General features: G+C 48.5%; 1 protein-coding gene across 9 annotated transcripts; it reads right to left on the bottom strand.

Moving 5' to 3' along the window:
* Nucleotides 1–17,374: 17,374 nt before the first annotated feature.
* On the bottom strand, nucleotides 17,375–61,994 carry PFKFB3 (6-phosphofructo-2-kinase/fructose-2,6-biphosphatase 3). Of its 9 annotated transcripts, XM_032687531.1 has the most exons (18): nucleotides 61,798–61,994; nucleotides 38,947–39,061; nucleotides 33,653–33,778; nucleotides 33,258–33,354; nucleotides 32,942–33,008; nucleotides 32,721–32,795; nucleotides 32,358–32,414; nucleotides 29,789–29,913; nucleotides 28,837–29,044; nucleotides 28,145–28,291; nucleotides 27,563–27,667; nucleotides 26,423–26,552; nucleotides 26,167–26,229; nucleotides 25,932–25,996; nucleotides 24,229–24,399; nucleotides 23,107–23,129; nucleotides 21,326–21,376; nucleotides 17,375–20,184 (listed from the first exon to the last, which is right to left on the bottom strand). In XM_032687531.1, exons 2-18 carry the CDS (start codon nucleotides 39,023–39,025, stop codon nucleotides 20,178–20,180), a joined length of 1,596 nt encoding a protein of 531 aa, XP_032543422.1. In that variant the 5' UTR covers nucleotides 39,026–39,061; nucleotides 61,798–61,994; the 3' UTR covers nucleotides 17,375–20,177. The 9 variants fall into 9 exon arrangements, with proteins under 9 accessions (XP_032543422.1, XP_032543426.1, XP_032543421.1 ...); XM_032687535.1 differs by lacking the exon at nucleotides 38,947–39,061; XM_032687530.1 differs by lacking the exon at nucleotides 61,798–61,994 and having other exon boundaries at nucleotides 38,947–39,344.
* Nucleotides 61,995–71,181: the final 9,187 nt, after the last annotated feature.

Raw genomic sequence — 71,181 nt, 5'->3', positions numbered from 1 at the left:
CAGACATTCAGCACACCAGGAGCAGCAGCACAAGCATGTCAGAAGAGGTGCTGCTAAGAATTTGGTGAAAACCATAGTTTTTCAGGAGGTTTTCTGTGGTCTAGAGGAGGCTGCATTACTCGTGCCCTTTCAGACATGGTCAACAGGACTGCATTTCAGAAGAGGGACAAAGCCAGTGTTTCAGCTGGAGTTTCATTCCTGCAGAAACCACACTGAGGTTTTTTGTTTGTTTTCCTTGGAAAAAGCCTACACATTGCTATACACAGCACTCCTAATTTACCCAACCATCTGCAGCAGAAGGCTGGTGATGAATCAACACCAGCTGGAGCTCAGCAGAAGCATTTAGGTTGCAATTATACTGGGATATGTTCTGAACCTCCATTAGTGGAAACCTCCTAGTTGTTTCTAATATCTACTGCTGTCCTGACGAATCAGGTTCAGGTTGATCAAATCCTCACTAGAAGGATAAGCATGTATTTATGCATTGTATTTAACTCCCAGTCCACAAGCACTCCTAGATGACTGTTGGTGTCAGTAAGCAAACCGTTTTTAACAAGCTCAATCTCCAATTTTCAATTTCTCCTCCAAAATCTACACTCCTTTTGAGCTACAAGTTCTTCAAAAGCTGCTTCCTTCTATTTCCCAGAACCCAGAGAATCTGACAGCATATCAGACCTTGGGGAAAGCAAAGTGTTTGGTGTGGGAGCATGCTGAGATCAGCTCCCAAATCTTTCAACCAAGATGTTAGATCAAGTCCAGGCCACTTGTAGGATTATCTGTCCTGTTCATGGATCACAGGAGAGGTATTTAAAGTTGAATGTGCACATTTTGTCAAAATTGTGACTTGGAGCCATCCCACAGCCCCTCTCATTAGCTCAAACTGATTTCAGTTCCTGGTAATGGTTTCACTAACCAGAAGAATTAAATGCAAACAAATGTACGGTCTAGTGGAAGGTGTCCCTGCCCATGGCAGAGGGTTGGAATTATATGATATTTAAAGGTCCCTTTCAACTCAAACCATTCTTTGATTCTATGATCCTTGGCTACTGGCCAACACAGGAGCAAAAAATTTTGCTGAGCTGGGATCAGCAATTTATGCACCTGGAAGACTTTGTACTCCCTAAATAAGGGCAAGTTCCACTAAAAATGATTGGCATTTTTTTCTGGAGCCCCAGACCACACCTTTGCTCACACCAGAAGATATCCAAGTGCTGCTCATTTCCATTATGCTGAAACCTTTTTAATTCTCTCTGATGGCTTTACAAATGATGTGAAACACTTAAACTTTGTGGTTTGTCTTCCCCCTTGCCTCGAGTGTAGAATGATGAGGACTGGGAGATGCTGAAGCTTCTGCCTGGCCTTTGGCTTCATTCTACAGAAGAAGGAGACTTGAGCAGACTCAATAGATCAGATTGCTCCAAGCCCTATCCAGTCTGGCCTAGAGCACTTCCAGGGATGGGGCAGCCACAGCTTTTCTGGGCAACATATCTCTATTTCCCTCTGACCTTCACTGAATGATCTACTCAATCTTCACTTCATAACTTTATGCAGACAGTGGAGAAGATTCTACAGGCAGCCACAGATCAGAAAAAAACAGCACTGTAGCTCCCAGTTGTTACCATTTGCCTGGCTTTTACCATTGTGAGTTACCAATCCTCAAGCATTTGCTTTTTCTTTCCCTTTCTATGAATTTTTAAGGGAAATGGCACCAGGTTTTTGCCTCTAGACACTGGTATGTTTTTCTTAATCTGCACTCAGCCTACAGAAATTCGAGGGAGCTACCAATTACTCACATCTTACGATGCCGAAAATATCCTCTAAACCCATTCCTGGAGGGAACACAAGGAAGCGGAGATTTAGCGTGGCAGTAGATGGCGCTGAAGACCTTGGAGCCTGTCAAGAAGCCCCAGTCAACCCACTCCCACCCTCCCAAAAAGCCTTCTCCCACTCTGTTGCCTTCTTACAACAGAACACAGGGAGACCTTGTCATTGAAACCTGTGACACTTCGGGTTCAGTGCAGAGCAGGATTTGAAAGTTCTGAGAAGTGGGACCATATGCTGTGGATGATGGCTAGAGGGTCTAATTTATACCGGGAGTATGAAAATGGCAACAGGCCATGGATCACAGAAGATCCCTGTTCCTGAACAGCAGCCCTGTATAATGCCTTTCCCACTCCCAATCTATCTAGAAGGTTCCACATGGCCACAAAGCAGCTCATGGCCTTCTTTCTGTGATCTCAGCAATCTCTGGAGATGCAATTTACATTTATAGCCTCAGAAGTGTGTCTCCAGTTACAGAAGTGCTGCAAAGTCAGCTCCAAGCCACTGTCTGCCACTGTTACCATGAAACCGCCGTGAACTTGTGACAGCCTGTGGCCATGGGATTTCAGGTCAGGAGCCAACATAGTTCCTCTTATCTGATAGAACATGCTGTATCTTAAATGGAACTTGACACATCTGATTGAAAAAGAGTACCTTGACCTCTCAGTCTTCCCTGGCCTATTCTTCTGATGGTTTCATTTAAAAAAAAAAAAATAGGAGAAGGTACTCCTTTGGCCAGCAAGGTAGGTGATGTACATGTGGTGGTATGACTGGAGAAGGCCATATCTATGGTGGCAGGGGTCTGGGACCACAAAAGTTTCTCAGCTGAAAAATGCAAATTTGTGTCTGTTCCATACATGGGTAGATACCTACCTGTGGAAGAAATGCACATTTACAGGCAGTCACAGCAACAAGCAGTGGAAGGATGACTTCAGGTGCAGTATGTGTCATATTGAACCACTTTCTGGTGTGACTAAGATGAGTTGTGCCTTCTATCTCTCTTTAAAGCAGTCTCCTGATCTACCTGACCTTGGCTCCCTATGAAATCAATTGAGTCAGTGGTACATGGACATTTTGTCACCTAAGTCTGAACTGGGTATCACACCCCCTACTTTTGCTGGGAGCTGAGCATCACTTTCCTTTCTCTTGAAGTTAAACTACAGTGTGGGCACTGCAGGTGCTGGGACATCTCAGTAAAGTCTTGTGTCTTCCTAACTAATTGGTGTCATAAAGACTACAAAAGTAGATTGTCACTGCTAAGGGTAAAACATGCCCTAAATCACCCGTGAGTATAGAGGCAGCCAGACTTGGGCCAGAACAAGAATCTCCATGTTGCCCTCAATGCTTCTTTGAGTCGTCAGTTCAGATTCACGAGTCTCACCAGGGCAATGGAGAAATGCCCCAAGGATCTGAATAAAATCCCAGATCCATAAACTACTCAGAGTAGCTGAGAAATCCCCTCCCTTTCACTTCCTTGAAGACTGAAAAAAACCTTCCCCTGGGGCCAGTTCCCTAACCTCTAGCAGCCCATCCTTACTCATCACATCGCAAGTCATCATGACCATTTTAGGCAGGAAATTAAGCTTCTTACTGAACACCCTTATCTAATCAACATGGTCAACATTTGCACCTTGCTTACCCTAAAGACATTTTCCCTAACATCCATAAAGCTGGGACAGATCAAAGGGTTGTTATCACTGGCTGTGTGTGCTCACAGTTAAAGCTTTTCTCCCAGGTGCCACACCTCCAGGTTTTACCTGCAGCCTAATTAAGTCAGTCTGTGGATGAAGTGCTTTAGTGGTCGTGGGGTCAACCAGGAACTTATCCTCTTTAGTCCCACAAGGACAATACATTCTCCTCTTAGCAGTTACATCCAGATGATCAGGACATTGATGCCTGCTTTGTGTTCATATTGATTCTACCGAACACAGCAGGCCTATGATTTTTATTTTTTTAGATGAAAAGAAACAGTTTGCAAAGGCATGTAGTGATAGGACAAGGGGGAATGGCTTCAAAGTGACAAAGAGTAGGTTTAGATTAGATTAGATAGTAGGATGAAATTCTTCCCTGTGGGGGTGGTGAGGCACTGGAACAGGTTGCTCAGAGAAACTGTGGCTGCCTCATCCCTGGAAGCGTTCAAGGCCAAACTGGATGGGGCTTGGAGCCACCTGGTCTAGTGGAAGTTGTCCCTGCCCATGGCAGGGGGGTGGAACAAGGTGGTCTTTAAGGTCCCTTCCAACCCAAACTATTCTGTGATTTTTAATTATTGTTTCTGCTGAGGTTTACTCTGGCATGGATAACCAGTGCTGTGTGCTAGCTTAATTCGTCCCATAAACATTCCTGTAAAAGTACATACTGGTGTTAAGCACACCTATATGTTCATAACTAGACAGATGGAGAAAAGATGTATATGTGTGTATGCCAAGACTGAAATGGCATCATCTGCTACGTATTCACTTCTGCAAACATCAGATTTATGCATCATTAATGCCAAGGCATCCAGATTATCATTTCCAGCACTGTGTGTTCATACGTAGGTGAATGTGGGTGGATATATACACATGTATGCTAAATAGATATGCATGCATACATATGTATGCAAACATTTGTGACTGCAAGATTATAAATGGATAGACAAATGTGTGGTGCAGAAGTTCAGATAGCCAAAGAGAAATCCTTGTGCATCTAGATGTCAAATTGCTTCTTTATAATAAATCTTGCAGGCTCTTTTACTCCCCTGCCTTAGCAGACAGAAGTACGCCCGGGGTTGCTGGGAACGAAGGCATCCATCCCCGTGGATGTGAGTGTGTGCCCCCGTGACACACAGAAACAAATATTTGGATGCTGAGTGGTGATGAATAAACACCTACCAGTGTTTATTCCACACCCCAGGGTGGGGCTGGCACTTAGGCTGATCAAGTGAGCCCTTTTTGTGTTTGTTTTGTTGGTCTCCGGGGTTCTTCCTGTCCTTTCCCAGCCCTTCGTGGGGGGTTGGGAGGCAGGTCCTGTCGGACAGCGCTGCTTGGTGTAGCAAGAAGAGCTGCAGAGGTGGGCTGGGGACCGGCTGATCAGGGAGGTTTAATGAGAGGTGTGGGGAAAGAAGAAGCATCTCTCTAAACACAGAGTGAGTCAAAGTCACCTCTGGCAAAGGGAGAAGAAGACCTGAAGCAGAGGAGGCGATGAGGCACCGTGTGTGCTCTCAGTCACATCCTCTGCTGCTTACTCAGGCTGGAGGGATGTGAGCAGAAGTAAAACCTGATTTAGGTCACATATGCCTTTCTCTTTACTCAGTGATGGAGCTAAAACATCCCGTGGGCAAGAGAAGGAGGAGACAAGGAGCCAGTGCATTGTCTGGGAGATGAGATAGGACTTGATGCACAGTTTTTGCATCTCTCTAAAAGCTATTTTTCTGTTGTTGTTGTTGTGGACTTCATGACTGCGTAGTTTGGCTTATCTGAGACTTTATTTTCATAACCAAGCAGCTTTGCATAACTAATGAACCCTGTTCCCAGCATGTTCTGTAATGTAAGCAGTAGCTGGCAAGGGATTTGCTAGATTTGTGCACCTAAAGAATGGGTATGGTTTGGATCCTCATCTTCTCCCCTCCCACCCACCCACACTGCCTTCCCAGTGCAGAGCCTCTGGGCTCTGCATAAAACCGTCTGGGTTGTTAATTGAGCATGGCAAAGGCCTATCCACAGCTCCACATCCATGGAAGTCCCGGTGCAATAATGGTGGCATCTTGGTCAGCCTCTAGGTATTGCCCTTATGACCTAATTGTCCTGTAATTTCCTGACTTGAGGACTTGAATTTCCAAAGGCAAAGTCAAGGAGTTTGGTACCGTCTCCTGAGCAAAGCCAGAAGGAGCTGTGACTGCAGCTCCATCGCAGGTAACCCAAAGCACCTGGCCCCATCTCATGCAATTTAGATGGGGGGGGGGCATTGGTAGGGCCAAATCCAGGTCCAACAGTGCCTGTCCTCAGGCATCCAGAGCCAAGAGCAGTTCTACCAGACCAGCAGCTCATAAAATCATAGAATCACAGAATGGTTTGGATTGGAAGGGACCTGAAAGATCATCCAGTTCCAACTCCCTGTCATGGGCAGGGACACCTTCTGCTAGACCAGGTTGCTTCAAACCCCATCCAACCTGGCCTTGGACACTTCCAGGGATAGGGCATCCACAGTTTCTCTAGGCAACCTGTTCCAGTGCCTTACTACTCTTTGAGTAAAGAATTTCTTCATAACATCTGATCCAAATCTCTCCTCTTTTGGTTTAAAATGGTTCCCCCTTGCCCTATCACTATCTGCCTGTGTGAAAAGTCACCCTTCCTCTTTTTTATAAGCCCCCTTCAGGTACCAGAAGGTGCTTTAAGGTCTCTTTAGAGCCTTTTCTTCTCCAGGCTGAACACCCCCAGCTCTCCTAGCCTGTCTCCATGGTACAGGTCCTCCAGCCCTCTGAGCACCTCTGGACTCTCTCCAGCAGCTCCAAATCCTTCTGCTGTTGGATCCCAGAGCTGGAAGCAACTCTGCAGTTGGGGTCTCACGAGAGTGGAGTAGAAGGGCAGAATCCCCTCCCTTGACCTCCTGCCCACACTTCTTGTGATGCGGGCCAGGATGCATTTCAATCACAATTCACATGAATTAACCAGAAGAAACCTTCTCACTAAGAGACCACATGAAGAGACATATCATAAGATCAGTGTTGCTGGTTGCCTCTGTTGCAGCAACAGCAGAGAAGAAAAAGGAGACTTCAAGCCCTGTGACCAAGCAGTGGGAAAGCTTTCCAACATCTGCCTGGTGGTAAATTAAACATGAGCTTTGCCTAAGCACGCACCAATTACTGGAAATGGCTGCCTGTGACATGTGGTGACATCTTCCCCCTCACTTCCCCTCTTCCCCTCCCCGTGTGATCGCAGCCGTGACTCTGCTTTTGAGCAGCTGAGCTGCTTCTCGCCTCCAAGCCAGTGCCAGGCAAAGATGCAAATCTCAGTCACTTCTTCCACTCACCACGTGTGAGAGGGGGCTGCATTTACTGGTGGAAACTGTCTACCCACAACCTGAAATACTGCTGTATTCACAGCCCCTGAAATACTGCTGTATTCACAGCCCCCGTCTGCCTCCGGAGCTTCTCCTTCAACGGAGGAGCCAAACCTGCCTGCCTTCTGCAGGCTTTATACAAACAGATGGACAAAATTCACATGAAGTCCAAGAGTTTTGTGGCTTAGGCTGGTTGCTGATAACCTTTTCCAACCCGTGGGAGAGTTACAAATAAAACAATTAAAGCCTGTTTGTCGACTGCTAAAGAAGCTGTAACCTTTTGCCGGTGGCAGCACCTGCCAGGCAAGGCATAGATTGTAAATCAGAGCATCAGCACTAATAAATGCAAAGTCAAGAAGCTAAAGAGAGGGTAAATATCCAGTCTGGACATTAGTTACTGGTTCTTCTGTGTTTTATGACTACATTGGTCCATTGGTAGATAAGGAGAGGATAGGAGGGAATGGTTTTAAACTAAAAGAAGAGAGATTTGGATTAGATATTATGAGGAAATTCTTTAATCAAAGAGTAGTAGGACACTGGCACAGGTTGCCCATAGAAGCTGTGGCTACCCCACAGGTGGTAGTGTCCCAGGCCAGGTTGGATGGGGCTTAGAGTAACCTGGTCTAGTGGAAGGTGTTCCTGCCCATGGCAGGGGCTTGGAACTGACTTTTAAGGTCCCTTCCAATTCCAACCACTCTGTGATTCTATGATCATCTACCCCATTAGACAACATCACTTCTGCTGCAGTCTCCCAACCCCAGCAGATCCTAAACTAGAAGGCAGTGACCAAAGTGAGGTGAGAGCACGAGGTTGATGTGCCCTGTGGGAACTCTGTTCGATTGGGATTGCTTAATGACAGGTCTCAGGATTGCAGAAAATCCATAACTGGGGCCATGGGGGGGAAGGAGGATGTTGTTTTTAGAAAGCAGGAAGGATGTGTTTCCACCTTGGCTTTCTTTTGAGAGATACCGTGGCTATGTTTGAAAGCAAAATTGGAGTCACATCTGAACCTTGGGTTTGTCATCTTCCCTATAAACATTCATCAGTCACTCAAACTACTGAAGGTCCAGGCAGACAGGTGACTCTTCCTGGAGGCTGTAGCAGATATTTATCCCTCCAGAAGTCAGTGAAATAATCCTGGGGATCACAGAGGATGAGAAATGAGGAAATTTACCACTTCTGTTCCCGGGCCCTTCCTGGACAAAGAAAACAAACACAGGGTTTGGGCACCAACACAGCTATACTGAATCCACTCTCTGGATCCCTCTATGACCTCCTGGCTCCCAAGATGCACAGATGAGCTCCTGCCACTCCTGGACATAATAACAGTGATAGTAACAAAGACAACAATGATAATAGTAATAAGAAAAATATGGCCATCAAGGGCAGACCTGCCTTGGGGTGATTTAGCCATATAACAGGCTCAGAGACCAGCACAACAGGCAACTTTCAGTGGTTCAACGACCAGAGCTGGCAGGCAGCTGAGGGGGAAAACATTTTCTGCCTCTTCCCCTACATCCTCTGAAACCCTGTGGTCTCCCACAACCATGCCCCTCCACATGCAAGCAATGGGGACACAGCTGTTGGGATAGAGTTTCCCTCTGAATGTTGGGACTTTCCTGGGGCAATGCATGGCATGTCCATGATGTGCATCATGCTCATGTGGCCCCTGCTCTGCTCCTCACCCAGCTGCTCTCAGTCTTATCCAGTTCATCCATCATGTTCATTGTCCTCCTGACAGTAGGATACTGCTCTCAGCTGTGTTCACAGACCCTGTAGGTATAACCCACATAATCCTGTGGTCCACAGACCACATCTCTAGCCAAGATTTCTCCATGTGCTTCAGATAAGCAGCTAATTTGAGCACTCTTGATTTATTTTGGGAGAGTCCCTTTGGACAGAACCCCCCCCAGGTGATGCACAGACCCAGACTGGGTGGTGGGTATAGTGTGGCTGCATCCAGGAGCCATCCCTGAGCCATGGCATCCCCTGCACCCATCAACCACTGGTCTTGGTTAGTCCAGGCCATGCACCAGGGATACACCAAAACACCACTTATGATCACAGCCCGTGCCCTGACCCTGTTGGTTTGCCCATATAAACATAGCCTGGCACATTGATGCAGAAAGCTTCAACGTTTGACAAACCAACACTTTCAGCCAGTAAAAAAGCTCACCCAGAAGAATCCTGCACGGCTCTGCCTGCATTCCCAGCCTTACTTAAACACAGATGACTTCCCCCAGCAGCCACAGCCCCTGCTATGCTCCCTGCCTGCTCAGATGAGCTCCTACAGACAGTGGCTATAAATAATCCCAGCCAGCACCAGAAACGACCTCAGTGACAGTTTTATTTACTGCAGGCATGACCAATCCACAGTGATTTAATCTGCTCTTTGCACATAGTTGCTTTGGTGCTTTGGTTAATTACCTAGAAGAGGATGCTACTGCATTTCCACCCTGGAATACGCCAGTTTTGTAGCTGATTGCTCCAGTGTTGTGCTGTGTCTCAGCTGAGGTGATAACCCAGAGTGACCCGGTTGCAGCTAATGGGATCTGCCTAAAATACAACCGGTTCAGCAGAGGAGACAGGGCCTGATTCTGATAGACCTATTAGGTCCATATCCTTCTGTGGATTTATTCCTAAGCCCTGGCTCATCCAGAGGTATCTTAACCACTGGCATTTGCAGACTGAAGCATGAGATGAGATGGTGAGTTAGCGTGGATCTCCCACGCAGCCTGGCCACGGACTTCGTCCTATGAAACAGGACCAGACCACCTCCAGCAATGGGTCCCACAGCTCTTTATCTCAAATCAGCTCTGCAAAACAATAGAGGGAGGCAGCAGCTGCTTAATATTTCACCTGACCTTTGCACAGGGGCAAACACAGCCCCTTTTGGAGCAGATGGCCAGTTTGCTTGTGCTCATTAGCATTCAAACATTGATTTTCTGGTCACTATGTGTTTATTGAGTTGTTGCTCATGTTTCCTTCTGCATTGATGATTTAGTTTTAGGTAGTTCTATGAGGAGTAGGGAGTTAGACACAATGATCTTTACGGATCCCTTCCAACCTGAGATACTCTATACTTCTACAGCTTTGATCCATAACCTGCAAGAGATCCACAGACATGAGAACTCCATTCACAGCCAGTGGATGGGGTGGAGACTGTGACTCTGTGGGGTCCTGCATGCTCTTGGCAAACATCATGCTTTGGGAAAAATCTTGGCTATGCCAAAGACAAGCCACCAAGCCAAAGTCTCTCCCCCAGACAAGCCCAAAAACTCACCAGCTCAACCAGAAAGGGAAATACTGTGTAAAACATTGCACTGCCATCAGGAAATACCAGAGGGGCCAGATTCCCATCTCAGATTTGTGGAGAAAAAAACTGAAAAAGACTCCTACAGAAGCTGCAAAACTCAAATTAGTCCTCAGACACACAGCCAAGCCATGGCAATGGCAGCCCATCAGCCAAAGCCTGTCTGCCCAACACGTGCATGGGCTCATCCCATGGCAGCCCAGTGACTACCTGGCTTAGCTTAACCCTCTCAGCTCTGCTGACACAGCCTTTCTGCAGGCAAATCGGCTTCACAGCCCAGGCTAAAAGCCATCCTGGGCTGACTGACATCCTCACAGCCCCTAATCAGCCACCATCTCGTCCTTCCCAGCCCTGGGAGCACAGGGACAGCAGAGCTTTGTTAGGAGCAGCTTCAGGAGGAAGATACAGACAGGGTCAGATCAGCTTAGCAGATAGGGAGGTAATTAATACCTGTTTTAAAACCACCAAGGACAGACAGGTGGGCTTTTTGCTTGAGCCCACCCCTCCCAATCTTCCCCGCTATCTGGGGCATTGATGACCAAAAACATTTCCAAGGATGATAGTGAGAGATACCACAGCTGAGTCACATCTGCATTCCTGAGGGAGCTCCTCCCTGCTGGGTCTCCCAGCCTGGAGGTGACGTGCTGTGTGGACAAGGCTGGTGTCCAACTCTGTGCAAGATAAGGGCAACAAAAACCCCATTTCTTCTTTCATGAGTGATGCCCCGTTGTCCATCACTGGTGCTTCTTCCTCCAACATTACTGCAAGTTAGTCCAGAGTGGTGTTTTCTAACAAAGGAATGTTTTGTCAAAAAAAAGGCCAGCACTTTTTTTAAAGCATCTTCAGCAAAACAGGGGAAAACAACATGTTGGTTCACGAGGTCAGAAGGAGCTTTGGAAATTTTGAAAAATATCAATTTCCATCCCATTTGGACAGGAAGATATTTTTATTTTTATTTATGTTCAAAAAAGATCTCTGGTGAACCGAGATACTTGGTTTTCAGACAGCTGTAACCATGAGTCTTGAAAACCCCTTATTACAACTCTTCTTCACTTTCTTCCCAGTCCCATCTCTCCCCAGGGTTTGCTGGCTCCTGCCACTGAGTTTATGTAAGGAATGCAGATGGACCTCTCTCACCTCTGCAACAGACCCCATTGCAGGTAAAATTGTGCCAAAAGGAGAGGTTTAAATTAGTCACTGCTCAATGGCCATACTTAGAAATATTCACTATAAACCTGCACACCAGTCTAGCAAGTCTGGAAAGGCATCCCAGTCATTAATACAAATTAATTATGGAGAATGTCAGTGCTTTATTATTTTATTATGCCTTGCTTATACAGTAGCCAGTCCTTACTGAGTAATTTACAGCCAGGTAATAACTTCCCTGCCCCAAGTAGCTTGAAAAAGGTGGGGTCATCTACAGCAATGGGGCCTGTGAGGATGTTGAAACATTGCTGAGAACTGTGAGAAAATATTAAAAAGATAAATCAATATGGTGGTTGGAAAGGCACTGGGGTTTCATGGCAATGACTCTGAAACTGTAGATGGGTCCATCTCAGGTAGGAAGGACAAACTCCTCCTCAAAGAACATGCGCTGGACACGACTTCCAGGTCTTTTCTGCCACCTTTCTCATGAGAGCAGAAACAAAAAACCCTGATATCTAACACTTGTGCCCAGACAGATTTCCCAGAGAAGCTGTGGCTTCCTCATCAGCAACCTGGTCTAGTGGAAGGTGTCCCTTCCCATGGCAGGGAGTAGAATGAGATGATTTTTAAGGTCCCTTCCAACCCAAACCATTCTGTGATTCTTTGATTCTACACATACAGCAACAACTGTGCACGGGGAGCTGCCAGTGGAAGTTGAGCAATTATAGAGCAGGAGAATGAGCAGGGTGTCTGTAGACTGTCAAAGGATAAAAAGTGGCCTGGGGTACTGCTCAGGGAGGACAGGTTTGGGAGATGTCTCCACATTGCATAGAAAACATAGAGCGAGAGGCAAATGCGTCGCACTTCAAATGCCAAGTGAATACTGAAGGATGAGGCAGTCAGAAGGAGTAAGGTGGATGTGTGGAAGGAGAGCACGTCTACCACTTGTCAGAGGTGAATCAAGGCTGGCAGAAGGAAGAGTGAGTGAGTCAGGGTGCCTGGTTGATAGTGGGTGACATTAATACTATCTGGAAGGTAAAAGAGCAGCTCTGGAACAGTCAGGGTAAGTCACAGTCCTTGCAGCACCACCAGTGGGAGAGTCAGGAAGGAAATAAGCCATTAACACTTGTGCCATCCCCCTGAAATCTGGGTCAATGGTGTGGCTTACCTGTGGAGACACCCCTGGGGACACTGTGCTTGAAGCAAGGAGTGGACGAGGTGACCAGGTACCTGTGTGAGAGCTACAGCCTCCTTCCCCCCCCTTTTTTACTGATGGATCAGTGCCCTGGAGTAATGAGTGGGTAGAGATGGACCAAGAGGCAGAGAAATGCATGGTGACATTTGCTTCTCCATGCTGTCATATGGTGGAACTCCCAAGAGAGGATACTGGTATTTTTAGGTACCACCAACCTCTAAAACAACACATCCCCTCCTAGCCAGAAAGCTTTCTCTTCTCTTCAGCTCCAGCTCTGCCCACAGGTTGGCATCCAGCTTTGGTGGAGGCATTTAACACAGGCTAACACAGGCTCTCCAGTCTGGTTTGGATGACATTTATCAAAATGCTGGGTTTTCTTTCTGCTGATGCTCAGCCAGTCATTTTGGTGGATAAAGGCAGCAAAAAGCAAGACTCAGTTCTGGAAATACCTCTTCATAATGACCAAAATCACAGCTTAATTGTGGGGTTTGACTTGCAGCTAGAAATATCTGGATGTGGGGCTGTGCTCATTCTTGAGCTGCCCTCCACCATGGTAATTATTTGTTAGGTCTTAATTATTGTTTCTCTTTGTAGCTCTAATTCAACGGTGTTTTTAGTCACAACCTCTGCTGCCACCCACTTTTTTAACTTCTGCACCAAGCCACCAACATCGATTTCAGTACAAGAAGCACTCAGATACCTCAGAAGACCAAATGTTTGCTGTGTGTCTGGCTAGGAGTGGGTGCAATATCAAGGTCTGCACCTTGTACTAGAGGGAGAAGCAATTCACAAAACCTGTGGGATCCTGAACATTGTCTTATCACCATCCCATCAGATTGTAGTAGCTCTGAGTCTCAGATCAGCAAGAAATGAACTTCTCACTGTGCAAAAAGTTGGGTGGACAGATGCATCAGTTGGGTTTTATCTGCCTGGTCAGGAAGCTCACCAAACTCAGTAACCTTGTCATAGTCTTAACAGGCTGTAAATTATATTTTCCTTAGGATTGTGGAAGGTAACATTTTAGAAGACTTCTTGAGGGATTTAGGCCGTCATCAGCTGGGTTGAGTTTCTTGGTCCTCAAGGGTTAGTGGTGGCTCATGATGGAAGAGACTACCAGGAGATCAAGGCCCTGGCAACACTCAGAACCATCCCTGGAAGTGCTGACTCATTCCTGGAAGTGCTGACCCATTCCTGGAAGTGCTGACCCATCCCTGGAAATGTACAGAGTCAGGTTGGATGGGGCTCTAATGTAAGTGTCTTTCTAACGGAAAGTCTCCCTCCCCATGGCAAGAGGTTGGAACTGGATGATATTTAGGGTCCCTTTCAACCCAAACCATTCTGTGATTCTGTGGTTTCTTCATATTCTGTTGCTCTGTCTTGTGTCGACACGTTGGACAGAGCATCAGACAACACGGAAAGCACGGAGCAACCCTTAAAATGAAGGTTTCCCAGGACACAGAGCCCAGCCTGGACCCAGCAGCAGCAAGGATTGGGTCCACCCATGGCCTTCCCAGACCAGGTACAGGTCCTAGGGTTGGATCATGGAGCAGGACACAGGATCAGCAGGATGCAGCAAGCAGGGCACTTCCAGGCAGAACATGAGACATTAGGCCTATTTTGTGAATGCAGGAACTGTAAATGAATTTCATTTCAAATGAATTGAATAATAGAACAGAATTGTAGAACAGTTTGGGCTGGAAGGAACATTTAAAGGTCACCTAGTCCAACTTCACTGCAATGAGCAGGAACATCTTCAATTAGATCAGATACTTTAGGGTTATGCTATTTTGGTATTGACTCTTACCAATCTTCCTCCATCCACGTGATGTAATTTTTTCCAGCATTGCTGACAACTAGGTTCAGTTTCAATTCACTTTTTCTAACCAGCACTCCCAGCAGAGCCAATTGACCAAACCTTCAAGGCCCCCTCTGAGTCCTGCCACAGCTGTGGACAACAACAGCTCTGCAAACAGTGTCCAGATCATCCAAGGCAAACAGGCCATAACCCAAGAGGGAAGAAATGGGAAAGCAAAAGCACACGGCTGGGGAAATGACACAGTCTGATTTCTCAAGACTTGTTGTATGAAAAAAATCCCTCTGTGCATTTATCCAGGAGGTTGCGAGGAGCTGCCACAATGAGACATGTCACTGTCCAGCTATGACCAAGCAGCAGCTCCAAGGTGAGGATGCTCTGCAGTGGTCAGGGTGAGTAACAGAAGGGCTGCAGATGGAGGTTTCTCCAGCAGGACCAACTCATAGGGCTTAGGAACATCTGAACAGGTCCAGCTGCAGACTGGATTGCTGTTGCTGAGATGAGCAAGGCCAGAGTCAGGAGATCCCTCAATGGGCAGGGGTGAGGTAGGAGATGAAAGGCTCAGGCAGCCACACCAGGAGAGTTTTATTTGGGGCATGAAATCGCCAGGAGTGAATTTGCACTCTCCAGACCCATGCTGAGCCTAACCAGGCATGGAAATGGGCTCTTTCACACCCAGGGAATGGGAATAGGCTGTTACACACCTGGGAAAGGGACAGCTCAGGGAGGTAAGACTGATGCTGCCTCATTACACCCCTCAGCCTCAGAAAGGACACAGATGGACACATGAGCAAGGGAAATGTGAGGGTCAAATATTCACATCCACGCAGCTTTCCCGTGGCCATGGAGGAAGCCTGGGTTCTGAGCCCACCCTTGAGGTGGGGAAGGGACCCTGACACTTAGCAAAGTTTAGCCTGGAGCAGTGAGACGTGATTTACACAGTTCTGTGCAGAGCTGTAAAATAAATTCTCTGTGTTTCAGCACAAACATATTCCTTCCCAGGATGTGTTGGTTGTAGCAAAAGTGCACAAATGCATCTGGATACCTGGAGCTGTTGCAAATAATTCCCATTAGAGCCCCTTGCAAAGCAATTCCCGAAAATATCAAATTCTTTTTATTTTTTTTTTCCTCACAGATGGATAAAAAAGAAGAAAATCCCCTCCAAACCCATGACGTGAGGGCTGTCACTCCCCAGCTGGAGGCAGGTGAGCCTGATGCCTGCTGTGCTTCATCCAACATGTTGCATTGTAAAGGTTTGCCCGTGGTTTATCTAATCCCAGACACATTCCTGAGCCATCAATCAGAGCTGAGTCAGCCAGCGTGACTGGGCTGTCCTTTTTCTTTTTTTTTTTAGCAATCACAAGTTCTCTGTCCCTGTTTGCCAGTAATGAGCTGGGGGGTTATTTTTTTTTTTTTAATTTTAATAAAAATGGGACTCGACTGGAAGCAGAGAAATGTTCCTGCTGTCAAGTATAACCTTTAAAGCTGCCCTGCCTCAAGGAACTTCTCCTCTCTGAGATGCTAGAAAGTGCATCACATGGAAGAAAAATAAAGGATGCTGCCTGAGACGGCTTTGACGTTGACTCCCCTTCCTTGCTTGGCTCTCCTCCATGGCTGTCTTGATACAAGCCCTATCACACACATAGAAAGAGAAGAAAGGAGTTTTTGGAGGTGGCATTTTCTTGCGGAGCAGCCTTGGAAGCGCTGCCCACAGCCACACTCCAGGAGGCAAAGCCTTCCCCCTGTGCTCCCCCCACAAGTACAAGGTTGTTATGGCTTCAAAACAGCCCCTGCCTGCCCCGGGGAAGGCAGGAGAGCTGAACTGATGTTGTGGCTATGTGGAACCTCGGCTCACCTCAGCTGGAGGCCTTATCAGGGCCCCCACACTTGTGCCAGGCTCCCTGTGAGGTGGGTGCAAGGCTACGCTCTTTGCCCTAAAATAAGACAAGTGTTTTGTCTCTGATTGGGTCAAGGAGATGGCTGGGCTACTAGAGACTGGAAAAAAAAAAAAAAAAAAAAGAAAAAAATTTAAAATCTTGTGGTTTCTGGATTTCCCAGAAAGGACGGGTCCTCCCTGCCCTCAGGATGGTTGCAGGGATGAACATCACCCCAGTCTCACATGTCTGCATGTTCACCTAGAAAATATTCTTGCAGGTGCCTCAATCAACCTTAAAATGAGAACTTCCTTCCTGGTGAGAGGCTCTGAAGCACAGAGCAATTAGGAGAAGAGAGAAGACAGATCCTTGTGCATCCCAGCAAGCCCCAGCCCAAAGCAAGGCTTGACACCCCAGGGGAGATCAGAGCAAGGACTGCACAGGAGCCAGCAGGAGGTAACCCCAGAGCTGAGCTAGGATACACAGTGGTCTCCACCTTTTTGCCCCTTTTGCTCCTGACACGCTTTTAGAGTTACAGCTGCTGGTGGAGGACAAGCCTGCAATGACATGGGAAGCATCCACCTAAGATGTACTCCAGAAAATCACGTCAAATTACACCGTTCCCTGCGTTCTCCAACTCTTTCTCTGGAACCAGAAATAAGCAATTTAAGAAAAACAACCCAAAACAGAACTTTGCAGGGAACTTTACCACTTTGCTTGCAGCTGGCATTTGCTGTTTCCCTGCCTTGGGGGTAAAGACAGCTGTGATCTCAGAGGCCAGCTCTTGCTCAGCCCTTCATTTAGCACCTAATCACTTTAAGCAGGTATTTGATTTCAAGAACTAGACAAGGTTTGAATAAATGCCTCTCGTGTCTAATTTGCAGGCTAGATGAAGATCTAGGCAGGACAGGTTCCAAGACATCACCTCCATTCTCAAGGGTGACGTAGCAGGTAGAGCCATAGGCAGGACACCTTCCACTAGACCAGGTTGCTCCAAGCCCCATCCAACTCAGCCTGGAACACTTCCAGAGATTGAGCATCCACTATTTGTCTTTCATGAGAATTTTTATTTACAAGACACAGGAACATATGTGTGAGGCAGCACTGTGTGGCACACAGTGATCCTTAGGGCCTGAGAGCATAATTCCTAATACAAGGAAGAACCAGGTCACGTCTGTATTTCAACAAGGTATTTTATTGGTCCAGCAACTGCAAAATATACAAATTTCTGAAAGGCAGACCCTGTTTTTAAGCTGGCACAGCTTTATATCAGGCAATTATTCCAGACCTATATACAGAACAGTTAAAATACCACAAATCAAAAAAAAAAAAAAAAGTAACCCCAAGTAACTACACCCTTCTCTCCAAGCTTTGCAGTATACATTAAATAAATAAAGAATGCTTTGCTATCAAAAAAAAATTAAAAAAATAAATTCAAGTATCACAAAGGAAAACAAAACCAGGGGAAAAGAGGGGGGAAGAAATCACTGGTGTGGTTTGACAAGTCCTCTTTCCCACTCTGCCTTGGTTATTAACCAAAAGCAATGGGCAGCGAGTTTTTGGGGCAGTGTGATGGCACCATCCCACCAACCCCTCCAGCACAAGAGGACCTCAGAGACCAGTTTTCCCATCGCTGGAGAAAATGCCATGTTCAAATTTCATTTTTTTCATGGACCTACTGAGACATCTATTTTTCTCAAAGGAAGAAAGTTTAGGGCCATTTTTTTCTGGTTTTATATATATATATTTATATATATATATATACACACACAAATACACACCAAAACATCCGCAGAATTACATGTGTACAGGGTTGATCTCAGGGCAGCCAGACGTCATGTTTGTATTTGCTGGCTTATCTTTTTGCAGCAGGAGGTGGGAGATAAAACTCCCCAGGAAGGAGGTTGGAAAAGCCAAGTGAAGTCACCTCCCCAAAAACATTCGTTTATCTCAAAGGCAGAGAAACCAAAAGGGCAGATGCCACCCGTGCACGCAGGGAGAAAGAGGCTGCTTTTAATGAGGCTATTAAGAAATGAATGAAGTGGGGGTAAGTGTTCTTGGTTTCATCTGTACAGGAATATAATACACATATGCACAAGCTCACACAGGCAGGGCTCTGTGGGACACGGGCTGAGCGTGGTCCCGGCCCCCTCCCGCCGTCGGTGCCGCTCCAAGCGCGAGGCTGAAGCGTTAGGCACTGTGGTTCGCCTTTTCCCAAAGGAAAAACAGACCAACCCCCCCCCAAAAACATGCACACACACACACAAAAAAAAAAAAAGTCATAACTTCTCCCCAGACCTCTCCGCCCAGTGCTGCAGGAGGGGCGGCTTGCCTTCACCTCCTGCCTCCAGCAAAAAAAAAAAACCATGAGATGGGGATGGAGGAGATGCTGCACGTAGGTGGGGAACAAACCAAAGCCCAACCCAAAACCCTAAAAAAAAAAAAAAAAAAAAAAACCCAAAACAAAACAAAAACAACTTCAAAATCCACAGACTTTTCCACAAAGCAATAGTGGTTAATTGCCATTTTTAACTGCTGTCTCCCAGCCTAAGGCAGGCTGCCAACAAGGAATTTCATGTATCAAACCACTGGGACTTTGGCTGATGGAGTCAAAGTCAGGACCTCACCCCATTTCTTCCCTCCCCCCCCCCACACACACACCTTGAACACTGTAACTACTATTATTTTGTAGTCCCAGCTTTCCAGCATGCAAAATACAATTAAAAAACAAACAAACAGTTGCCTGTATTCAGGCTTCCCCTGTTAAGGGGCACGACTTGAAAAAAATACAATAGTTATGCTCCTGCCACAAATAAAGTGCAAAAACCAAGCGGTTTCTATGTATACACATACACACACACACACATGTATGTGCATGTATATATAAAATTAAAAAAAGAATACAGAAAAAACTGTCCCTTCTCGTGGCTTTTTGCAGCCAGACAGGGACTCCTGCAACTCGGCCAGACTTCTGGCCACCTCCATGAGACCTGTGTGTCTACAAAATGCATCTAAGCTCAGCCTAGGGATTCAAACCCCTCCCAATATCTCCTCTTTCCTCCAAGAGAGAGGAAAGGGGAGATGAAGTACCAGCACAGCACCTCAAAACAGTGCTCAGTCTCCCCCTAAATATCAACCACGCCTGAACTTAGACCATCCCTGGGTGCTCTCTGAGATGAAAGCATCACCTGAGCCACCAGCAGTGTGGTTCCTCCTACACTACAGGCAGCTTGTAACCAGTGCTGGCAGCAGACCCACATTCCCTGCAAACCCCTTTAAGGTGTTACTGATTTAAAAAAAAAAAAAAAAAAAGGAAAGAATGGGTTTTTTTAGTTAAACCCAGCAGTGAAGGAGTTCACACAGCTGCCTTCCTGGTGCTTGCAGACCTGGGTGAGCTGGGCTGGCATGTGCGACAGGCTGTAGCGTGAGTGAAGGACTGCAGCACAGCTTGGGAGGGGCTTACCAAGAATTAATAATAATAATAATTAAGAAAAAAAAAAAAAAAAGCAAAACCCCTTTGCCCACCCTCCCTTCCCCCTATTTCTCCACTAACCCCGCACCATCCACATATATACACGCCCCACTCGCAGACAAGTGGGTACCAATCATCTATACAGAAGATCAAAACCGCTTAGAGAGGAAAAATTAAAACCCCTGTGCGCTAGAAAGCACTTTACAGCTTCACTACGACCCTACGGGACGCTGGAGAGGAGAGCAAACGCTGCGGCCTGGAGAGCTGGTGCTGACCCCCGGGGGGGACTCAGCTCCTCTCCTCCGCTCTCCTGCATCCCTCCCCCCGGCAGCAGAGCGGTTTGTGGATGAACGGGCGTGAGCAGGAACAGCCGAGGGTCGCCCTCGCCGCAGACGGAGGAGACCGGTGGATAAGCAAGCTTCGGGAATGGCGGTGGGATGGGAAGCTGGCGTCGCCGGCGGCCTCGCGACAGTGCCAATGGAGTCACGACGGCTTCTGTGAGTTGTTCATGTTCTGAAACGAGAGGGGAAGGAGAAGGGGTTGAGGGGGTTGTGCTTGGGTCAGACCTGCAGCGTCTTCTACGTACACGTCAACACAGGGACGGAGGGTAACAAAGCCACGGACGGGTCACTACGGAAGCATCCGCCACAGAGGAGAGGACACTGTCCACCCAGGGAGAGGGACGACCCTGAGATCAGCTCATTTGGTTGGAACACGGTACTGAAAACACCAAGGTCATGAGTTCAATCCCTGTGCGGGGCACTGGATCAAGAGTTGGACTTGATGATCCTTGTGGGTCCCTTCCAATACAATATTATGTGATTCTGTGAGGGGAGGATATGCTGGCTGGCTACCCACACCTCTTCCCTCAAGCATCACCTCGCTTTAACTACAGGGTGGGAATTTGACAGAGATAACCCTAAAAATTGAGCTAAATCCAAGGCAACCCTCCCACCCCACCTGATTCGCACTTCTGAAGCTGCTCTGTGGTCCCTGCAAGGCAAGCTGACAGAGGACCACAGTGTTCAGTCAAGGTGCCCAATTAAATATCTTTCTTGCTCCCCTTGAGGGTGGGCAGTGTCCCCTCTGCCTGCCAAGGGCAAGGTCATTGTTTGTCCATCCTTGGCACCGACAAGAAGAGGCAACTCCCACCAGCCATGCCAATGAGGTCTCCAGCATGGGGACCAGCCACCACCACTGGTATGGCAGGAGCACACACTCCCCCAATGACAACCCCATGAGGTTTCATGGGCCCTAAAGATGCTCCAGACACAGCCCTGGTACAGGGTGACAACAGGTACCCACCAGTGTGTGGTGGGAACGACAAAACCAGAGACAATCAGCTGAACACAAGCAGGACCAGGCCCAAGGAAAGCATCCGCTCAAGGAGAAACCCAGGGGAGATGACCACAAGGATACTGCCCAACTCACAAAACTACACAAAACAGGGTAGGGGAAAGAAGGACTAGGAAACAGCTAGGAAGGTTTCTATTTTTTTGGAGGAGTATTTTTTATTTTATTTGCTTTTTCTACCTAAGCTGCCTCTTACAAGCACCAGGAATCCCAGTCACGCTACGAGGCAGAGCTGCTCTCTCTGTTATCTAAGGAGACAGAAGGAGGGTCAGGAAAAGCCACATGCACCAGAGCCATTTACCTTGGAAATATTAGTAAAGAGAAAACTTTGAGAAAGTGACAAACGGGTCTTCTTTAAGCATGAAAAGTGAAGGGGAGAAGAAGGGAGGGGATCAGGTGGTTGTTAAAAAGTGCACTTTGGATCACAAACCAAGCAAAAGGAAAAGAAATCATCACAGCAGGTAGTCCCACAACCCCAAACCAGCTCAATCCCAAAGCCATGTTGCCTGCCTTTCCAGGTGTCCCCTGATCCTCCTGGATGGAAATCAAGACCCCAATAGCAAAGGTTAATGAAACAAAACACCCACTGCCAACCCAGTCCCATGGTGCAAATTGGGAATGAGGTACCTTCCACCTCCCCTGACCCCATACAAGTGGTGATTCGACAAAGTGAGTGACCAAATGTAAGACAACAGCCTGAGAGTTAACAGCAGCATGAATGTCACCAAGCCTTTAGTTTGGGGTGTCTTCATGGGTCCCACAAAAGCAGCCTTTCCTTAAGTCCCACACTAGCAGGTGGAAGCAGGCTCCCAGCAGCTGGAGATTTTAAACTTGCTGCTACCAGCCTAAACCTGGGATGGGCAACCATCACTGCCTGCTCCAGCAGAGCTCTTGGTCCAGCTAAATCTGACACAACCATCCCCCAAATTCAACACCAGGGAGTGTTTTCAGTGTCCCAGCCAGCACTGAGGCATGTAGTGCTTTTTATTGCAATATGGATGAGGAAAAGGTGGATGGAGGGATGGACAAAGAAAAAAAAAATCAAAAATGCATTCAAAGTAACCAAGAAGACCAGACCAGACATTTCATCAGGGACTTTTGTGCCCATGAGCAGCAAGGAAAGGAGCACAGGCAGGCAAGCCATGCTGAGCAACTCAACCTCTACATTGGCCCTAGGAGCACAATGATCTTCCCCAACCCAACCACCAGCAAAGCCAAGGGCAATGTTCCTAACTTACTTTTTTCAAAAACTTTTACTCTAGAAGACCCCTGGGCACTACCCCAGTGCCAACTCAGCCGCAAAGTCTTCTCAGTCTTTGAGAAGACATTTGAGCACATCTCAACAACTGCTACACTCTCAAGTCAATGATGTAGCATAAATTGAGTCCAAAGGCTTCAAATTTACCCAGAAGTTGTCCCAACTCTGTTACATAAGAATCTAGCAGCACAAAGCCAAACTGTCAAAGTCTTGATTACTCATAATTATTGCATTAAATGCTCAAGGTTTTTTCCTTTCTTAATAGAGAAAGACAATTTGCATCTACTCTGCCCACGTCATCTAAGCTGACTGTTTCCAAAATCCAGGTTTGCAGAACTGCAGATGCCTGGCTCCAGGATCAGTCCAACTCCATAAGACACACTCCTGAGAAGGCCAGAACCTTCTCTGGTGCCATCACTCATAGACACAACTCAGAGCCCTTAGGAAGGACAGACCACCCAGGTCTATCACCTACAGCACAATGTGCCATCACAGACAAGACAACTCCAGGAAAATCCAACAGTATCTCCCATCCCATGACTGTCCAGGGAACGTAGGCATCATCAACAGAATGCAAGTGATAACTTGCTTCATTTCACAACAAACTTGGGACATTTAACCAAGCTAGGATATTCGGGGGTTGGACAAAACAACATCCATAGTCTCCTCTTTACCTTTCCTAAGACAAATCCCCCTCAAAACAGAGAAATATTAACTCCAAGAAGTCCACACCCCAGGCAGATTTCCCAACAAAACAACCAGTGGGATGACAAGAGACATGGAAAAGGGGTGGAAGGGGGAATAAGACGCAAGAAGGTACTTACAGGCATGCCTTCCCTAGTAAAGGCTGCAGAGAGACAGAGAGAACGGAGAGAGAGGTGTCAGTAACGCCGTGCCAGACTGGGCAGAGGACAACGGACGGCACCCGACAGCCAGAGCTTCCAAACTCGGAGCCAGCCAAGGGTTTGTGTAAGACTCAACCGGCCCAAGCAGACCCCAAAAGCTGAAAGACAGGCTGGGCTGTCCCACTTGGTGCTTGCTGGGGTGGGAGGCTCATGCAAAGCAGCAACCAAGCAGAGCAATTTGGGAGCACAGAACCATTCCTAACCTGCCCGCGATCTGGCTGAGGAGGGGTAAGAGGATATCAGACAACACAGATAACAGAAAGAGGGGCTAGGCAAGACAGTGAGATCCAACAGGCAGCTGGTAGGAAGGGCAGCATGGCAAAACAGCTCCTGTGCTGCTTCTCCAGTACCATCCCAGTTCCTTAATGAGCTGAGGGAAGGGGGTTTGTTCCTGGAGAAGCACGCATTCAGCAAAGTCTCTCTTCCTACATCTCTTCATGGGTAGGTGAAAGAGGAGAGGGTACGTGAGCACCACAGCAACCACCCACGGAGTTTCACTCAGGTTCACCACACCAAGAAGCTTCTACTCAATTTTGGTCCATTTTGCCTATTGTTCCAGGAAAGGGACCCCTCCAGCCAAAGATGAGTCTTGGCAGCTCCGTCTCGAGGGAAGCACAAGAACATTTGCTTTATTGCAATGCCCAGGTCTACACTGGAGCCGAGCACACCCAGAGAGAAGGTACAAGCCCTTTGTTCCTGCTCCCTCTAGAAATGTATCTCCTTGGGAGTTTGACACCACGATGCTGGATAGTGAAGGCACTAAATTAACACTGCCCACTGGGGGGAGTTCATGACGCTCTCAAAACCCAAGAGAGGATCAACAGGGACCCTTCGCCAGGCGCTCCCGAGACCAACCCAAGGCAGGGAAGGACAGCAGCCGTGGGAGGAAGATGCATCTCAGAGACAGCAGCACAGGTTGCGACAAGTGCAAGCAGTTCCTCAGCTTCAGGAGTGACAGGAGGACAACAAACAATAAAACAACAAGAACAACAACAGCAACAAAAAAAAAAAAAAAAAAAAAAAAGAGAGAGTTCAACTAACTTGTCCCGGCATCTGCGTGGGCACTTCCTGAGGAACACAGCCTGGCAGGGCAGAAGAAACAGCCACATGCTCCTCAAAGCTGTTGATGCGAGGTTTTTTGGTGGGCTCTGGGCTTGCTAGAGGGGTAACGCTATTACGTCTCATGAGCGGGTTAGGTCCCTTCTTTGCTTCCTAAATTAAAGTGAGACAAAGAAAATAAAAGTAAATATAAAAAAAAATAAAGTAAAATTAAAAAAAAAAAGGGAAGAAGGCGACAGTTATAAAGGAAAAAAAAAAAAAGGAGCAGGTTGTTTTGGTTTTTTTTTTTTTTTCTTAAAGTGGCCTCTGCTTTTCCCCACAATCACTGTCAATGAGCAAACGAAAGGCTCTGGACACACAAAAAAAAACAAAACCCTGATACAAAAGTGTTCAAGAGTACAGAATGGGAGGGGCCAAAAATAAAGTGCCCTGCACTCAGACACAAGAGATCTTCCCCTCACTTAAGTCTCTGCTCACAAAAAAGTAACTACAGATAGCTAAAAACACCGAGCAGCAATCAAGGCATGACTTTGCATGACAGAGAGGCACCCATAGGTCTCCTCCTCGAAGCCGGTCCCTCCACCCAGGGAGAGGTGTGAAAGCAGGAAGAGGGAAGACAAGCCAGCCCAAGCTGATAAGGAAGACTTGGGAAGTGGGAGCAGAGCAGCCAGTAAGGGTTGGCACTGCCAAGCTCCTACTCAAGCGAGGAAGGATGGAGGGGCAGCGCCGACGCAGTTGAACAGGGGACCCAAGCACTTTGTGTGTGTCTTGCTCCATCCTACCCTTGGCCCTCCTGCCACCCCCAGCAAGGGTGGTGGAGGAGGGCACTGATGGCCCCCACAGCAGGGGAAGGACTGGCTTCCCCCTTACAGCCATGGGGAGGGAGAGGTGGCCCAGATGCTGCCACCTGCCAAGGTCGGGAAGTGAAGGAAAGGAGATGTGGGTCAAAAGAGGATGGCTCCGACTGTCCAGCATCCAGTTGGGCTCCATCACCACTAAGCACAAATTGCTTAGGTCCCATCATCTGGGACAGGGGCACAACATCCCCAGGGCACCCAGACCCAACACCAAGCTGGTATTCCACTCTCTGGCCTCTGAGCTCCTAGTGGAGCACATGGCAGACAGATCAACCCTTACAGGAATTTTTTCAGAAGAGGGGTCTCCTCCCCACAGCATCCCTAGCCCAGCACCACCACACCCCACCAAGCAGAAAGACACTCTGGTAGCCCCACAGTGCCATGGGCATACCAGGAGAAAAAAAAACAAAAACCAAATAATCAAAATCTGCAGAGTCAGATTTTGGGCCTTGAGCCCAGGCTCTGCCAGAAAACTAGGAGACCTGGGAGAAGTCACCTTCTCCACCTATGGCTCCATTCCCTGCTTGAGTGAATGGATGACTGTACTGGTAAAAGGGAAAGACCAGGGAGGAGCTTTCCCTGGGCCAGCTCTAGTCTGGGCAAACACACTGGGAAGCAGGCACATGCAATGCTCCTTCTCCCTTGGAAAACCCTGAACCAGCCACAACTTTGCCGAGCAAGAACCCATCTGATGCTCCACCAGCAGCACTTCCAAGCACCCAGCTGAGCCATCTCCCCACACCCACTCCAGGTGTTCCCACTGCCAGCTGACCATAGGGGACAGGAGGGGACCACCAAGGGATGGCTCCAAGGAAAAGCAACACTCACCTCTGGCCGATCTCTGTGAGTGTTGACGGCTTCGATGTTCAGCGAGATGGATTCCACCCGGCAGCCTGCAGAGGGGAGCACAAGGAGACAGAGAGGCCATCAGCAAAACCAAAAGGCACAGGGTGTTGCCCAGTGCTCCACCACAAATCCCTGCTCTTCTCCCAGAGGCAGTCTGGATTCAGGAGGAGGTACAAGTCAAACCCCTCCACATGTTTAGTAGGAAGGTCCCACTTACCGTAGGCCACCGGGGTCAGCTTCAACACCGTGTGAAGGGGACATTTCAGGTAGGGCATTTCATCTGCAGAGACAGCAAAGCAGGAGGGTTATCCCACCACCTCTCCAAAAGCACCTTTATCAACAGCCAAGGCCACCCCACACCTAACAAGATGTATGCTCCAGGCCCACATTGACCTGAACACATCTCCGCAGAGCTGCATCCATCATCCCTCCTCCAGCAGAGTCCATCCTCTTCCCACAGACAGGGAGCTCACCTGCACTCTTGTCCAGGAAGTATGCCAGGAGACAGCGCATGACAGCCTGGTGACAGATCACAAGGACGTTCTCTTGCCTCTCCAGCTCCATGATGACTGGCTCCAGGCGCTGCACTAGATCCTGGTAGGACTGGGACAAAAGACAGGAAGGAAAGATGAGGCATACACTCAAAGAAACGAGCACTTCAGGAGCAGCAATGCTCTTTGTCTTACATCTACTGATTTCATGCCTCTGACTAAAGTAACATAATTACTGCTAAAAACAAGTACATCCTCATTTTCAGGCTACTCTAGAACACAGATACTTCTTCCATCAGAGAAGAAGCTATTCCCATCTCAGTCAATCACATCTCAGCCCTGGAGAGTTCATTAAGGTAAGCAACAGGGGCTCTCAGGATAGCATCCCTCTCTCATCTTGAAATTTGATTTTTCTACAGGATTTCTAAATTATGACAAGTCTGGAGCAACCTGATAAATGCCAGCGTTTTGAAGGACCTCATGAAGAACCATGAGAGGCAGCCAGAACGAGCTCCAGACACCCAGAGGCGGTGTCTGACATCTCCACATATTCCTCTGTTTGGAAACATCCTCATGACAGTGTATCTAAGATTTTTTTCCGAATGTCTATGTCTATTTTCCCAAATGACTTTTAATTTGGGGATAAATAGCTCAATTCACAGCCTAAAGTATCATCCAGAACTGATGTAAATTCCCACCTCATTGTGTCACACCTGAAAGCAGATTGCTAATAACAGAGCTGTTACCATCAACCCTTAGGGAACGATGCTGAGAACAGGGTGAAAATTACTTTTTTTGGAAATGACAGAAAAGGAAATTGGGGCAGCACAACACTTTGAGTGGATATAATGACGGAGGTTGGACTAGAAACCTCCACACTCCCTTTCCTACTAATCTGCTGTAAAGCCAGTGGGACTGTTTGTTAAGTGATGCATTTCTCAGTGATATCTTCACATACCACGATTTCACAAGAGCTCAGCAGAGAGGTGAATATAAGCCCTGACTTTTCTTTATTCTAGTTTCTTGGAGCACTCACTACTCAAGTTTAGAGGACAGAATGAAGACAAAAAGGCCACATTTAAAGCAGAAGTCATGTCTCTGAAGGTCTCCCTGCAGACCTACCTCCCCTGAAGGATAACGGTAGTAATATTTATCCTGATCACGTAAAGCAAATTCCTCTGGATGCTGCTCCCTGATTTCTTCATAAGTCATTTCTTCACACACACCCTGCCAGAACAGGACATCCATGGTTACTGGACATACTCAGGTCAAAAAGCATCAGCACAGCCAACACGCAAAACCTTCTCCAAAGCAATTGTCTGTAACCCTATGAGTGCTCAGCTACAGAGTAGTTCCAAACAAAAATCATTTTAATCCACCACGCTGGATAGGGCTTGGAGCAACCTGGTCTAGTGGAAGATGTCCCTGCCCATGGCACAAGGTTGGAACAGATGGTCTGTCAGGTCCCTTCCAACCAAACCATTCTATAATTCAAGACAACATCTGAAGAATCTGCAGCAGGTACAACTAAGATCAAAGCCAAAAGGTGAGTCCTGCAGAAGTACCACCCTTTCCCACAGAAGGAAAAATCTCCCCATGGCAGCTAAGATTTAGCAGAAGCAAAGAGTTTAGTGCTATTGCTCTCTCTTGTCAAGCAACAACCAGCCTGATCCAGCTCTTCCTACTGCAATCAAAGATACTCACAGCATCAATTTCATTGAGTGCCTTCCACTGCTCGTAGGGCAGCTGGAGAGCTTCTGCTGTTTGGATTGTCCTTTTTAGTTGGCTGGTCCAGACTTTGAGGTCCTTCAGGTTCTGCTCTTCTACAAATTTGTTCAGTGCCAGTGCAAACTGTGGGACATAAAAAAAAGAGGTTGATTCCTGGTCCATAGCTTCCCAGTGGGCCTTCTTCCCTGCTTCCCAGTAAGTGTTGACTTCTTCAGGTCTGCTTTTGCCCTCCATAGGCAGACAGATTAAGTCTTCTGCTCCAAGGTGATGAGCAGCCACACATGCAATGATCCCCAAGAAGGGGTGTGAGAACAGAGAGAAAGCAGAGGAGAAAGAGGCAACATATTGTCTTCAAGGAACATCAGCACCCAGGAAACAGCACCATGACCTGGGCTTTCCCACAGTGTTACAGAAAATCCCTGGCTATCCTTAACCATAGCTCTGCTTATTTGCTTTCTGCAGCCCAATCTCTTTTAACTGCAAGATTACAAGTAACAATGATAGCTGGGAAGTCTTGTTTTGAGGCCATGCCCAGACTTAACCAGCCCTATAGATGGATCCTGAGCAACCCAGCTGTCATCAAATATACACTTCATCCAACACATGGCATCTACTACAGACAAACCCCTCCCTGAAGCCACAGGGGAGTAATTCCCCTTCTCCCTCACCTTCTTGCCCCTGTTGGAGAGGCCAGAGTCCCCTCCAATCTTGCCCATGAGGTTGAACTCGCTCTCTCCGTGCCGACAGAGATAAATGGTACGGGGCTGGACGTGGATGTTCATCAGGTAGTAAACAATCCTGCTCTGGATGTGATCCTGAACCCTGTTGACCAGGAACCGCCGGCCAACGTCGATGACTTTGATGAGAGAAAGTTCCCTAGGGAAAGAAAGAAACATCATTCTCATGAAACAGCCTTGTGACTTATCTCCCTCAGCATAATAATCACCCAGCTAAAAGGATTTCCTGCAGGCTATTTTCAACAGGAAGCCAACAGGTAACAGGGATTCATGGAGAGCTGAATAACACCAGTGTAATCGCCATTCCTCCTTGCAGCAGTAAAGAGGATTAAACAGGACTAACAGGGAACATGCTCCTCCCCAGGACAGGGATCAGCAGGAGTGGAATAATCCGCACAAAGCACACAGATGTGTTTGTGAGCAGTGGAAAGGCTGGGAGGTGCCTACAGAGTCATACAGGACAGCAAAGGTCTTCCCAGGGCACACAACTAGGCAAAAGCCACAGGGCTTGCTCAGTCCTGTGGTCTGAGCCAACCAATCCCTTCCTTTAAGTGGGACAACAACAAAAGCACCTCAACCACTCAAACTCAAGTGCTTTTCCAAACCCTTTGTATTTAGACCTGCAGAACAGGGTTGAAAACAGCATATCTGAGCCCAGAAGAGCCTGGGAAAGTTTCAGTGCCCGACTCCCTGGCACAAGGCTGGGGAAAACCAGCATTTTCAAGGAAGAAGCCTGGTTTCCAGGTGAGGCTTGGCCATACATAACTCTAGCACAGTCAGGTATTTGAACACAAAGTGAAATACAGCTTCATCCTTCACTGCTCCTCTCCTGGGAGCAGGAGGGTGTTTAAGCCAGCTCAGAAGTCAGCAAAAAGTCTCTTACCTGTCGTAGTCATCAGGGTCTAGTGGCTGGTAACTGGCTTGGTAACAGTTGATCCTCTTCATGAAGTCCTCCATGGCATCAGTGGAGTTACAGTCCCGGTAATCTGGACTGGACAATTTGACTTCCTGTTAAAAAAAAAAAAAAAAAAACACCACAGGGAGAGGTCAGGAAGGTCTCCCAGCCAGGCAATGCTAATCTCAAATTCCAAAGTCCTGCCAACATCCAGCAAGCAGCTGAGACACTTTACAGTCATCACTTATCATATGGCACAAAAGAAGCGAGTTAGACCCAAAAATAAGCATAAAGTGAGATAATCTAGTACAAACCATTGCACGGTTAGTATAGATGTGCATCAATCCACTCCCATTCTCCCAAGAATTGGGGTAGCACCTCACCACCCAACACAGTGGGGAAAACTGAGCTTCCTTGTGGTTAAAAAAAAAAAAGCATCAGGTTTAAATTCAAGTTGAGAATGGAAAGTGCCATGAACTTAGACTATCCTGGGTCAGCAAAAGGATATTAGCATAACAACATTCAAACTCTTTCTGTGCACTATTTGCTGCAAGTTACTGGGCTGACAGATACTACAAATGGGCAACATGAATATCCAGAACTCCCATGGACTAAGTTCTGCTTGAACTAATATAACAGGCTATTTTCCCCTAAAGATTTGGGTTTGAACAGCAGCATTACACATTAGTAACTTCAAAGGCAATCCTGAAACGAACAGGATAACACAACAGAGTGACATGTGGCAGCATCCAGGGCCCATGGCATATTTTCCACACTGATCCCAGCACTACGAGCACCATTCATCTGCAGCACCCCCATGGAGCAAAATCCCACATTCATTTTCTCCCCCTTCAAGCACTAGTTTCCAAATAAAGGGATTAAAATCCTCCAAAAAAAAAAAAATCCAGCTTAAAAAAAAAAAAAAATGCAGCAAACTGAGCATTTTATTAGCGTCATGGAAAAGGCTGTGTGCGACCTCCCAAAGAGCTGGTCACTGGCCCTGGGACAACAGCTCCCAACAGGAGCAAAAGCCATGCTCCAGTCCCAGCCCAGCACCCTTTCTCCTTAGGGCTGCTCTCGATCCATCCTCCACCCAGCCTGTACTTGTGCTTGGGATTGATCTGACCCAGGTGCAGCACCTCACACTGGGCCTTCTTGAACTTCATGGGATTGGCACAGACTCATTTCTCCAGCCTGTCCAGGTCCCTCTGGATGGCATCCCTTCCTCCACACCACACAGCCTGGTGTCATTGGCAAACTTGCTGAGGGTGCCTCGATCCCACTGTCCACATCACCAGTGATGTTAAACAGCACCAGTCCCAATACCAAGCCCTGCCTGTCAGGCACAATTTACCTTCAGTGAAGCCATGCTGGCTCTCACTAATCACCTCCTTATTTTCCATATGTCTCAGCATAGTTTTCAGGAGGAGCTGCTCCATGATCTTGCCAAACACCAAAGTGAGACTGACCAGCCTGCAGTTTCCCAAGTCTCCTTTTTTCCTCTTTTAATAACGAGGTTATGTTCTCCCTTTTCCAGTCAGCGGGAACTTCACCGGATGGCCAGGACTTCTCAAATATGATGGATAGTGGCTTCCCCACTTCATCCACCCGTTCCCTCAGGGCCAACAGACACATCACATCAGGTCCCACGGACTTGTAGACCTTCAGGTTCCTTAGATGGTCTCAAACCTGATCTTCTACAGTAGGTGACTGTTCATTCTCCCAGTCCTTGCCTTTGCCTTCTACAACTCCATCGGTGGGCTGGAGCACTTGGTGGTGAAAACTGAGGCAAAAAGTCATTGAGTACCACAGCCTTTTCCATATCCCCAGTATCCAGGCCTCCTATTTCCTTCTGGAGAGGGCCCACATTTTCCCTAGTCTTCCTTTTATCATCAAATGTACCTATAGAAGCTTTTCTTGTTGTCCCCAACATCCCCGTCCAGATTTAATTCTGTCAGGGCTTTATTGTTTCTAACCTGATCCCTGGCTACCCAAACAATCTCTGTATTCCTCCCAGACTGTCTGTGCTTGCTTCCATCCTCTGTAGGTTTCCTTTTTGTGTTTGTCTAGGAGCTCCTTGTTCATCCATGCAGGCCTCCTGACATTTTTGATTACTTCTTTGTTGGTAATGCATCACACCTGAACTTGGAGGAGATGATCCAGCTTTCTTGGGCCCCTCTTCCCTCCAGAGCTTTATCCCATGGTACTCCTCCATGCATACTCCTGAAGACGCCAAAGTCTGCTCTGCTAAGGTCTCATTTCGTGGTCACTGCAGCCCAGGCTGCCCTTGAGCTTCACATTCCTCACCAGCCCTTCCCTGTTGGTGGCAACAAGGTGCAACACAGCACATTCTCCTTGTTGGCTTCTCTCTCTTGGAGAAGGCAGTTATCATCAACACATTCCAGGAACTTCCTAGATTGCTTGTGCCATGCTGTGTTGTCCCTCCAACAGATACCAGGGTGGTTGAAGTCCACCATGAGAACCAGAGCTTGTGAATGTGATGCCATTCCTATCTGTCTGTGGAGGGAAAACAAAAGCAAGACACTTCCACACTTACCATAACATTGGTGGCAACCACAGTGGGGTCGTTGCAGACAGATTCAATGAAGAACACCTGTGAAGCAAAGCAAACCTCAACTGAAAGCCAACAACAAGGCTTTTAACACTCAACCAGCTTCTTGCCCAACCCAACCTCCTCCCTGCTCACCCAGAGAGCAATCCCTCTGCCCTACTCCCATTGTTTCCTTCTCCAGGACTTTTTATGAGGAATGAGGGAAGAGTTTCACATTTTTAATCCAACCCAGCAACGAAATATCCCTTACACAGGAGCATCATGAAGACAACACATTAGTGAAAAAAGATACACCAACAGTACACTAAGGTGGACTATGCAATTCGGGCATAGTCCCACAGTACCAACCTTAAATCCATTTTCTTTGGCAAAGTTTAGGATCATCCCTCTCCTCTCCCGCGTGGTATTGGTGGCATCAAAAACCTTTAAAAGCAAAGATTTCATTTAGCACAACGAGTGCCTGGTTTCCCACTGAGCCCCTCCTCAGGGAAGAAACTGCAGAGCAAACAGCACAGGACATTCAGGACTGGGACTTGCCAAAATCCCACGGAGCACATCTCCGTTCTTACCGCAATCTGTCCAGCCTCTTCCGTCAGGTACAGCTTGACATCCCTCAAGGCAGCCATGGCACATTGCCTGCAAAAGAGGAGATGCGTGGTCCTGATGTCCTCTGGATGTGCTGGTGACCCCGAAGCTACCAAGCCCACGCAGCTTCAGTTTTGAGCTCTTGGCACCCAAGTCAGGCCTCTTTGGCCAGGCAGGGAGAACTCAAAAGTAGAGCCCTGCTCATCACCCCCGAACAAACTGGGTAACTGTGCTCCAGCCATGGGCTTCACCACCCATTTGGGACCTGACTGGTAGGATGGAGGCAGTGCCCACACTTACTTCCTGACTTTCATGGCCTCCTCGTTGTCAGGACGGAAGAAGTCATAGGAGCTGTAATGCTTCACGGCCTCACGGCGATATTCCCCCACGTTGAAAACTATTTGGGAAAGACAAAAGCCATCAAAACCAGGAGCTCATCTCATCTGTACAGTTTCTGCAATTAAAGCAAGCAAAGTGATAAGAAAGTACATTCTTAGAGCAAAGGGCTCAAGGGACATCTCTTGATCTTGAAGTGAAGGAGGACCCAGGCTGCAGCAGAAATGATGGCAAAACATTGATATTTGGCCCATCGGATTTTGGAAAGCTCTCCTGCTACATCCCAAGGCACTGAGCTCTACAGCAACTCCTGAGGACCAGACCTCATGCTTCCCCCAGGAAGCCAGTGAATGCCTTACCTTTTGTAGGGACACCGATCCAGTTGAGGTAGCGGGTCAGCTTCTTGGAGATGTAGGTCTTCCCACGGGCTGGGAGGCCAACCATCACTATCACAGTGGGGGAATTGGCAAGCTGTGGCCCACAGGCTACGAGGAGGAGGAGGAGAAAGAACATGAGCAGCTGTGAATCCTCCAGTTCATCTGGTATCAACCCTATAAGGCACTTGCTCTTCACTCAGCCTTCCCTCAAACCCTTCAGCAGCCAGAGAAAATACAAAACACGTGTTCTTTGTGCACCATCACCTCTGTAATATCTCTTGCACATCCCTCTCGTGAGTTTGGACAACCAAGACCCTGAGCAGGAGGCATGGTGGTTGGCTCCATGGCTTCCCACTGGTGAGACACAGCTGTCCCAGCTAAGCCATGCTGACCCAAATTCACCCTGGTGTCACCCAAACCAGGGGGGAAGACAGTCACAGTCTGAAAGCCACAGTAAGAACATCCTGATGGCTGCAAAGTAGGTAAGGAACCAGCAGCTGGCCCAGGCTCCCTGGAGAGTCTCCACGCCTCAGTTTCCTTACTTACAATCAAAAAAAAAGAAAACAAGGCAAACACAACCTCCCATTTCTGCAAATTGGCCAATTCTGTGATAAGCTGGAGGATGGCCAAGTACTTTGGTCCAGGTCCTGCAGCAGCACACTTCAGACACTGCTGCTGTGCTGAAATACCAGGTCTGCACAGAGATCTTCACCCAGAGAGCATCTTCCAAAATATTTGACTAGATTCTTAACTGATACACGTGCAAATGCAACCAACTGTTTTTCTGAAGACAAACAGGGCATGAGGACCACAGAACCATCAGCATTTAAAAGCAGATAGCCAAGTAATTTATCCCTTTTTTCTCATAAACCTATTTTAAGCTGAGTTGTTGGTTTGGGGTTTTTTTTGTGGTAAAGAGCATCCATGTCAAACAGCTGGAAATAAAATCCAGAGGCAGCGCTTTGCAACGACTTGGCAAGTGAAGAGAAATTCCTGTCCAAGTCACTTGAATGGCATGACCAAAATGCAGACAAATCAGCTGCCAGGCTGCCCAGGTGAATCACTTTCTCCCCCCATAAATACTTTTGAAAGCAAATTCCTGGTTCAGTTCAGAGGAAACCGCTGAGGTTACAGGACTGGGAATGCAGTTTGGGAATTATTTTTTTTTTCAGTACTTTGCAGCCCCAGTGTCAGGGGATGCATCTGGACCACACATTCCGTGGAACATGTAATGAGGCAGCATCCCTCTCCCTTGGCTGCATCCCTGCTCCTCCCTAGGGCTTGCTCTGAAGAATTGCTTCTCACATGGTGCTGTACATGGGCAAGGCCAAGGCACAAAGCCAGGAAAGGAAGATCTTAATGATGCCTAATGGAATTTAGATTAGCCAGCTGCCTTTCATGCCGCCCAGTGTGACACTCCAAGAGCCCTCCCGGCAAGGGCAGGACAGGCAAGACCCTCCAGGGGATTTCCCTCCCACCCTTCCATCCACCCGGTGAGCCCAGAGACCTCATGGGAAAGGAATGCAGGGAGTGAGTGGCTGGTGGCAGAGCCATAAACCCCAGCTTAATTATGGTCTGGGTGGAGAGCTCTGCCTGCCTGTCCCAGCTGCCTGCAGGTGGGACCTGAGGATGGAGACTCAGATTAGATCTGGAGAGGGCAAACAAACTGAGAAGTATCCATAAAACATGCAAAGTACGTGGGATTCCCTTTGCTTTCTAGGAAAAAAAAATAAATCCAACAGCTGAAGAAATCAAATTAAGACCACAAGGAAGAGTGACAGCGTTGGTACCCAGACAGCAGAGAAGAGCCACCCATCATCTTCCTCGTTGTCTCAGCAAAGCAGACTCAGCAGGCAAGAGATGAAAAACTACCTAAAATAGATTTTCTCTTTTTCTTCTTTTCATAAATATTCCACATTCCTCAGGCTGGAGCTGCCCTCACACTCACTCCCTCTGTAGAACCTGCCTCCCCAGTGCTGCGTTTCAAAAGCCCAGGGCAGCTCTCATCGATTTTGGCAGCAAGTGCCAATTTTCCACGCTTGGGTACCAAGGGAGCTGAGCAATATACCCAGAAAAATCTTTGTTTCCCCTCTAACAGTTTCACTTCCTCTCACAACCGATGGCTGCAAGTCTGGTTTTGCAACAAAACCCACACACTTATTAGATAAAGTGAGGAGGAGGGAATAATATCCAAATAAAGAAACCTTTCCTTTAAGAGTGGACAAAAGATCTCAAAGAGCCAAGAGGATTTCGGGCCATTAACAGCAGTTCAAGAGGATGGGGACAATACTGGGTACTGTTCATGTGCCTTTGGCTCCAGACAGCTGTGACAGTCCCAGACCTGGCACATACGTGCCACTTCCAAAGGGTGCTGCAGGAGTTAAACACCTGTAATTGAGGAATCTCCCCATGATTTGTTTTTCTGCCAAAGAAAAGATCCAGGTTCCCCTTGGACCACAAAAAAGCATCTGTTTACAGACCTGGGAGCACCTCCCAAAACACCAGGGTATCCAGCAAGGAACTTTTTATCAGGAATCTGAGCCCAAACCCAACTAAATCACAAAAGCCTCCGGAGAAACTTTGCATCAGGGATGAAACAGAAACCAGTGTTTTGCTCAGTGTTTCACAAAGACCTCATTCATAATTTCTTTTCACCACTGCTGGGAAGCTATCGGGGATTTCAATGGATATTCATTACTGCTTATCCATATCTAGCCAGGTAAGTCAAGGTCAGGGATGACTTTCAGGCTCAGTCAGGATATTTAGAAGGCGCTCATCACATGTGGCTTACAGCTGCCAGAAAGTCAGCACTGATGAGCTCCTGTGCTTTACCAGAACAGGGGAGGGAAGGAAGCAAAAACAAAAAACACAACAAAACAATACAAACCACAAGAGGGAAGGAAATCTGCTTCTCTAACAGGTCGGATAAAACAGCCACCTCCCCACTTCAGGCACTTTTACGGGTCTCCTTGTATAAGTGTTCCCCCACACCACATGTTCTACATTAGCCCTACATTCCCCTTCTGCAGCTTCTTCTCACTGCAATCCCCTGACACCTTCACGCATGAACGTTCCTGCACTTTGCATCACACGCACACGTGGAACCGCTACCGCCCCGAAAACGCGCCAGCCGGGGTTTTACAGGCACAGCCTCCGAGCGGGAGTGAATGGCAAAGAGAAGAGACGGGACGGGGAAAGGCAGCGGCAGCCCCTTCCCTCCTGGAGCATCCCCCTCCCGAGCCCCCTCCCCTCGCCTGGCTCTGCCCACCCGGCGCCTGCGACGACTTGACTTTCCCAGCCCCTACGTGAGAGACGTGCAGCTTGACAGCAATTTAATGGATCGCCGTCAAAAGGCCAGATGAAGGCACCACTTCCGAGCCACTCCAGCCTCCCACTGACGAGGAAGCGACAATCGGACTAATTATTTCACGCGCAGGGAGCAGCTTCCAGAGGATGCTCCCAGGGATGCTCCCGCTCCCACCGGGGACCACACCGGCCGTGGTCTCCGTTACACCCCCACTTCCCACCCAGCTTTGTGGCTCTGCTCTTTGTTGCTGCTGAGAAATTAATGGCAACTCGAGTTTAAAATAGCCACTCTGTGTTAAAAAAAAAAAAAAAAAATTTAAAAAAAATAATAATAAAAAAAATGGAGCTAAAAAAGCCTAACAACCCTCTTATCATATTGCACAGCAAAAAGTGCCCAGCAAGGCTTGTTCCCAGCCCGAGAAAAAATAATTAGAAGCCACATTACGTTATTAATAAGCCCCTCGGTACCTTAATATACTAAATATGTTAGTTTTCTCCTTTATCAAGAGGGAATTCTCTCCTCTGAGAAACCAAGTGGCAAAAGGCACTGGGAGGCTCTGCGTGCACAAGGCATTTCTTTCAGAGGTGTCAGTCCTTGAGAAAAGTCAAGCCATACAGACACACATGCAAAGCATTAAGCCATTTTACCCCACTCAGAGCAAAGCCCCTTGGCAACCCAGATGTTCAGCCTGTTGCTGAAATCCCATTTCCTCAGCAGCTCCTGCTGCAGAGCTGCCCTTGCCAGGCTCAGGCAGCGCATCCCAACATCTGCTCCAGGGAGCCTGACCCACAGCCCCGGGCACCAACAGCTGGCAAATTCATAGGATATCTGCTTTTTCTAAAATTATTATTATTTTTTTTAAAAGGGGATACTTTCCAGCCAAGAGAAATAAACATCAGAAGCGACTTAAAATGCCTGATGAAGAAAAGCATCGGAAAGACTGATTCACCCAACTGCCCAAGCCACTTCTATCCATCACCCAGTGCCATCTCCTCCATCCCGGCTCTGCAGATTCCTGCGATGCTCATTTAGAGTTACACAGAGTTGCACAACTGGTAGGTTGTCAGTTTAGCTGTTGGGTGAGTTAAAGGAGCTGCCTCCTGAGCTTTCAGATTGTATTATGATTCATGAATTGGTTTATAGTAACACTGGGATGACCCAAGCATTTGATTTTATTTATATATATATATATATTATTTATTTTTTTTAAGCACAGAGGTTGGTTTTAACCCCTCAAGGATCTTTCTGAGCTTCAAAGAGCACTGCAGAAGTTTCAGCATTAATTTCTGCCTTCCCCTCCACCTGCCTCTTATCTCATCCCACAGGGTTAAATGATAAAGTGCAAACGGCTGGGGTTTTTTTCCCTAAATCCATTTCCCTAATGCTGCCTCCACCTCCAAAAAAAAAAAAAAAATTTATAATGCACTAATTGGATGGGGCTTGGAGCAACCTGGTCTAGTGGAAGGTGTCCCTGCACATGGCAGTGCGGTTGGAACAGGATGAGCTTTAAAGTCCCTTTCAATCCAAACCATTCATGACTCTGTGACATCCTGAAAATCCCCGCTGAGCCGGTGACCGGGCGCCGAGGTGAACAACCTGCTCCCTTTCCTTTTAATCCCAGGGCTGGAAGCCGAGAGCGGGAGCGGGGAGGAGGGAGTGGAAATTGGGCCACGCGTGTCTCAGCACCTCCCCGCATCCTCCGCTGCGCGGGGCCATGTGACGGCTGCACCTTCCTCCAGCTCCCAAGGGCTGGAAGTGAGTCACGGGATGGCAGCGAGTGGGATGCGGGCACGGGGATGATGCTGGAGCAGGCAGAGGAGGGGGGAGGCGGGATGCTGCACGGATGCTGAGGGAGGAGGGCGCTGCAAAGAGCCCCCTCTGGGAGCGCAGAGGACGGGGACTGCTTCCCACCCACCCCTCCATCCCATCCCGTCCCATCCCGCGGGGATGCTGCGGTGCCCGTACTCACAGCGGCGGGGCAGCGCCGGGCGGTTGTCATTGGGAAGCCAAATCTTCTGGATGCGGCTTTGCGTCAGCTCCATGGGCATTTTTAAAACAAAGGTCTTTTTGCGCTCCGCGTCCACCTTGATGCGTTTGCGGGGGAAGAGGAGGAGGAGAAAAAAAAAAAAAAGAGGAAGGAGGGGGAGGAAATATATAACAAAAAATAAAAAGGGGTTTTGCTGCAGTCGGTGGTTTCAGCGAGCGGCTGCGGCGCTTTCGGATGCTGCTGCTCGGAGCCTCGTGAAGGTTTTACGGCAGGAGGGGGGGAGGAGGAGAAGGAAGAGGAGGGACGGGGCTTCAGGGCACAAAGCCGGGCAGGAACGGCACCAGCGCTGCCGCTGCGCGCTGGGAGGGAGCGAGGGCGAGCCCTGCCGCGGACCGCGATGGAAAGAAAAATATATTTAAAAAAAAAAAAAAAAAAAAAAAAAAAGCTTCCCTATATAATTGGAAAAAAAAATAGGAGGGGGTGGGGGAAATAGGAAAAATCTCCACGCGAGGCAGCCGGGGAAAAAGGACTGAGAAGGTCTGCTCGTGTCGCTGCTGCTGCGGTCTCGGCTGCCGCCCTGCCCGGCTCCGCTCGCGATGTGCCGGCAGCTCCGGTGCCGCCTATTTCTATCCCGACAGGCCGGGCCCGGCGGAGCCCGCCCCGCGGGGCGGGGAGGGGAGGGCAGGGAGGGGCCGGGAGGGGGGTTCGGAGCCGCGGAGGAGGCGGGGAAGGAGGAGGAGGAGGAGGAGGAGGAGGAGGGGGGGGGGATGCGGCGCGGCCCGGGCAGTGCTGCCCCCCGCCGCCCGCCCCCGGAACTGCAGCGCGGACAAAGGACCCGCTTTGTTCCGCGACCACCGACCCCCCAACCCCAAGGATGCGACAGCGGGAAGGGGGATTATGGATTATGGGGGTGTTACAGGGGGGTGGGTGGGTGAAGGCTCCCCCAAGCTGAAAACCTGCACGGTTAAAAAACTTTCCCGTCTCGCTTCTCCCGTGTTGGAAAATTAATTGAGTAAAAGCAATAAAAATAATAAACCCAATAACGATAATTAAATCATTAAAACGGCGAAAAGGAAATAAAAAGTAAAAGCGGGAGATTAAAATGAAATTAAAAAAAATGATTTAGAAAAATTAAAAGGAGGTAAAGCGAGGAAATAAAAAGGGGAAAATAAAATGAAGTAAAGGTTAATTGAGCGGATAAAAAGGAAATAAAAGGGAAAAATATGAGGAATTTAAAATAAACCCTAAGAAAAGTAGAAAATAGCAATGGAGTAAGAAAAAAAATAAAATAAAAATATGGAAAATAAAAATGGAATAAAATTTTTCAAAAGGGAAAAAATAAACTAAAAAAAATTTTAATAAAATAAAAATAAAATTAGCTGAAAAAAATCAAAACGAGAGAAACAAAATTAAACTAATTTTAGAAATAAAACTATTTTTTTAAATAAAATAATACAGTAATAATAAAATAAATGAACTCCAAGTATACAGCAGTGGGACGGGGGGCTCCGCTGGCGCGCCCCCACTCCGCGTTCAGCGGGTTCGGGCCGGGGGAACCCAGGGGGCTCGGAGGGGGCTCGGGGGGTGCCGGGGGGGCTCAGGGGATGCCAGGGGGCCGGGGGATGCCGGTGTCTGCGCTCCTGCACGTCGCTCACGTCGCACATGCGGTGCCGGGGCCGCCTCCCCCGGAGGGGATGCCCGGGATGCGGCGGCTCCTCCTCCGCCCGCGGCCACCGCGGCTGCTCCGCCCCGCTCCGCGCCCGCATCCGCGCCCGGGAGGCGCCTGGTCCACCCCCCCCCCCGCATCCCTCCGTCCCTCCCCGCAAGGGGCTGGAGCGGCGGGAGCGCTGGGGATGCTCCGCGGGGGAACCTTTGCTCTCAAACGGGTGCTTAGTATTGATTTATTATTTATTTCTCTTATTATTTTAAATGTATTAATCTCGCTGGTTTCATATTTATTATTTGTTATTTTATTAACATTTTATTAATATCTTGATATTTTCGTCCTATTATTTGTCTATCTGTCATGTATATTCACCTATGATAAATATGTAATTATTATTATTCTTTTTTAAAATTTTCATTCTTCTATTAGTTTATTAAACTCCTTAATCTGCTCACCAGGTTTCTGCAAGTCTCATTTCCACCTTCAGTTAGGCTGCAAACAGCACCCCAGCAATACTCACACCCCGACACAGCCTGTGTTTGCAGCACAGAGGGGTTGGGACATCGTCCAGGAGCCACTCAGAAAATTCCTATGGTGACACTGAAGTCCTAAAGATGCTCAACACCCTCCCCCTGCACCTCAACACTGCCTTAGCTATGAGGATTATCCCACCTGGCACAGAGGGGTCCTTTTGGCAGGATGCTGGGTGGGAACGTGCCACAGCAGGGAGAAGTGGGAATATGTGATAGGTGGGAAGAGCCGCAGAGGTGGGAGCATCTGCTTTGATGGGGTTTAATAAAGCAAATTTTGCTCGAAAATTTAAAGCCCGATAAGGAGCATCTCAGATACTTAAAGCATTCAAAACCCCTCTTTTATTATATAGGGCATTTTCCTCCCCTGGAAGTAAAGGCTCGTGTTTGTTAACACATCTAGAAAGAAGGTATTTTTGGCCAATTCCTTACATGGAGCCAAGATGGATGGAGTAAAAAGTGCACAATCCTTCCCTCTCCTACGCAGGGAAAAAATATTCACAGGCAACAACAACAAAAAAAAATAAAAAGAATTTTTAAATAGCTACTATGAGGGAGCTGGAAAAGAACCAGATTTGGGATGTGGGAAGGAAGATGGGAGAGAGCAGTGAGTGCTCCAGCTGGCAAATGTGGGATGGGGATCAGGCACAACAGCGCTCCCTGGACCACTGTGCACAAAATCCATCCTTGGGAAAGGCCAGGAGGGCTTTTTTTTTCCAAAATCCCCAAATCCTTTTCACATGGAGGGCAACAGAAGCTCAGTTGCCAGCTAAAACATGAATCAGAAGCAGGACAAATATTCACATGATGTTACAGGACAAGGAATTTGGGCATCATCCCCCTTCCTCCCAGCAGCTCACTCTCCTCCCTGTGGCTTCACAAATCACCACCCCCACAATATCAAAAGGAGCCCGAAAGCGAAACCCTGCCTGAATTAAAATCACAGTCACTTCAAATTAGCTCCACCTAGTAACTCTTGGCTTAAAAACTCCTGAATAACTGGAGCGGAAAGCTTCAACTCCTAAATAAATGGCCTGGATTTCAGGGGCACGAGCACCCAGCTGCTCCGAGGGAGGTCAGCTGGAAGAATCATTGCTATTTATAAGGCACTTTCACCCTGGGGAGAGGGTGGTGAGCAGGATGTCTCACTAGGTGCTCTGAGAGGATTATTTTTCCCCTCTCAAGTCGTGCCATGCAAAATCCCAGCTCCCTATTAATAGCACCCAGACCGGTAAATAAGCTGTTGCTCGCAGCTGCTGTGAAAGGAGCCCAGGGGGGTGCTTAGCTCAGCGATTTTTCCAGAAATCAAGTCACTGAGGGGGAGGAATGTTGTCAGTAAGAGGTGTGTCAGCTCGCTGAGAGGCACAACACGATGCCACGGGACAGCCAGGGATGCTGTCCCACATCCTCTGCTGTGCTGTGTGATGGAGCATGTGGAGGGTGGAATAAACCAGCCAGAGCTGGCTGGAGCTGCTGCTTCACCCACCCCGTCTCAGGGACCATTTAATAAATGCAAAGGGACAGGGGTATAAATGTAATGCAGGGCTCAAAATCTGAAAGTCCTGGTGGTGGATGGGGGAAAAAATTACCTTGAGTGTCTGAGGGATGAAGGCAGCAGGTACAGAGAGGTGGGAGAGAAAAGGGCAGTGCAAAGAGGGGAAGTCTGGCAGAAAAGGGGGAAATAACCTGTTTCTGTGAGAACAGGATACCCATCTCTTACAGGGTTTACAGGCTGCAAACTTCTCCAAAACATCAAACTCCCTCAATTCCCTCTTGTGTTCCACTGCTGCTCTAACATCGAACTCACCTAGTAACTCATCCTGAACAGTGGAATTAGGCTCTGGATGCATCCCACCATAAGAATCATGGACTTAATTCCCTGTCCCCTTTGGAAGAACCCACTGGTCACCAGCCAGCCTCTCCTGGCACCCTGCCCCCAGCACCAAAATGCCAGCACCATCAGCAATTGCTCTGGCGAGCCCCAACTCTGACTAAGCTGTGATTCATCCTCCTCTTTTAATGTTTTCTTTTTTTTTTTTTTTTTTAATTTCTTTTTTTTTTTTTATATTCTCCAAAGGAAACTTGGAAGGAAAGGACAAGTCACGTTTTTGCCTACGTTCGGTGCAACACGCATCATCTCCTTAGGACGCGGCACGGGGGTGCAGTGGGCGAGATTCCCGCTGGGATCCGAGTTGCACGGTCCAACCCTGCACCCAGGAACTATTTCCATGGTTAGAATTTGGAAGTGGTGGCTGGGAGCTGGGTGGACATCGCCCTATGAATGCGGCCTTACGTGTGCTCTCTTATTGTCAGGGCAGCTGGATCCGGCAGCAGTTTCCAGTATGGCCTTGGTTTACCATCCTGGAACATGGGCACAAAGTTCACAGAATCACAGACTGGTTTGTGTTGGAAGGGATCTTGAAGTTCATGCCATTCCTACCCCCTACCATGGGCAGGAACACCTTCCACCAGAACAGGTTGCTCCAAGCCCCACCCAGGGTGAATTTGAACACTTCCAGGGATGGGGCATCCACAACTTCTCTGGGCAACCTGTGCCAGGGCCTCACCACCCTCACAGTAAAAATTCATTCTTAATATCTAATTTAAACCTACTCTCATCCAGTTTAAAGCCATTCTGAAGCGTTCCCTAGCCTGGAAGAGAGGTTGCAAAAGTCAGGCAGCAGCTCCCAAATTCTTGTTAGTGCATTAGTGACACTTTCTTGCAACAGAGAAAATTATTCCTCCGGGCTGACGGAGAGGTATTTGTACAGATTTTTGGAAAAGCAAAGCAAAACAAAAATGCTGAATTTTGCCCCCTAAAAAAAAAAAAAAAGGGAGGAGAGGATACTGAAAAAGCCGAGAAAGTTGACTGCAATATTTTCGGGGAATTGGAGACTTTCAGAAATGTCAAGGAGGAAAACAAGTGTTTGCCCTGTCCTCTCACCAGCTGGATGCTGAGCAGTTTTCACTGTTGATGCCACTTTCTTTGGAGGGACTTGAAAAAGAGCTGCTGAGGGTCAGGCTCCCGGTGATAAATGGCTGATTTTTATCAGCAAAGGTTGATAAAAATGTTTGGATTTGTAAAGGCAGCTGGAGTTCACGGTCCATTGTGTCTGCAGGTTTCAGCCGCCTCCCTCGCCCTCACAGGTATTTCAATTACAGGAGTAAATAAACAAGGAGCGAAGTGCGAACTGTGCGTGTATCACAGGGAAAACACCGCTCCCGCCCCACATCTCACCCTCATCCCGCCCAAGTCCTGATGCCCGGGGTGGGGGGACCACGATAAAATCCTGAATTAATCCCTATAATGGGTCAGAGTGTTTCTGCCACGGAAAAGTGCTTTTTTCTCTCTTCTCGTCTTATCAAGTTGTATTTTCCTTCCTCATTTCTTGCCTTTCACAGCCCTGCCCTTGTATTCTCCCTCTCCTTTTCCTCCTCAACAGCCTCAAACCTGCAGCATCAGCCCCGCTGCTGGGCAAAGAGGAACAGAAATCGGAAAAAGCCGGTTGACAACTCTTAAATCTGCAGCTGGGAGGGCTGAGCCCTGCCCGGGTGCAGGATCCAGGCAGGGCAGACAACATCGTGTGCTTGGGGCTGCTCCAGAGCTGTTCCACCAGGGCAGACATCTGTTCCTCTGGCTGGGGACAAACCGTCCAGCTTTTGAGTCTAGTGCTCTCTCCAGTTGCACCTGATGTGCTCATTAAACATCTTCCTTCCCCGACTGCAAGAAATTGAGCTCGTTGCACACAACAGCCAAGCACTGAGATTCCAGAGGAGCAAGGTTCAGGCTACCACACTCCTGCCTGAGGGTGCAGCTTTTCCCTGAAAATAGCCACAAGCAGAGAAGGGGAAAATTCAGAAGGGTGCAGACTCTGACATTGAGAAACAAGTGCTGAGCCCCAGAGGGGGAAATCCTGGCAGAGGCACAGGGCATTGCTCACCCCACGGTATCAGTCCCGGTCAAACGTCGCACCCAGAGCTGATCTTGCTTTTCCTGGCAGCCAAGGGGCAGGAAAAGCCAGGAAGGGGTTGCAGAAATGCACAATTCAGCCACACTCATTCCAGGGGACCTGCTTGGTTTTACTCAGCCCTCTGCACTGAGTTCCCCACATGTTGTCACCGTCACACTCGGTGCAAGACAGAAATTCTTTCAGGGACAGTAAATTCTGCCTGAAGTCAGCCTCTGTTGTGCTATGCCACCGACCTCGATAAAAGCAAATTTATTTTTTAATTTCTTTTAATGTAGAGCCCTTCAAGCAGGAGGACAAGGGTTCGAACTTTGTTTCTTTTGGGTTGTCAGATCTGTGCCTAAACTAGAGGTGTTTGGTTATAATCTGGTGAGTTACACGTTTATAAGAAAGGAAATGGGAGACTTGCAAATGCATCGCCTGGCTGTGATAAATATGGGGAAGAAGGAAGGATGAGAACCTGGATTCAATTTCAATTCACCAAATTAAAGGCTAAATCATTCAAGGTTCCCTCCATTGTGCCCAGAGACAGGTGGTTGCCTCCAAGTGTGCTCAGATGTTTGAGGGTCCTTTGGAAGACCCAGTAAAGCTCAAGGCCAGAGCTGCGGAGGTGTAAGATGGGTGTCCCTTAGCCAGGATTGATGACCCCAAAGGAGCCTCTCAGACCAATGTTAATATATAAAATCCCAGTTTCATCTGAAATTTTTTTAGAATTATATTCTGTAGTTCTCAAAAAAATATAATTTTAAAAAAAAAACAACGTTCTGAAGCTGCAATATCCATTGGAGCAGGGATGTTTCTCAATGCTCAGAAATGGGTCCAAGAGGGTTGAGCAATGTCCTGTGAAAGTTCCCAACCTCACAAGACTAGTGCAAAGTAAAACTCACTCCATCAATGAGATAAATTATAGAGATAATTGACTCCATGGATTGCAGAGAGGATAGATTTAGATTTTATTGTGAGGGAGTGAGGCCCTGGCACAGGTGGCCCAGATAAGCTGTGGATGCTCCATCCCTGAAAGTGTCCAAGGCCAGATTGCATGAGCCTTGGAGAAACCTGGTCTAGTGGAAAGTGTCCCTGCCCATGGCAGGGGTTGGAATGAGATGATTTTTAAGGTCCCTTCCAACCCAAAGCATTCTGTGATTCTGTGAAATATGGTGTTTTAAAAGTGGTTAGAGGGCAATCAGACAGTAAGACGCTGGGATATTCCAGTCTCAGGAATTTAATACTGGTACCCCTTGCAATGAACTCTGGCTACAGAATTTCAGGCTTGGTTCCAACAGAAAGGGTTGAAGGGTGCAGTTCAGTCACAGAGCCAAAATTCATGTTTTGGCACCGTCAGAGCATCTGAGAAGACAATATTCACATTAACCTGACACTGGGTTGTGCCTCCTACTCCCGGGTACTTTCAGTTACATGAAAAGAACACTTCCCTGTTTGCCCTGTGATTTTTAAGGAGTGAAATTCCGCACTGAATGTCCTGGGATTTATTTAGGGTGTAAATCCACAGGATGTTGAACTTGACTTTAGGTTACCTCATCCCTAATCAAGATGCCACAACCACCTGTGACATGGCACTGATCCAGCACAAAAATCCTGCTGGTCTGAGAGGAAAGTGTGTTTACAAGGTTACTCTGTCTCAGCTGCCAGGTTAAATATTGCATGTCATAACTTGGCATGTGTTATCACAGCGCCTTCTCTGGGTAAATCAGCAGAAACAGAGCCACGTGCTCACACCTGAGCCAGACCTAATTTAGGACTGCCATGGTTTAACCCTGGCTGGAAGCTCAGGCCCACACAGCCACTCGCTCACTCCTCGCAGTGAGACAGGGGAGAGAGTTGGAGGGTAAAAGTGAGAAAACTCGTGGGTTGAGATGCAGTTTAATAGGTAAAGTGAAAGCCATGTGCACAAGCAAAGCAAAATGAGGAATTGATTCCCCACTTCCCACAGGTGTCCGGTGAACTCCAGGAAAGCAGGGCTCCACCACGTGTAATGGTGATTTGGGAAGAAAAATGCCATCACTCTGAACATCCCCCCTTTCCTCCTCATCCCCCCCAGCTTTATGTGCTAAGCATGACACCATATGGTCTGGAATATCCCTGGGCTCAGTTGGGGTCAGGCCTCCAGGCTGTGTCCCCTCCCAACTCCTTGTCCCCCACGGGCTCCTCACTGGTGGGGTGAGGTGAGAAGCAGAAAGGCCTTGGCAATGTGCAAACCCTGCTGAGCAATAACAAAAACATCTCTATCTTATCCACACGGTTTTGGTCACAAATCCAAAACACAACCCCATATCAGCTATTATGAAGAAAATAAACCTATCCTAACACAAACCAGCACAGTGCTGCAAAGTGATGCAGCATGTTGAGGATCTGATGGGAAAAACACAGAATTCCAGCCCTCCTCTAAGCAGAGATTGCTACGGGAATTATTTTCACGGAGGTGCCCAAAGGCTGAAGTTGGTTGTGTTCATGAAGAACTTTATTCCCAGCCCGGTGATGCAATTGGGATGCAGCTCTCCAGGTCTCCTGCCTGCAGGGGCTCAGTGATAGATGTGAAACCCCCTCCATGGATGAGTCTGTTCAACCCATTTAGCAGATGATCACCCTCTGACAACCTCAGCCTGTCATTATCCCATGGACTTTGCTATTGAACTGTTTCCTAACATCTCATTACCACCCACCTTTCATTAAGACCTGGATCGTTATCTCATCGTTGCAGGTTATTAAATCAAACAATGGCAAAGGCTGTGGCCTTTCTGGGGCTGACTCACCTCATGATGTAACAAGCCCAGGCCAGTGACAACCTCAGCATTGCCATGGTGACCGAGAATCTCCTAAAAACGTTGTAGGCAATGACGTGGTAAAGCCAGATACCCTAGAGATGCTGGGAAACATCTTCAAAGTAATGCAAAAGAATACAACATGAAGCTCTGGGAGAGAAAATGTGGTGCTTTGTATTGCTGCTGATCAAGGAGGACATGCTTGTAGGCAGCAGTGGGCACCAGATTAATCATAGCCTGGGAAAAAAGGGTAATTTTTTATCTCTGCTCTCAACCCCCACTGATATCAGTTTGGCTTCTGATACAGGGGCTGTTGAAGCAGCATCCCAGGAGGATCTGCACTGCCTGGGAGGCTCAGATGAAAAGGTTCCCTGAGGAATCCTGAGCAGGGAGGACGAGATGAAGCTGTTCTGCCTCCATCCACCTCAAAGCTGTGGGTAGTATTTGGGAAGGATTTGTGCCATTTTGGGTGTCTACAAGGTGGTCACCTTTGACCACTTCTGTGATCTGTGGAGAGAAATGGGCACTCCCAGAGCAATTCACTTGCCCTGCTGTGGGTATTGAATGTAAACCAGGATGAGATGTGTCCTGGAGGACTTTGTATCCTGTGTCCTGGAGAAGTTTGTATCCCGTGAGCACAGAGAGACGCCCCGTTGTTCTCTGTGTCTAAAACCAATGCACATCTCAGTGCTCTCCAGCACAAGGTGACCTAAAACTCAATTCCTTGTTCAATCCTCCATGTAGGGAGGAAGGGTGAAGCTTTGATGAGGAGCTGCGTTTCGAAACCGCGTACGTGCTGAGCATCTTCCCACCCACACCCTCCTGAGCACGTCTGCCATATCCACAACCTGCTTGTCCCCGCTTCCTCACGGGGCTGGGATGATACAGGCAAAGGTTGCTCAACAGTGTCCTACACACCTCAGCTCTGGCCCAGAAGAACCACTTTTGGGACCAACACCACTGCTGGGTTTGAGCCATTCCCTGGATGAGCCTCCCCAAGGGCTCCCCTCTCCATTGAGCTGATGGAAACCACAAGGCATCCAGAGGTGAGGTGCAAGTGTCCCACTTTTCCAGAGTGTTGCCATGTGCTTTTAAACTTGAGACCTGCAGGCACTGCTTTTAGGAGGTCTGGGAAAGACAACTAAGAGGGAAAGCGTGTGGTCAATGGGCTGAAATTTATAATAGTAAGGTCCAGTTGAGTTTCCACAACTTTTGCTGGACCTCCTTACACTCAAAGCCTCACCCAGGTAACCTCCAATTTCCTAACAACTCTTCTAACCAATTTTTGGACCCAAATCACTGGAATCAGATCACACAGATTGCTGGAACGCAGAAGTTAAATAATCAGATTTCCTCATCAGGGCTTTCTTAAAATTTTTCCACTTGTAGAGCAAAGATTTTAATGTGTTTAATTTCTAGCAGATGTTTTTAATTTGAGTATTTCATTTATTTTTTTTCTATACCATGGGGACCTGGCTGGGAAAAAAAACGGGCTAAAATTGTCAAAAAATATCTACAGAATTTGTTTCTTCTTTCTCTAATATTTTCCAATCAGACATGAAAAATATTAATGGGAAATTTCTCTGGAATTTTGGGGCAAGCTGAAACAATATGGGGAGCTTGCTGCCAACATATTTTCTCAAATGCACTTGTATTTTCCAACACACAATGACAAACTGTTAACAGCTCCTTGGAAAAAAAGAAATGAACTGAATGTTTAGATTTCTGCCTTGGAGTTTATCATAGGGTAGCAAACCAGTATCTGGGTGCCTGGCAGGGATCATGGTGGAGGATGCTGTGCTTCAGAGCACTTGGGAGTGCTTCAATTTTCTCCCAGAACAACTATGTTACTTAAGCTGAGAAACAGAGCCAGGAGGGGATGGCACAGGTGGAAGAACATTTTGGCCACTGACTATGACTTGTCCCCAGCGAAGAATGATGGAGAAGGGGGAAAACCACTTTTATTGTGCCTGCTTTAGTGTTTCCAGCAACACCATTCATCGGGGAATCACAGAATGGTTTGGATTGGAAGGGACCTTTAAGATCATCTCATTCCAACCCCCCTGCCACAGGCAGAGACACCTTTCACTGGACCTCTTTGCTCAGAGCCTCACCCAGCCTGGCCTTCAACACTTCCAGGGATGGAGCATCTGCAACTTCTCTGGGCAACCTGTGCCAGCACAAACTCTACGCCACAAGTAGGGTTCCACTTCTATTTCTCACTCCTTAAAATCCAAACAAATGACGTCAGGAGACGTGGGCCCCCCCCATGTTTTCATCCCCACCTGCTCCCCTGCACTGCTCCGATGTGTCCATGCGTCGCCGCACATTCCCTGCGCTGATGCCCAAGGTGACGGCACGGTCAGGGTCAGGGTTTCACATTTCCCAGCCCAGCTGTTTACCCTGCACTCAGCCTGAATGAAAACAACAGCTAGAGAGCAGGCTGAGTCAACAGGAGATCTGACAGACACCCAACTCCCCAGCAGGTTTCCCTGCCAACTTCCCAATAAAAAGAGCTGGGCTTGGGCTCAAGGCATGACCTTCCTTTGCTTCATACTGTGCATTTATTACCCAGGTTTGGATAGTCCCAGGTACCTTAATGATGGGCACCTCTCTCCCACTGCTGGATGAAGGTGCTTTGATGCCTCGTGGATCAGATGGATGGTTGCACTGAGCCAACAGGAGTTACAGTCTGCCCTCACGGAGGTTTGCATGGCAGAGCCCAGAGCACTTCCCAAACCTGCCAGCTACACAACAGCAAGGCCTTGTCACAATTGTGGCTAAAGGGGATCCCACAAGCATGGCTTTGGGGTGAAGGCAGGTGTGGTCAGAGGGTCACAGCAGCTGCAGTACCGTATCTGCAGGACACGCTTTCAGCACAGATGCCTTGCATGTCCCCTCCCTGTCCTGCCTTACACGCTGGTGCTCACCCCAGAGCTGACCAGCTAAATATCCCTGAAAACCCATCCCATGCAGGGTCAAACCAGCCCTCCACAACTGAACAAGCACAGCTCCTTTGGGCACGTGCAGGAGCACACGCAACCACCTCAATCCCTGGCAGCCTGTGCCGCCGCTGCCTTCGGATGCTGCTCGAAAAATCTGGTCCTTTTGCATTCAGACAGAGTCAGTCATCGACAGAACAGGGTGACTAAGACTCAGGGCTGGCACACACCGACCTCATCCCACATTGCCTGGTCTTGTCTTGTTTGCAGCAGGGCCATTATCTGCTGAGGCCACCCAACCCTGTTGCTGCAAGCACAGCATGGCAGGACACCCAAAGCCAAGAAAAAGTAACCTCGAGTCTTCCAAAATTTGGGCTAGTAAAGCCATATCCAAAAAGGAACTCTTCCCACCCTCATGTCTTCCACCTAATTGCTGCCATTGCAACAGCCATAAATGATTTAGTGGTTTATTAACTTGCTCTTCCATTTATGGTGTTTGACTTGGTCAGTTCTGAGCGGCTCAGCTGCACCCAAAAACTGTGAAGAGGGAAAAAAAGGGAAAGGGGAAACATGGCAGCAAAAAGAGGTGATTTCATGTTTAAGAGAAACAAAGGCTTTGCTGACTGTGTTCCCCTGTGTACATGTTCTTCGCAGCTGGCAGGAGGTGAAAATCCATTCCCTGCCTTTGGCAAATCCACCTTGGATAAACAAATAAACACAAAAATCACTGCTGGCAGGTGCCTCTTCTGTCTCGACTCATCCTGGTCAGGTTGGTTCAACAACATGGAGATTTTGCTGGCAAAGCTACTTCTGAGTTCCTTTTTCCACCTCAAAGCCTTGTCCTCAGCTGTGAATGGGATCCAGCTCTCCAGCTGGGAAATGGACCCAAGCTGGGAAAAAAAAAAACCTCAAACCAGCTTTTTCTTATTTTTTTCTTTTTTTTCTTTATTTTATTTTATTTTTTTTTAAAGGGAGCTTTGTTTCATGAGCACAGATCCATCCCTGGGGAACTGGTGTTGGCACAAAGGGGACACTATCCCACATTCCTGGGAGTGGAGAGGCCTTATCAGACTGCCCAGGCCCAAATCACAGCCCCAGTTATATCGTGCTGTTCCTGTTAGAAATCCCTTGCTAATAAGGAGGATTTCTAAGAAAATCAGTGAGCAAGAGAAAAAACCCACAAGCCAAATCCTCAAATTTCTGCACCAGCATGTTAGAATTTCCTATTGGCGTCAAGGCAGGATGCTTGCCTGGGTCATACTTGGGATGAAGGTACAAGTTTCCTCCAAATAAATTTATACTGGTGAATAAGACGCCTTTATTATCCACTTGTGCAGGGTAACCTGGCAGTGCCAATTTGCGTTTTTAGGGGTAGAAAAATTCGCCCTCCCAGGCACAGAAATCAGCAGCTCCACAAGCTGCTTAATCCCCACCTTCAAGCCCATGAACAAGACCCAGTGCAACCCATCCTCCTGCTTCTCCCTCTGCAGAAGCAGCCAGAACATTTGGGCTATGGAGAGACCAAAACTGGGAAGTCACATCCCTCCTTGGGGGTGTCACATCCCTCCTTGGGAGTGTCACATCCCTCCTTGGTTCCTGTGGCTGGATCTGCAGCAGGAGACAAGACACCCAGTTTTTCTCCCGTTACCACTGGGAGAAAAACACCTCTCATCCCGGCGGGTTACCCCTGTTGTTTATCACGCTCAGCTGTTCTCCAGCCCTCCTGGAAAGAGCTGGAAAGCCCAGCAGCACCTCGGCACTGCTCATGCTCCTTTCGCATGTCTTGGAGGAGGTGCAGCTGCTGGGAGAGCCGTGGCAGTGCTGGGTGACAGCCAGGTCGGGAAAGCAGAGCCCGGCAGTGTTTCCTCCCTGCTCCCTGTGTGCATGTGAACGGGGCATGGACAGCCCGTGCGGCTTCCCAGGGCTGGCACGTGCTCCGGCATCCCGGCATCCCCGCACCCCTGTCCCTCTCTCGCGTGCCAGCAGCCCGGGCAGGGCCAATAAACTGATAAATAAATGGATAAACAAGTTCACCACGCTGCCCTGGAAAAGGCTCTCCCTGCGTCGGGTCGGACAAACAAGCTCCAGAGGCGGCCAAGGTGTCAGGGAGGGAAATAAATCAGCTTGGCTGAAGGGATGCAGGCAATTTAACACCAGCCCTGCCGTGTCCCTGCTCAGAGAGGAGCCCAAAGTGGGGTGGATCTGTGTAAAGACACAACCAGCACCTTCTTTTCCCAGTATCACTTCTCCCCAAACCATTTCACGTTTGTCCGTCTCAGTTTTCCCACTCTGTCCTCTAATAACTTTTTCTAGGGCTGAGCAAAGCTTTCCTGTATTTCCAAACCAAATCAACATCTCTCCAGGTGGAGTTTTAACAGCCTGCTCCTGCCTCCATGGGTTGATTTGGAAGCTCCCTGTTGCACTACACTGAAGTCTGGTCTAGTAATCCACACCAAAACATAACTACATGGGACACACGCCTTGGGATGCTCTGGCACAGCCAGATTTGGTGCAGAGAGAGCTGGATCTGTGGATAAGAGCAGCTAAAGCCACAGTCACAGTGGCCTCCAGCCCATCTCTGCAACCTCCTGTGCCTCAGTTTCCCCTGCTTCAAGAGACAAAGGTGGAAACCACCCAATGAGGAGTGAAGGACTACGGAAAGAGAGAACAAAAAAATCTCAGCAGCCAATCTGAAGAAACAGCATGATGTCCCTGGGGATAATACAATAATAATAATAATAATGGGGGGGGGGGGGAAGGAAAGCTCAATTCCAGGGTGTTTTAGCAAGAGGTTGTTACAGAAAATGCAGGATGTTGGGTTGTCTGGCCTGGATGGTGCTGGTTCCTCAGCACGAGGGAAAGATATATCTCATTCCAAGCCCTGTGCCTTTGGGAAGAGGTTTAGTCTGGGATGGGACATGATGGGCAATAACAAGGAGATGTTTTCAGAATGGGATATATGGGACAGCACAAAATGAGAGTGATTTTGTGCTCCAGAAAGGAGAAAACTGGTGAATAGCTTTCAGCCTGGAAAAGAATGATACGGAGAAAATAACATCTGCTCCTTAGAGCAAAGAATATTTAAGGTACATACAGGAAATGTTGCCCAGGTATTAGGGGAAACTTAATACCTCTTGCAAGGACAAGGAATTCCCCAGGAAAAAACACCAGGGAAATCTGAAGCTGATTGTGTGGGTTTGATCTTGACTCCCAGCTGGGGCCGGTCCCCCATCCTCTTTTTGTTGTTTGTTTGTTTCCAGCCTTAAAATGTGGCTCTGAAGGGGAAAAAAAAAAGCAGGTGCCCTGCAGAGACGTGTGTGCCTGCGTGTGCGTGTGTGCAGGCACGCACCAGGAAAACAGGGATCACACCTTGCTGGCTGCTGGGTTTGGAAATCCTCCCACGTCCCTCCGCGAAAGACCCGTGGTCATCTGATTTAAAGCCTTTGGAGCTGTTTTATGCCGAGATTAATTTCCCCATCGTGGAGGGTGTGTTAGAGAAGGGTTTGGCAGCTGCTCTGACAGCGTGGGCTCGTGGTGGCAAAGGGATGGTGGGATGCCAGGTGAAAAAGCGGCCTGGGGGGCGTTGGTGGTGTGATCCAAGCACTGGGGTGAAGCCCAAGCTAACTGTAGGTGTCTTTCCCATGTGACAAGGCCACTGAGCCTGGTTTTCAGATGGTAGAGGCATTAAAAGCACCAGGGTCGTGCCAGTGCCTGTTTACCACACAAATACAGCAATGGAGAGTTCTTCACCACCACTGCAGAAGGGAGGCAGGACTCCAAAAGGAGGGTTTTTCCTAAAGGTGGGATGCTGGCCCTGGCAAGGCAGGTTGTAGGCATGTCTGCCTGCTCTCAGGTTGGGAGATGAGGATATGCTATCAGTGACTGCATCTCTGCGTGGTTTAGTTCGCAGACTCAGGAAGTCTGAGAGGTGGTAACAACACGTTTCTCCCCACCAGACGGTTTCTGTGGAGAGACTGGAGTGCAGAGTGGGCCCCATTTCACCCACTGGACCTCAAGGGAGCTGCACACCCCTTGTGAGCCTCCTAAAACAGTTTCTAGTGGAGCAGTGGTTCCACCTGCAGCTGGTGGCAGCAGAGGTTGTCCCACCTTCCCACCACTGCCTGGCATGTCCTGCCCTGCACCAGCAGCACAAGATGCAGTGGGCTCTGCTGCTTGGTTGTGCACAACCCCATCAGCACCAACGGGAACACAACCACCGGGTGTGGTGAACCCTTAAATCCGCTAAAAACTCTCCATGGCTTGTCATAAAAGCTAAAGAAAGTGCAGTGTCCAAGAGGTAGTGGAGAGGTTGCGCTCACTGGGTGCTTTCTTAGAGCTTCAGGGAGCAGGGAGGTGCTGGGAGGAGTGCTGGGGGACAGACACCTGTTCCTTTGAGTTGTTTACTCCTGTTTGGCTCAAGGGGACAGTCAGGTGAAAGGGGATGAAACAAAACCAAGAGCCAGAAGGAAAATGCCACGGCAAGAAACACTGGCCAGGGGGCAAAGCAGGACACGAGGGGATTTCCAGCCTTCCAGGAAAGGTGTTCATTGAAAACAAGGTGATGTCTTGACTCAGGCATGAGCCAGTGAGTCAGGAGAGCCGGGGCCAGTTCTTCCACACGTTTCCTCCCTGCCCTTTGAGCAGACACCCACGCTGTCACTGTCACCAGGACAGCCCCCACGGGGAGCTGCAGCAGCCAGGACCCCCCTCAAGCAGCTCCTGACTCCACACTTGGCTTCTCTGCATCGTGTGCTTTGCCCATTGGTGCTCATAAATCCTCCCTGGTGCCTCTGACGGGAAATGCTGGATAAAAAGTTTTTCAGGGTTGCCAAAAAAACACGACAACGAGGAGTGGCGTGACCGGCAAAGGCAGCAGCATGTGGGTTTGCAGGGCATTGCCAGCAAGCCAGAAGGCATCCCAAAGTGACAGAATTATCCCTTTCATTACCAAAAAAAGCTGCAGAAAGGCAATTCACCACCCTTAGCTCTAACCACTCTGCAAAAGCAGAGAGTTTCCCATCAGAGGGTGTTATAATCTGACTCACTGCAGGAGCTGTGATAGCAAGGAAGTGCTCTGCAGAGAAGGGGACAGGCAGCAGGAGTAACAATACCGGGATGTGGCACAGTCCTACCCTTTCCCTTCATGCTCACGGGCAAATGGCACCTCTGCTCCTGCTAACAAGAGCCTCCTTGATCTCAGCAAGCAGAAATGAGACCAGGAGATGTCATAACTTCTGCTAACATAAAATAAAAAGGCTTAATAAAGAGCAGTATTGTTACAGTGACCAGGCTCCTCCCACCACGTGTCTGGAAATCATAGTGCTTGGTGGCAGGAGTCACCTCTGGAATGTCATCCCCACCAGGCCCTTTCTCCTGCCAAAACAATCCCCATTATCAGCTTCTCTGCTGTGTAATAACTTCTGCCACCTTTGAATACGAGCTGCTTGCAGGAGATCAGAATGGTTTGGTTTGGAAGAGAACTTAAAGATCGTGTAGTTCCAATCCCCTGCCATGGGCAGGGACACCTTCCACTAGACCAGGTTGCTCTAAGCCCCGTCCACCCTGGCCCTGAACACTTCCAGGGATGGGGCAGCCACAACTGCACTTTTATGAGAATTTTTTATGCTTTAGGAATCAGTCTTTATGGAGGTAGGGATGTGGGGAGGAAGGATCTTGGGAAAATTAGGGATGGTTTTCAAACCCTCTGCTCCCCTGTGCGTGGGGGGCTCTCAGCTCCTCCAGCCCTTTGCTAGCCCTGAGGTTGTGCTCATCTCAGCTACGTGTTGCCACCTCGGAGACAAGTATCCAGTTCTCCTTGTGGTCAACAGCCATGGAGAAGTTGCCACTGGGCCACTGGGCCCATCCATCATCAAAGCACCCTCCTCTGGGATCTGCCCACACATTGCCTCCTGGTGGAACTGGGATGCCTGGCTCACATTGTACACCTCACTCCAGAGGGCTAAAGAAGGTGAGACCCCTCTCACCCCATGTGACATTTGTGAGGACACCCACTAGACTGTTCTCAGCCTGGGGAGAGATGTTTAATCCAACTCATGTGTGCAGCAACCACGAGGCACCACTGACTTTCCACTGCCAGCCCAGCAGATGAAGGACAGAGCTCAGGTTTCAGCCACAGACCCCTCAGGAGCTCCCTGGACCCCTCCACTTGTACTTTATTCAACATCCCTCCTCTTGCCACTGCAAGCTGTGGCTGCTCCTCCAGATGCTGCTCAGGACCCCAGCCCTGGTCCACCACATGCCCAAGGCTCTTCTAATCTCCCCCGTGCTGTGAGTCCTTGTGTACCCTGCAAAGACAGAGTGCTCAGCACAGTTGGCTGCAGCTGTCCAAGCTGACTCTGCTTGTGGTTGTACCAGTGTTGCACAACCACAGCCAGTGTCCATGTTGGCAGAGCCCCTTTGCAGAAACAAAATGTTCACCATCACCTCTCTAAACCACAGCCCTCATCCATCCAGGCCCAACTCTGCCACCAGCATGATCCTCCTTGGCAGTCCCAGAGAAGAGCATCAGCAGCCAAAATCAACACCAGCCACTCCAGAATCTGCCCCCTCATCAAGCAGGGCCCTGAGTCCTGTCTCTTGCCCAATTCAAGTCATTCAACACCATTTTTGCTCACAGAATTCCAGCAGTGACATGCCCTGGTGACCTGCAATCCGAACAGTGCCCAGTGAGTTCTCCATCCAACAGCTTGAAGTCAACCCACACCTTTACATATATCCATAAATGATTTATTCACAGTGTCACACGTTTCGTTTCCACTTGCACCAGGCATCTGTCGTGCCTTTGGCAGCTTGACAGTGGCTGTACCCAAACCCTGGGGAGCCAGACCTGGGTCGAGGCAACCTCTGGTATCAATCCAGGCTGGGGTATGAAGGGATTGAGAGCAGCTCTGCTGAGAAGGACTTGGGGATGCTGGTGGATGAGAGGCTGGACATGCCTCAGCCGTGTGCTCTGTGTGCTGGGCTCATCCCACAGCATGGCCAGCAGGTGAGGGGGGGATTCTGCCCCTCCACTCCACTTGCATGGGACCCCACCTGGAGCACTGTGTCCAGCTCTAGGGTCCCCAACATAAGAAGGATGTGGATCTGCTGGAGCAAGTCCAGAGGAGGCCACGGAGATGCTCTGAGGCTGGTGCACCTCTGCTGTAGAGACAGGCTGAGAAAGCTGGGGTTGTTCAGCCTGGAGAAGAGAAGGCTCCTGGGAGACCTTAGAACCTCTTCCAGTTTCTAAAGGGAACCTATAAGAAAGATGGGGACAGGTTTTTTAACAGGGTCTGTTGCAGTAAGACAAGGAGTGATGGTTCCAAAGTGAAGGAGAGTCGATTTAGATTAGATATTAAGGAAGAAATCTCTTACAATGAGGGTGATGAGGCACTAGCACAGGTTGCCCAGAGAGGTGGTGCATGCCCCATCCCTGAAAGTGTTCAACACTAGGTTGGACTGGACTTTGAGCAGCCTGATCAAGTGCAAGATGTCCTTGCCCTGGCGGGGGGGTTTGGAAGGAAGTGATCCTTTATGTCCTTTCCTGTGCTTCTACAATCATGCATTCGATCTCTACTCACTGGCTTTCAGTCTTATCTCCAGTTCCTTCCCAGCCAGCAATAAAACCAGGGTTTCATTAGTCCTCTGACAGATGACAAATGTCCCTCTGCCAATATCCTGGCAGCTTATCACCTGCACACTCTCAAGCTTCCCTGCACCAGCTGCAGTAATTAAATCAGATTTTTCAGGAAGGGTACTTTAGGTGAAAGCTCCCAACACCTCCTGCCAGCAGAGCTGCAGCCCTGGATGGGCCTTTGCCAGGGTTATGGCACTGTTTGGGGATCAGGACTTTCTCCACTTTTTCCCCACTTGATCCAGCAATGCTGGAAGAAATTAATTCCTGCCCTAAGCTCATTCCTTCTGTTGTACTTGGGCATCCCTGCTAGAAATACCTTTCTTTAATATCTGAAACTGCCAAATGCCTTGAGATGGGCAAATGGCAACTGTTGTACAGACGACATGAAGTGCAGATCCTGGGGCAATGCCACTGGCTATGATGCTCAAGGAGAAAGGAGGCAAGGCAACCAGTATTTTCCACAAACTTGTCGGGGAGACCCAGACAAGTGATGCCAAAGCTGCAAGCAGTGAGAAACTGGCAGAGATAGGGGTGGAGTTTCCATTTTATTCTGCAGGATACTCCAGTTCCACACACAGGGCTGTGCAAAGAAAGTTTAGATCCTCTGGAATGTTCATCTCAAAGCCTCCCTGTGCCTCAAGCTACCCAGGGTGTGCAGAGCAGCAGTCCTTAGGCAAAGCCTCCTCTTTGCCCCCTGGATCCAGGTGGCAGTGAGCAAGCCCTGGGGTCAGACACTGTTCCCAAAAGGCTCCCAAAGGAAAGGTTCAGCCTCCTTGTCAAGCTGGCTGAAGTCCTATTTTCCTCTGGAAGGATCAAGCACACAGCCTGACTCCAACCTGGCCCAGGCCACCACCTTCAGCAAGGATTTTTATGCACCAAGTTGAGCTACAAGGAAAATATCTTCATGCTCAACTCTCCTGCAAACTAAAGACTTGCACGGCTGGCTCTGGGCAGCTTTGGAAGGGCAGCCAGAAGTCCATGCTCTCCATAACCCTCCTGCCTGGTGGCTTACAGATATGCCCATGGGAAGCCCAGGCAGCCCAGACACAGCCCCTGAGCAGTGCTCCAGGCAGGGCTGGGGACATGGGATCCCACCAGCCCAATGGGATACTCTGAGCTGGTGTTACAGGCTGCAGCCAGGTCACAGACAGCCTCTACAAGCATTACCAGGGCCAAACTCACATAGGCCTGTTCTAGGCTGAGTCTTACAGTCTTTGTGAGAAAAGGGGTCCTCAGAGGGTCTCCAGCATGAGCTGAGCATGCACGTAGACTCACTTAGGTTGGAAAAACCCTCTAAGATCATCAAGTCGCACCATTAACCCAGCCAAGTCCACCACTAAACCACATCCCTAAGTGCCACATCTGCATGTCTTTTAAATCCCTCCGGGGATAATGACTCCACCACTGCCCCGGGCAGCCTGTTCCAGGGCTTGACAACACTTTTGAGGAGGAAAGTTTTCCTAATATACAAAAGCAACGGACAAAACCCATCCACAGTGGCCTCTCTGCCACCTTGGACTTTCTGGAGCTGCAAGTTGATGCACGGAGCTGCCGGCAGCTCTGGCATTTCAAGGTTGACCTCTAGAGGAAGTTTGTGGACAAGCAACGGCTGCGAGGGTGACACAACAGCTACAGAACCGAATTGCCAAGGACTTGGAGGTTAGCTGTGCCCCAGGTGTCCAGCAGTGATGACAGGCACAGCACGGTCCCTCAGCAAACCGATCCTCCCCAGTTCATGGTGTTCTGGGCAGGACCGCATGGAAAAGCATCAATTACTGCAAACCCACCCTGTGTCCCCGAGTGCTGGAGATCTGCCTGTCGTTTCTATCACTGGGATCCCTGCTGAGGCTGCAGCGGGGCCACGGGACGTGCCCTCCAGCATAGGAAGGCCCCCCTCATCTTTCCGTGCTCCCCACCAAGGGCTCAGCGCTTTTAAAGCCTGACAAGCTCTGCTTTCCTCCCACCGCCCACCCCCTAGCATCTCTCCTTCTGCTCTAAATTAGTCCGTTTATCACCTAAAATTAAATCAAGACCCGCAGTCTGCTGCGAGGGTGTGAACCACATCACGCTTCGCTGAGCCTTAAAAGGCGACAGAAATCTCCGCGCCCGAGATAAAGGTTCTGTGAACATCACTGCGGGCAAACTGCCGCACACCCAAAACATCCTCCCCAGCGCAGGCGGAGGTGAGAAAAACAAATCCAGCCCTCTCTCCGCAATTTTCGCTCCCTCCCTGCTGCCCTTTGATGTCATGCCAGCCTCAGGGTGTGACATCTCTGCAGTGTCCCCTCTGCCTCTGCCCCGCCAGCCCCAGCACGGCCCTGGCTGTCCAATGGTCCAAGGACACCGATCCACTCTGGCAAAGCACCTGTGTGCGATCTGAGCAGCACTTTCTCTCTGTGTCCTTGCCCACCCCAACTTAACCCTGGTTCCCCGGCTTTTCTGTCTCCCGGAGAAGAGTTTTCCCCCTCCTTTTCTCCTCTCAATAGAGTTGCCAGGACGGGGGACCACCACAAGCACCCCTGCCTGTGCCTCCACCATGCCCGCACATCCCTCCGGGATGAGGAGGAGGTGACATTAAAGTCTCCTTCACAGCAGCCCGGAAGGGATGTAAAACTCATCCATAGCCCCGTGGGGCAGCACAGGAGCACCCACCAGGGTTTTAGGTCCCATACCTGGGTCCTTCTTGCCCACAGTGCCAAACCAGGGGATGGCAAGGGGGAGGTTTCTGTCAGCTGCTGGGATGGAGTTTTGGGGAAAAGAGATGGTTTGGGGAGCAGCTCGGAGAGCACCACGGCGTGGAAGAGGCTCGCCCAGGTGGGGTACCCTTCTGAAAAGCCATTTACCTCCCAGTCTTTCCTCCCGGGCTCCCAGCCCCTCCGCTGAGCACCTCCCAAGGACACAAATGCGCGCAGCTTGCCAGTTTTCAGCCTGCATCGCCCTAAAACAGCCCCTGGCAACAACCCCAGCCCAGAACCGTCCCACGTCCTTTTGTCCTCAGCCCTTGCACCACCCAGAGCACCTTGCACCAGCCAGTTTATCCCCACGGGCAGGGACAAGGCGAAAAGCCCCACAGCTCAGGGAAGGTGGAGGGGGGACAGTTGCCCTTTGCAGGCTGCACAGAAATACTGCCCCCAAACACAGCAGGGAGGGGTGTCCCCCATCCTCCCCCAAAAGCCAGCGGTGCGGCAAAGGCGGGCACAGCCCGGTGGTCCCATCTCCCATCCCTGCCCGGACACGGACCCCAGCCCCAGCCCTGGACACCGAAGTCCGGGGGAGCATCCCGGGGTGTTGCCCCTCCATCCATCCCCTACCTTTGCGGAACGGCATGGGGCAGGGGGAGGCAGGGCTGCGCTCGGACGCCTGGGTTCCGTGGCTGCGGACGCCTTCTCTCAGATATATATATATATATTAAAATATATATGTTTCTTCTGTATTTGTATTTTCTTCCTTCCTCCTCCTTCTTCTCTTAGAAGGAAACGGACATATTTGGGCAAAGCCCGGCAGAAACCCGCGTCATTCGGAGGGTGGCACTGCGGAAAGGAGGAAGTTCTTGCGATTTCAGAGCTTTTAACCCTTCGCTTCCTGGAGGCAACAGGGCTGGGAGGGAGGTAATAGGGACAGGACAGGGAACTGGTGGCCTTAGAAAGGGATGGAAGGCGCTGGGAACGGGTTTTTGGGTTGGTCTGTGGTGGATTTTTCCTTGGTGGGACCAGTACAGAACTGAGTGTAATGGATGTGAGTGGGATAATGGAGTTTTAGGCTCCTGCATCGCTTCTGCCGATTTCTGAGCTCAGCAGAGCACTGATCCCATCTTCTTTGTGGAGGCACTGGAACCAGCTGGGAAAATTCAACTGCTTCCAAAACAAGGGTACCAGAAACACAGATGTCCCTGTTTAGCATCTCCTGTCTACCCATGTGCAGGCTGGATCACTCAAGGCAGTTGGAAGTTCAGATCCTGCTGTTCTAAGCCCCATGCTGAGGATGGGCAAATCCCTCTCTCCTGGGATCATGGGGCTGGGATGAGTTGTGAGCTCAGCCCAGAGTTTTGGAGCACCAATGGGGAGTTTTATCACCTGGGACAGTTGTTTATTTTTACTGTGGCTCCTTTACTGCCCTCCCTGGAGGCAGAAAGAGGCATTGGCTTGGAGCTAGTTCAAGAGAAACTCTTTGAACTGTGCATGACTGGACCCCAGCCTTTCATCTTGGTGGTTAACAGTGATACCACGAGCTCCTTGCTGTGTCTTTTTGCTCCCTGCAAAACTGTTTTTCCCTCCTGGAGTCACCAAGACTTTCCCCAAACCACCCCTGTGATGTTCTAAAGCCTTCCTGCCCATCTTCTGCAGTCTCCAGCCCCATCCAGACCACCATGATGCTCAAGGTGAAAATTCTTCATCTTCTCCAGTGCAGGGTCTGCCAGATTTGGCTTAACTTCCCCTGGAGAAACCTGTTTAAGCCAGTGAGTGAGGAGCACTGCAAAAAAAAAAAAAAAAATGCCCCCCAGGCTGTTATGAGAGCTGTGGCTCCAGCAGGGATGGCAGGGACATCAATATCTTACATGGCATTGCTGCCTCAGCCCTGCTTGGGGAGTGATGTCTGCTGCACATGGAAATATTCCTGAGCCCCAGCACCCTGTGAGGGAAAAAACACAGAAGATTCAGTGGCATGGGCTGCTGGGCTTCCTTTCAGCAACTGGAACCAGTTACAGCAGTTGTTTTTTTTCTCTGCCCCAACAGACATGGTTGGACAAGCTGGAGTTGCATCTCTCCAGGCAACTTGAGCAGGCAACCATTTTCTTGGGCAAAAATCATCCAAAAATGGAATTTCCCAGGACGTTTATCAACCTTAAGTGGCCACAGGCTGAGAAAGTTTAAGGCAGGTGGGTTGGACATCTATGTGCTGCTGCCACATAGCCCAGAAGGTAAAGGACATCCCTTCTTCACTCCAGGTGATGGTCCAACATCCAGGCAGAAGGGAAGGACACCCCAGCCACACCCAAGGCCAGGGCAGCATGACCCAGGAGCTCTGCTGGTTCACTCTGACTCTAACCCAGTCCTCTGCTTTGGCAAATGAGTGATATTCCTTGGAGTGATGAGCTTTCAAATCCCTATAAAACATAAAAATAGATTTTTACAGTTTTATTACCCAGTATAAATGTGGATTAGCAGTTCATCTCCAGGAGAGTATTTCCAGCACGTGACTCCAAGGCTTGGCAAAAGAAACATAATGAAAAATACTCAGGGTTAGACCCAATAATGAACTCGAGTGTCTTATCCACCAAAATATATGTTTGGGTGCTCATGTCCCGGTTTGTTGTCCCTGATATTCTGCTCAGTGCCTGCACAGCTTGGAAGGGGCTTAACTCCTTGTGTAGTTTTTTTTCTGCAGCACTAATCTTGCCTGGACCCTGTCACTTCAGCTCCAAAAACTTCCCAGCGGGAGCATTTCAGAGCCTTGTAGGTGTGACCAGGTCCTTTATCAGAGGATGATGGATCAGGTCCCCATTAAGGTGCTTCTGTCACCTGGACCCTGCTCTCGGATTTGCTCCAGTCATTCTGTGCATTGGCCCAGAAAGATCTCAAGTGGAACCATCTTTGGTGTCCATTTTCCCTATGGGAAAATTCCAGAAATCAGCTTCCAAGCTCCAGCCAAGGCTGCCACAGGAATCAGAGCGTCCTGTTGCCTCATTCCCTGTATTAGATACTATTGTTTTTTACCCACAGAAAGCACCTCAGGCATCTCAGTGGTGCCAGGCAGTTTAAATAAAGAGAGAAGACTTCAGACATAGTCTGGGTACTTCTGGTGGATGAGGATCTTCACCCCTTACTGACTGTTCGACAGCTTTTCTGTCTGGGATCTAAAAAGAGCAACATAAAAGAACAATATTAATGATAATTAAAAAATTGCTGAGAATCAGGCTGGTCTCAAAAGAAGGTTTAGATTAAACCAAATAAACTATGGTCCAGGACAGTGAAATCAGGGCATCTCCTCTTGGCAGAGCACAAATGACAGGCTGCACAGTCAGAGAGGGTGGCAGTGGCTCAGCATCACTTGAGGTTTTCAGAAAATTTGGGCAAACTTGGTGGGAAAGGTCTCAGCCAGCACTGATCACGCCCTGGGGCTGAGGGATGGTCCAGATGCTTCTGGAGATCTTCCCAAGTGCTGGTTTCCATGGGAGAGGCACTCAGAGACTCAATGTTTGCCAGCACCTTTCCCAAATGTGTCCTGGAGGAAACTCTCTCCAAAGGACATAAAAGCATAATTTAATGACTATTAATATTTTAGGGGGGTTGTTTAGTTAGAACTGACACAGCAAAGGGTCCTTTTACCTGTCTCCCCAGGCTTAAACCCATATTTTGTAGAAACACAGAATGGTCTGGGTTGGAATGGATCTCAAAGACTATTTCATTCCAAACTCCCCACCATGGGCAGGGACACTTTCCATTATCCCAGGTTGCTCCAAGCCTCATCCAACCTGGCTTTGAATACTTCCAAGGAGGGGGTATCCACAGCTTCTCTGGGCAACCTATGCCACTGTCTCACCACCCTCACAAGGAAGAATTTCTTCTCAATATCCCTTCTAACCCTGCCCTCTGGTAGTTTGAAGCCATTCCCCCTTGTCCTGTCCCTCCATCCCTTGTCCAAAGTCCCTCTCCAGCTCTCCTGGAGCCCTTTTAGGCACTGGAAGGGGCTCTCAGGTCTCCCTGGAGCCTTCTCTTCTTCAGGCTGAACACCCCCAGCTCTCCCAGCCTGTTTCCAGAGCAGAGGAGCTCCAGCTGAGATGCAGTGACTGCAGCCCTCAGCTTCATCCTCAACCCCAGAAAAACCCTCCTTGGCCAAGATGGAAATAGAGATTGGACTGGCCTTCCCCACCCTGCACCAGATCCATAGGGATGCACAACCAGGCTTTGCATCAAGGGGCACAGAGATGAGCTCAGCTGCTCAGCATTTCTGCACATACCTGAGGGAAGCTGAGACATCCTTACCTGTACAGGGAATAATTGATCTTTATATCAGTGATTGCCCAGCCAGGAAATCAGTATTAACTCTCCTCCCTTTCCAGTCAGTTAGATAATGGGGGGGAGCAGTCTGGGAGACTGGAATGTCAGTGCTTTTCCTGAGCTGGAGCCACGCAGTCATTTCAGCTGAGAATCAGTCATGGGGATCTCCTTCAATACAGTGGTTGTACTCTACAAGCAAATAAGAATGCAAACAGCTCCTTTGAAATATTTATAACATCTTGAATGGCTTGTGTGGCACAGATCCAAGAAAGACAAGGGTGCTCGTAATTGCTGGCTCTGGGTATGTCAGGAGACCTGCTTACATTGATTGATCTGCCTTGCATAATCCTATTTTGTCCTTTTATAGGATGTTTGAGTGCTCAGGCAGGCTGAGAGCTGCTCTTGTGCCTAAGCCAGCCTCCAAGGTGGCACTTCAGTGACCAGGCACTGACAATCATGCTTCTGTTTCCACCCCATGCCCAAGGTGTTTGCTAATTTTCCCAAGCTGCAGCAGCCAGAGACACCTGGGTTGACAAGGAAGTGTTAGGTCATAGGTTGGACTCAATGATCTCAGAGGTCTTTTCCAACCCAGTCTATTCTGTGTAATTCTGTGCATGGTACCCAGCTCCCTTTCCCACAGCGAGCTCTCCCCCCATGTTGGTCACCAACCTGATTCTTCAGCCTTGCAAATTTAGCAGAAGAGAAAGTTGCAGAGAGGCTCATGGCCTCTCACTAGCAATGGAAATGCTGTTTCTGCTGGGAGAACAGGCAGCACAACCAGGCCATCAGGGCTTAATATGCAGCAGGGACTGGGAACAATAAGCTTTTGGAGACTTTACAGCCAACCTCCCCCCCACAACCACTAAAACCTGACCTTGAGAGATTACTTTTATTAACCTCTGGTATTAGAGCTGTCCCCTTCATATCTCAAAGATTAAGTGCTCTATAAAGGTGTGAGGATGAGATTGGATTAGAAAGATACAGGTCAAAGACTTAGGACAAGGGGGAATGGCTTTAAACTGACAGAAGACAAGGTTAGATTGCAGATTAGGAAGAAATTCTTCACTCTGAGGTGAGACACTGGCACAGGTTGCCCAGAGAAGCTGTGGATGCCTCATCCCTAGAAGTGTCCAAGGTCAGGTTGGACAGAGCTTGGAGCAACCTACTGTAGTCAAAGGTGTCTCTGCCCATGGCAGGGCTTGGAACTGGATGATCTTTAAGGTCACCATCCAGCCCAAACAATTCTATGATTCTGTGACCAGGTATTCTTGGTGCCTTGCACAGCTCCAGATCCTGGTCTCCTGTTTTGCACAGTTGTGAGCTTTTGGGTTTTGGAGAGGAAGAAGGAACTGGACAGCATTTCCCAGGAGTGATCTGCAGGCAGTAATTACTGCAGCTGTCAGGTACAAACCCTCATGGCTTTTCTACAGCTGCCAGCTCCAGCAGGTTTCTAACATGATTTTGTTCTTCCCATGCAGGAAACTCACTCTCCCTTCTCCATTGATTTCCATGGCTTTGAACTGCTACCACATACCCAACCTGGCACTGAAGAGGAAATGTCACATTTGGAGAAACATCTGCATTCTTCTTCTGATGCATCCAGAGCGACAAATAATCAATTTTACTTCATACACTCCAGGCTTGCTCCTTGCCATGGAGTTAAACCCCCCCATTTTTCTTTAATCAGAAAAAAGAAAAAGTATGTATTGATTTTATGATGCCAACATCATTACTTTTTAATATAAAAGCTGATAGCAGCCTCAAGTTTCCAGGCTTTTGTATTCCCCAACACTGCAGGGAAAACAAAAACCATCAGGCTTTTGCCCATGAATAAATCAACATGCTGGATAGAGATAAAATGAAGTAAAACACTTCTAAATGATCAGGTAGAAATCCAAGTGAAGAAAGGGCAGGAAATACATGACTAGCACTGTGGTAGCTGAAGATATTTTCAAAACTTACTTGATTTGCCTATTAGCTGTAAATTCCTGATTTCCTTGGAAGAGCTGAGCCCCTGCAGGAGAACATGATACTTCTGGGACAGCATCTGTGGATGCTACTGTTATGTGGGATGATGTGCAGAGCTGTAACTGGTGTGGTGCAGGGAGAAGGCTGGCTGCACAATCCTGGGTCTTCCTCGGAAATTTGTGCTTGAAGCAAATCCTTAAATCCCAGGTTTAAATTTTGCTTTAAGTCTTTAAATTTTGCTGGGCAAATGCATCGCCCCCTCCTACAAAGAGGGAAGACAAGTTGCTGGGAATTGCTCCAGCCCATATCCTCTCCCAGTGATTACTCTCCATCACTACAACTGCACAAACCCAGCACTCTCCCAAAGCAGAAAAACACAAATCCCCACCAGTTTTCCCTTCCCATCCTCCTAAGACAAGCAGGTGCTGGAGGAGCCTGGTGTGTTTTGCTAGAGTATCATTTGAGTTTTGGTTCACAGTTGCTATACAAGTTTTACAAGTTCAAAGCAGTGAAGTCCAAAAATGCTGCCCAGCTTTCTGCCTGGGGCAAAAGGTGGAGAAATCCATGATGAGATGAAGGCCTTTGTCTTGGCAGAACCACGTGGATTCCTGAGCTGTTGACTTGCTGCAAGCTCCCAAATGGAGGCCAGAGATCACACCTCAGAGACTGGGAGAGGGAAAACAACTCAGGGGTATGAAGTGGCAAAGATGCTTAAAAAACTGCTTTGGCAAACCCCCCCACATTCTTCCTAGGGGAGGAATAAGAAGTAGGAGAGAAGAAAGGAAATGGTTCGGCATCTTCCTGGGAAAGATCTTGTTTTCCATACAGCTGACATTGTCTTGGGCTTTATGCATGGGATACAACTGCTGGGAGATGGGGAGGAGCACCAGCCTTCAGGCTGCCCAAGCAGGGCAGTGGGATGTTCTGCAAAGCCCAGTGGGAGCAGGACAGTGGTCCCCTGTCCCCTGCTGCCCACAGCTACAGGGCTGAGAGTCTGGGGAGTGGTAACACTGTTTGGACATAAGACATAAGGCTGTGCTCTTACACTTCTATACTAACTAGAATTAAATGCAGCATGAATCCCTGTGCTTTGGGATTTCCCCATTTCCTGATGCTAAAAAGAAAAGGAAAAGAAAGGAAAAGCCATAAAGCTGCAATTATGAGCTCTGCAGGGATCAGAAATCAGAGAAAGCAGGTAAGAGAGGAAACATCTGCAGGAGTATACAGGCTATCCCTTCTCCAATTAATGCAATGTTTCCTTTGGCTTTCATGTCTGTTCTTCCACTGCAGCTTTTCCACCTCAATGCCCACTTCCACCCCCATTCAAGTAGGACTTTGCTCACTGAAATGGAAAGCTGTGTTTGCACCTGTGCACAGAAAGCCACGAGCAAGACTTAGCCCCACCTGACACAGACAGAGAGCAAGATCCCTAAAGGAGCACAGCTCACAACGGGATCACATTTGTATTTACTGGCAGCTACTGCACAACTCTGGGTAAGTTAAACACAGGCACACAGACAGGGACTTTATCATCCATTTTTCTCTCTTGAGGAACATAAGTGGAAGACTTTAGGTTTGCCCAGCTTTCATTCCAGCAGTTATAAGTCCTGCAGACTTTACAGTAATTTTTTTCTCCTTGCCACTAACTGGACACAAAAGTATTTTTGCAGTAAATAGGAGGTAAAATCATGCTGGGCATTCAAGGCAAGTGGGCACATCTATCCCACTGACCTGCTGAAGAAGAAAGGCAACCTTACCAGCCTAAGCACTCATTTAGAAAAAGTTTCAGAGTTCATAGATCCTTTGGTGAGGAGGAGGATCCTTTGCTCCTGACACAAGGCATGAGTATCTATCATTACATCTAGGGCTGCCCAGGGGTTAAAAGCTCTGGAGCTGGCTGGTGTTGTGAGCAACTCATATAATTGCCAAGTTTTGCATCCTTAAAAAATCCTTTCTGAGACAGGAAATGTCACTAAAGCCCTTTGAGGAAAAGGTCCATTTTTCAGCAACCTGGTCTAGTGGAAGGTGTCTTTGCCCAGGGCAGGGGGTTGGAACAAGATGATCCTTAAGGTCCCTTACAATCCAAACCATTCAATGACTTTATGAATCAGAACAAGGCAAAGCAGGTGAATTTATCCACTAAACTACATCACAGGTGAAAAACACTTGCTTGAAATGCAGTTTTAGGCCAAAGTGGGACAGAGATGAGGTTCACATATTAAACAAACAGTCAAGGGTCGTGTGTCCTGCCAGGAGCTGCCTGACCATCTCCAGCTGGGCTTTGGAAACCCCTTCTACAGCTGTAACCAGAAGCCAGTGGTGGTGTGTGAGGATAAACCAAACTGATGGGATGATAAAGGCACTGGGATTGCTCTTTAACTGCCTTGCAGCTTGAATAAAATCACAGCATCACAGAGCAAGAGGGAAGTCCTTTATTAGAAGTCCTGTCTACAGGACACATCAAAAAAAATTCCCAAGCCCAGGCACTAATCTCAAATCCATCTATGAAAAGCAACCTCTCCACAAATCAGCATAGCTGAAAGCCAAATCTCCTGGCTGTATCCTCTCATTGCTCAGCAACAGCAAATTAACAGACAGCACACACTGCCAACACAGTCAACCCCTACTCCTCTTTAAGGACAACTGCCCCATCACCTAAGGGCAGGAATTCTCCTAAGGACTCAATCATTACCACACTGTACTGCAGTTATTGGCACAGGAAGTGCTTGTAAGAAACATAGTAAGTCCTCCACGTTCACAAGCAGCTCCTGCTTTATTGGGAAAAGGAGCAGAGAATTTTAATTCATTTCTACAACTCTGGAGTAGCTAATCCTGAACACTGTTTTATATGAAGGACAAGAAGATCGTTAGTAGCAGCCAGCATGGATTCACCAAGGGGAAGTTGTGCTTGACCAACTTGATAACCTTCTAGGATGAAATGACTGGCTTGGCAGACACTGTCACTAATTATCTGGATGATGGGGCAGAGGGTGCCCCCAGCATGCTTGCAGATCACACCAAACTGGGAGGAGTGGCAGATACTCCAGAGGGTCGTGCTGCCACCCAGAGGTGCCTGGAGAGGTTGGGAAGAAGCTGGCAGGAGCATCATGGAGCTCAACCAGAAGGGCCAAGTCCTGTACCTGGGGAGGAACAGCCCCAGAGATGAACATGGGATTTGATTTAAAGCAGCTCAGGATGATCTGAGTCTTCCTCAGGGCCTCTTGCACCAAGTGCTATAAGGACAAAGTATTCACTCCCTCATTAGACTTCTGCTTGTGGAGCAAGAAAGATCTGAGAGGTTTAAGAACCTCTTTGAAACCTTCCATGTTTGTCCTCCTACCTTTAAGAAAACTATGTGGAGTTAAAATGCTTATTTTCTCCTGCAGACAAGGGTAAAATAACCTGACACACTCAAACCTACCACAGGAGCTTGGTTTCAGATAAACCCCTCCTAAAGCAAGCACTTACCCAGACTGCAGCACACAAATTACAAATCCTCCTGAATTTGCTTTAGAATCTAAAGTTCAAGGATAAGAGAACTTGCCATTTTCTGTTGTCAAAATAAAAAGTAGCACCACAAGGAATGTGGTTTTTGGCTGCATAGCTGCAAGTACAGGGCAAGAGGGTGTAATCCCAACTCTCCAAACCACCTTCTGCATGTTCTTGGGCAAGACACTTCTTGTACCTCCCTCTGTGTTCAGACAGCAAGTTCTCTGGGGCAACAGCTCT

This window comes from Chiroxiphia lanceolata, chromosome 5 (assembly GCF_009829145.1).
Source record: "Chiroxiphia lanceolata isolate bChiLan1 chromosome 5, bChiLan1.pri, whole genome shotgun sequence".
NCBI classification, from domain to species: domain Eukaryota; kingdom Metazoa; phylum Chordata; class Aves; order Passeriformes; family Pipridae; genus Chiroxiphia; species Chiroxiphia lanceolata.
This window is presented reverse-complemented; position numbering and strand designations above follow the sequence as displayed.

Excerpts from the sequence above, each read along its gene's own strand:
- PFKFB3 (XM_032687531.1), bottom strand. The coding sequence starts at position 39,025 with ATGCCCATGGAGCTGACGCAAAGCCGCATCCAGAAGATTTGGCTTCCC. Across the intron at positions 29,045-29,788 it reads GACCCTGATGACTACGACAG|GGAACTTTCTCTCATCAAAG; the intron begins GTAAGAGACTTT and ends TTCTTTCCCTAG. Across the intron at positions 27,668-28,144 it reads CACTCAATGAAATTGATGCT|GGTGTGTGTGAAGAAATGAC; the intron begins GTGAGTATCTTT and ends CTGTTCTGGCAG.